Source organism: Barbatula barbatula (genome assembly GCF_947034865.1).
Source record: "Barbatula barbatula genome assembly, chromosome: 8".
In the NCBI taxonomy this organism is placed as follows: Eukaryota; Metazoa; Chordata; class Actinopteri; order Cypriniformes; family Nemacheilidae; genus Barbatula; species Barbatula barbatula.
The window spans coordinates 7,035,051-7,104,218 of NC_136771.1; the positions used below are offsets into that span (position 1 = coordinate 7,035,051).

General features: G+C 38.2%; 9 protein-coding genes across 17 annotated transcripts; 2 read left to right on the plus strand and 7 right to left on the minus strand.

Annotated features, from left to right (window-relative positions):
* Positions 1–2,523: 2,523 nt before the first annotated feature.
* ppp3r1b (protein phosphatase 3 (formerly 2B), regulatory s1ubunit B, alpha isoform, b) lies at positions 2,524–13,627 on the minus strand. The gene is made up of 6 exons (XM_079462941.1): positions 13,407–13,627; positions 8,822–8,861; positions 4,355–4,531; positions 3,844–3,903; positions 3,468–3,652; positions 2,524–3,189 (listed from the first exon to the last, which is right to left on the minus strand). The coding sequence occupies exons 1-6, from the start codon at positions 13,407–13,409 to the stop codon at positions 3,142–3,144; spliced, it is 513 nt and encodes a 170-aa protein (XP_079319067.1). The 5' UTR covers positions 13,410–13,627; the 3' UTR covers positions 2,524–3,141.
* Positions 13,628–13,918: 291 nt separating this feature from the next.
* cnrip1a (cannabinoid receptor interacting protein 1a) lies at positions 13,919–16,433 on the minus strand. The gene is made up of 3 exons (XM_079462880.1): positions 16,122–16,433; positions 15,675–15,819; positions 13,919–15,046 (listed from the first exon to the last, which is right to left on the minus strand). The coding sequence occupies exons 1-3, from the start codon at positions 16,298–16,300 to the stop codon at positions 14,882–14,884; spliced, it is 489 nt and encodes a 162-aa protein (XP_079319006.1). The 5' UTR covers positions 16,301–16,433; the 3' UTR covers positions 13,919–14,881.
* Positions 16,429–18,436, minus strand: fbxo48 (F-box protein 48). 3 transcript variants are annotated; one of them, XM_079462881.1, is made up of 3 exons: positions 18,321–18,436; positions 17,543–17,850; positions 16,429–17,295 (listed from the first exon to the last, which is right to left on the minus strand). In XM_079462881.1, the coding sequence occupies exons 2-3, from the start codon at positions 17,837–17,839 to the stop codon at positions 17,134–17,136; spliced, it is 459 nt and encodes a 152-aa protein (XP_079319007.1). In that variant the 5' UTR covers positions 17,840–17,850; positions 18,321–18,436; the 3' UTR covers positions 16,429–17,133. The 3 variants fall into 3 exon arrangements, with proteins under 3 accessions (XP_079319007.1, XP_079319008.1, XP_079319009.1); XM_079462882.1 differs by having other exon boundaries at positions 16,431–17,295; positions 17,543–17,865; XM_079462883.1 differs by having other exon boundaries at positions 16,489–17,295; positions 18,204–18,330.
* Positions 18,380–30,761, plus strand: aplf (aprataxin and PNKP like factor). The gene is made up of 11 exons (XM_079462879.1): positions 18,380–18,709; positions 18,917–19,009; positions 19,976–20,047; positions 20,956–21,116; positions 23,143–23,323; positions 23,508–23,619; positions 25,030–25,205; positions 26,957–27,231; positions 28,014–28,151; positions 28,485–28,531; positions 30,406–30,761. The coding sequence occupies exons 2-11, from the start codon at positions 18,917–18,919 to the stop codon at positions 30,585–30,587; spliced, it is 1,437 nt and encodes a 478-aa protein (XP_079319005.1). The 5' UTR covers positions 18,380–18,709; the 3' UTR covers positions 30,588–30,761.
* A 10,070-nt stretch (positions 30,762–40,831) lies between these two features.
* prokr1a (prokineticin receptor 1a) lies at positions 40,832–45,677 on the minus strand (the record flags this gene model as incomplete). Its single annotated transcript, XM_079461590.1, has 2 exons — positions 40,832–41,537; positions 45,220–45,677. 2 exons carry the CDS (start codon positions 45,675–45,677, stop codon positions 40,832–40,834), a joined length of 1,164 nt encoding a protein of 387 aa, XP_079317716.1.
* A 7,788-nt stretch (positions 45,678–53,465) lies between these two features.
* On the minus strand, positions 53,466–55,441 carry snrpb2 (small nuclear ribonucleoprotein polypeptide B2). 3 transcript variants are annotated; one of them, XM_079461415.1, is made up of 7 exons: positions 55,354–55,441; positions 55,043–55,133; positions 54,697–54,869; positions 54,469–54,600; positions 54,221–54,262; positions 53,984–54,072; positions 53,466–53,840 (listed from the first exon to the last, which is right to left on the minus strand). In XM_079461415.1, exons 2-7 carry the CDS (start codon positions 55,104–55,106, stop codon positions 53,681–53,683), a joined length of 660 nt encoding a protein of 219 aa, XP_079317541.1. In that variant the 5' UTR covers positions 55,107–55,133; positions 55,354–55,441; the 3' UTR covers positions 53,466–53,680. The 3 variants fall into 3 exon arrangements, with proteins under 3 accessions (XP_079317541.1, XP_079317540.1, XP_079317542.1); XM_079461414.1 differs by having other exon boundaries at positions 55,215–55,359; XM_079461416.1 differs by lacking the exon at positions 55,354–55,441 and adding an exon at positions 55,185–55,340 and having other exon boundaries at positions 55,043–55,109.
* Positions 55,442–55,920: 479 nt separating this feature from the next.
* Positions 55,921–58,368, minus strand: rnaseh2a (ribonuclease H2, subunit A). 4 transcript variants are annotated; one of them, XM_079462415.1, is made up of 9 exons: positions 58,176–58,368; positions 57,814–57,961; positions 57,661–57,732; positions 57,401–57,527; positions 57,220–57,307; positions 57,008–57,145; positions 56,742–56,829; positions 56,367–56,490; positions 55,921–56,199 (listed from the first exon to the last, which is right to left on the minus strand). In XM_079462415.1, the coding sequence occupies exons 2-9, from the start codon at positions 57,938–57,940 to the stop codon at positions 56,040–56,042; spliced, it is 924 nt and encodes a 307-aa protein (XP_079318541.1). In that variant the 5' UTR covers positions 57,941–57,961; positions 58,176–58,368; the 3' UTR covers positions 55,921–56,039. The 4 variants fall into 4 exon arrangements, with proteins under 4 accessions (XP_079318541.1, XP_079318543.1, XP_079318544.1 ...); XM_079462417.1 differs by having other exon boundaries at positions 56,339–56,490; positions 58,176–58,363; XM_079462418.1 differs by having other exon boundaries at positions 56,339–56,490; positions 57,814–57,956; positions 58,176–58,352.
* Positions 58,369–59,978: 1,610 nt separating this feature from the next.
* prdx2 (peroxiredoxin 2) lies at positions 59,979–66,412 on the plus strand. The gene is made up of 6 exons (XM_079462419.1): positions 59,979–60,140; positions 61,876–61,986; positions 62,187–62,340; positions 63,795–63,917; positions 64,769–64,899; positions 65,084–66,412. The coding sequence occupies exons 2-6, from the start codon at positions 61,884–61,886 to the stop codon at positions 65,164–65,166; spliced, it is 594 nt and encodes a 197-aa protein (XP_079318545.1). The 5' UTR covers positions 59,979–60,140; positions 61,876–61,883; the 3' UTR covers positions 65,167–66,412.
* A 682-nt stretch (positions 66,413–67,094) lies between these two features.
* Positions 67,095–68,776, minus strand: junba (JunB proto-oncogene, AP-1 transcription factor subunit a). 2 transcript variants are annotated; one of them, XM_079463435.1, is made up of 2 exons: positions 68,663–68,776; positions 67,095–68,429 (listed from the first exon to the last, which is right to left on the minus strand). In XM_079463435.1, exon 2 carries the CDS (start codon positions 68,389–68,391, stop codon positions 67,513–67,515), a length of 879 nt encoding a protein of 292 aa, XP_079319561.1. In that variant the 5' UTR covers positions 68,392–68,429; positions 68,663–68,776; the 3' UTR covers positions 67,095–67,512. The 2 variants fall into 2 exon arrangements, with proteins under 2 accessions (XP_079319561.1, XP_079319560.1); XM_079463434.1 differs by having other exon boundaries at positions 67,101–68,770.
* Positions 68,777–69,168: the final 392 nt, after the last annotated feature.

Consider the following 69,168-nt stretch of genomic DNA (forward strand, 5'->3'; position numbering starts at 1 on the left):
GAGAACAACATTAAATCCTACTGAAATAAGGCACAAAACACACTACATTAATAACTTGTACAATAGTTTTAATGGTAAACATTTGATGGTTCATTATGGTATTTGTAAAGGAATTTTTATTTCTATAGGAAACTATAATGGTGTCTACTGGTTTGTGATCAATGGGATGTTATCTGGCAGATCAATCCTATTGGAATAATGCCCAACACACTCTAAAAAGAACTTTGTTATGGTTTTTATGGAAAAGTTCATAAGGGTGTTTTAACAGAAACCATCAGAATTTCTGTGATGGCTTCTATTGTTTTAAACAGGGATTTCATGGTCAACATTGACTGAGTCTGTCTTGATAAACCAAAAATGTAAAGCCGTGCTCCATGAAATCACTTTTGTCTGGAATCGGTTAGATTTTGCTGTCTGAGGTAGGAGAAGCTATTCTCAGGTCACGGAGAAGGGATTCCACTCCAAAAGGAGGGGCTCGGAAAAAAGGGGTTATTTAATTTTCTCTGCCAGCTCCAGTATACCGACCGCACTGTATACAAGTGCGATTAGCAAATGTCTGGGAAAACATGACAATCGGGTGACTGTTCCTCATTCTGTATATTTTGAGATTTTTTGTGTGATACTCCTATTTTCTCTTTAATTAAAATGAACAGCTAGTTTTGCTTTCACCAAAATGTTCTGAGCGACTATGTAAATATTTTCAAAAGTCAACAGAAGTCCTCAAATACTCTTACGTTTTTGTCATAATCATTCCACCACGTTTGTACATCTTGTTAAAATTGCCTACTGTCGTCTTTTTTGTTTGCTCAGCATTGACAGGCGAGGGATGTCTACTAGTTCTTTCAACGAAGCTATTATTTAGATTTTTTAAATACAGTTTAATGAAGCAGTATATATAGTTTACCTTTAAAAATCCCTATTCACAGTTTTGACCCTCTTGAGTTCGTTCATTTGCTGTGTATTACTGACACCTAGTGGCAACCAATATATTAGCCTAAGTTAAAAACAAACACGCAAACATGGCACAGACTACAGTTTTACAAGTCTCAAATATTTTATTTAAATAAATGACATTTCAATGAATCCCACAGCATTTGACGAAGCATGCAGAGAAATTAAGAAAGAAACAAAACCTAAACGCTTTCATTCGCTTGAACACGCACCCATCGATACACCACACCGAAGTTATACAGATGGCTGCCTGACCGCCCAGCTAAAGCAATACAAACAGAAAGCAGAGAGCAATAATAACATCAACTCTGTACAAAACAATTCAACTAAATCGTGAAGGGAAATGAAAAAATAAAACGCAACTCCCTCATTTTAACAGTACCGGCGGTTTTATATATAAGAGGAAAACTGATGCTTCGCTGGGAGTGACCGACACCCATTCCAGAATAACCCACGTTATGTTCCATAATAAGAATTGACAAATGTAGTGAAGAATCTCGCTTAAAATCATTTCCATCTTTAAACATTTACCAAACGTTTGGCAACGTCAATACATTTATAAATGTAACCGTCACTTTATTTTAACATTATAACATCGCAATATTACAATTCATATGTAAACAAGATAATCGCTTCCCCCGAAACCGGATCTACATGCACAACAGAAAGAAAACGAGGGAGAACGCCTCCCGTATCATGCAAGCACATCACAAGACCCCCGAGGGTCTCTGGGAAAGACATTAAAGAGCCGGTGCAGCAGCTGGCGCCAAACGCCGTTTTGCGCGGGAGAATCACTCATAGAAGCGAACCGCGGCGTGGCGAGTTTATTCATCCGCGTCGACATCGTTTAGTTTGGTCTCCCTTTTATAAAACAACCAAATCACACCGTTTGAATTGATATTTGAAATAACTAAGGAGAAAAGCTATGTCGGATCTAGTTTTGCCTAAAAGTTACTCGATCCCTTCTTCGCTGCGGACCGACCCGTTTAAAGCTTAAAAACCCGAACCAACGACCCGACCATCAAACCCTAATATACAAATATGAGCTACTAAGAGCTTTACAATGCTGCCCGCAGTCAAGTCGGAATATTAAGCTTAAATTTCCACAAACACAAATCCGGTGTTATTGTGACATGCGTTGTATGCGTGAATATAATGTTTAGAGGTAAAACAATATTATGTTGCTGTGCTAAAATGTGATTAATTCAAAATATGGATAAAAGTTGAGAAATTGACTGATGGCACCGATCCATCCGACAGTGGTGTGATGTCCCCACCCCATACACACATAATCTTAAAAGTAAATCATAAATGTGTGCGTGTATATATATATATATATATATATATATATATATATATACACACACACACACACAACTTAGAATATACTTGCTTTTTCCTAGTCTACAATATATCAGAACGCAAGACTGCAACTGAACTCCCTGACAATAATGACAGCACACTTGTACATACATACATACACATATTCTTGGTAGAAAATTTCGAATTTGCATGATCCGCAGCAAAATAACATTTGCTCAAAACAAGTGGAAAAAAAGGAACAGGCCTTTTAATAAACGTCATGTTGATTTATTGTTTCATATCCCTAAATAAAGAACATCAGATAGCGATTTAAATATTCAGCTATTGTTATATCTCACATACACGTTGTGATTGGCACTTCATGCTCCAAGTGTGTCGCGCGGAAATCAAGTGTCAAATCATGTCCACGTATTCCCTGTTGACCTAGATCATCTTTAAAAAAGACAGGACAAAAATAAATACCAAAAAACCCCGTTTCGAAAAAGAAAAAACACGAAAACAAACGTACACGCTTGCACGCACAATAACGCATACATACGCACACCCTCCTCTCTTCCTTCTCCACCAAACTGAATCGCTCGGTAATGGACAGACAAGACACCTCTCTGACTGTCCTTAAATACCCGAGAAATTGGACAGAAGAATCTCATGCTCTATAACACTTAGAATGCCAGGCGTTACAAGGCTCAGGGAGTATAGACAGGGAACAGAGGCGTCATTCAGAGAAATACTTCCATTGAAAGAGAGCGAGAGAGAGAGAAAGAGAGCGAGAGAGAGTGAGAGAGAGAGAGAGCGTGTTAGCGGAGCTGATTCTCAGAAAATGGAGAAGTGAATGAGGATGTTCAGTGAAGAGTCTGTTCAGTCTCTTCACACGTCCACCACCATCTTTTTGTGAATGTCTAAGCCGCCAACAACCTGTGGAACAGATAGGAAAGACCTTCAAAAAACAAGGCGAATGGCTAATTGAGCATAACATCACGCCAAAAACCTTGAAAGTTTTTTCTGAAACTAGAATGTAGAAAATTTGAATAAAGACTGAAATTGAATATTGCTATTTTTTATCTTCATAATACTATTATGACATGCAGGAGTCATTGTCAAAAGATTCGTTTTCTGGAATCAATGAAATGGTGGGTGAAACTACAGTGCATCCCAACATCAAATTCCTGTTCGGAGTGAAATGCGTGACTTACAGCGCAGAACTCCTCGAAGGATATCCTTCCATCTCCGTCCTTGTCTGCATTGATGATGGTTTTATCGACGATCTGCTGGAGCTGAGTGTCCTTCAGGTTGTTCCCCACCATCATCTTCAGCACCTGGAACAGCTCACCGTTGGATATGTAACCGTCCTTATCCATGTCATAAATCCTGAACGCAACTGTGTAAACAAATAAGGAATTTATTTTATTTATTTAAAACAATACTCCAATATCCACTTATGGAATGGACATTTTTCAGATGAAGTCTACAATAAGACATTGGAATGTGCACGGATGGACCAATCAGCTTCTAGCTTAAAGGGATACACAACTGAAAGATTCATTAGCCTTAAGACCGACAAGTACTCACAGCGAAGCTTCTGCTCTTTGTCACCCTTGACGCTGAACTGAGAGACGCCCTCAATAAACTCTAAAATAAATAAGACAAACATGTTGGTGAGGTACAGTAAACTTTGACACCCTGATTTCTGGAGCAGTACATCAGAAAAGATGCTCTACACCTCAAATACTGCAAAGAAAACAATATTCACAATGTGCAATACACAGTAATATTTGTATGTGTATTTAGGAAAAGTTAAAAAAATATTTTTTATGTGATGACCTCGATTTTATCACACAGTCTTGTCATGCTGCCAGTCTTTCAAAATGCTGTTGGATGACTTTATGTCACTCCTGAGGTTTGATTTTGTTGAAATTTAACAGACACTGGACTGGAATAGCCACAATGCATCTTAGAAATGCTGATTTTATGGTCTCTGAATTTTCTCAAGGCCTGTAAGTGTTTCTGGACCAGTGTTGTTTATGCTACTTAATGCTAGATTGTCTGAAATGTTCTAATAAACAACTCTGTGTTCTGACACCTTTGAAGTCCACTTCCCCGTTGCCGTCCGTGTCAAATATTTCAATGACTCGTTGGACCAACGGATTCTGCTGCAACTCCGGTAAAGACATGAACTCCTCCACGCTGAGAGAACCCGAGTTATCCAGGTCAAGTTTCTTAAACCTCTTTCCTAGTCTTTTAATCTCATCAGCATCAACTGTGGAGAGAAAGAAAAACATGGACAAACATTATTTCTATTAGTCCCACACACAAGCATTACCTCTAAAACAAAACATTTCATCTGAATTATTTTTGTGTGTACATTCCCCCCCCCCCTCGAGAACCTTCACCACTGCTAGTTCATCTTTAAAGTGTTGATCCACCACACAGGAGAGGTGTATAAGCAATAATCCATATATAGGGCTCTCATGTATAAACCCGCATCCATCCGCGTTTAGATCCTATCAAAAAGTGAGAAGTCACCCTAGACGAAACCTTACCCGTTTTCTCCTCTCTGGCAGTCATGGTCATCATTCAGAGAGCCGCTGCTAAACTACAGCACCGAGTCGTGCCGTGTGGATGGCTAGATGATCTAATCTCATTCTCACAGGCACGTGGTACACACTGCATGCTAAGAGATGTCAGTGCAGCGCAATTAATGAAATTAAATTCCCAGTATCCTACTGCTATTATTAAACTGAGCAAAGGCTGCGGTTGAAATAAAAAAAGAAATACGTATGCATATTTAAAGTAAAGGCCACAACACTTCAAATATCACTTTCAACATGCAAAGTTATACATCCTTGAATTGCTTTAAAGTAATATTAAATGTAAACTAGTGTACTTCCCTTTTACTTAACTAATTTCAAATATTATGTTGGGCCGTGGGCCCACCACGTTGTTTAAGGTAGATTGAATCACCGGGCACTATTCTGAACATACGGGGTGTGATGCAGAGTTTTTTATTATGAAAAAACAGAATATCTGCATGTAATGTGTTACCAGTAGCTAAATTCTCAAATACTAGTCAATACATATTAATATTGTGGTACCTCTGCGATGTCATCCAAACAGATGTGTTCAATCCAAGAACAGCAATATTAAAGGGATACTTCACAAAAATATTCTTTCAATCGTTTATTTACCCTCAAGTCATTTGAAACCTGCATGACCTTCTTTGGCAGAACACAAAAGAAGATATTTTGAAGGATGCTGGTAACCAAGCAACACTAGCCTTCCACTATGGACACAAGACCACGGAGACATTTGTCAAAATATCTTTGTTTGTCTTACATGAGAAACAATGTCATTACAGGGTTAAATGATGATGAAGGTGAATAAATGAGTCATGGAAAATCTGGAGATCACAGTCAGGCATCCCTACAACAGACGATGTAACCACTATTCTCAATATCTATTAATGTGCCTCAGATTAACCCTGATATTGCCAGTGCCAACCTGTGTTACTGCACTGGATTACTAGCAAAGCAAAAAAGGGAAGTGTCAGAATCTGCACACTGTAAAAGACAAAAAATTGATTGCAAACGGAAGCCTTTTCTTTCTTAAGTCTCCAATGTTTTGCCCACGCTCCCCCCAAAATTACAAATATCAGAAATAGTATACAATGAGACCTGTTTTCAAGTTATTGCATGTGACGTTTCGCCTAAAAAACATAACGCAGGCGTCTTAAGACATTCTAAAAAATTTGACCTGTGGTTTGAGATGACTAATCACAGGGAGACACCACACAGTAGCCGAAGGAATAGATCTGAATCTGTTTGGCTGCATCTTGCATGCACTATATGTTGCTTTAAATATAAACCCCCAATTGCAATGAAGTTGAAACTTGGGATGTTTTGTAAAATGTAAATAAAAGCAGAATAAAGTGACTTGCAAATAGTTTTTGACCCATATTCAATTGAATACACCACAAAGACAAGATATTTAATATTAAACCTGATAAACTTTATAGTTTTTGCCTCCAACACGTTCCAGAAGAGCTGGGACAGGGGCTGAAAAAACAGGAGGAGTTGAGGTTTGCTCAAAAAACACCTGTTTGGAACATTCCACAGATGAACAAATGTATTGGAAACAGGTAAGCAACAGGATTAGGTATAAAATGAGCACCCTAAAAGGCTCAGTCGTGGTTCACCACTTTGTGAACAGCTGTGCGAAATAGTAACTTAACATGCTATTGCAAGGAATTTTGTATACATCATCTGCAGTCCATAACATCAGCATAAGATTCAGAGAATCTGGAACAATCTCTGCATGTAAGCGACAAGGCCGTAAACCAACACTAAATGCCTGTGACCTTCGACCCCTCAGGCGGCACTGCATTAAAAACAGACATCAATCGGTAAACGATATTACCACGTGGGCTCAGGAACACTTCAGAAAACCCTTCAGTTAACACAGTTCGTCGCAGCAGGTGCGAAGCGAAAGCAGACATCAACAGCGACCAGAAACCCAGCCGGCTGCTCTGGGCCCGAGCTCATCTGAGATGGACTGATGCAAAGTGTACTGTGGTCTGATGAGTCCACATTTCAAATTGTTTTTGGAAATCATGGACGTTGTATCCTCCGGGTTTAAGAGGAAAAGGACCATGAAGATTGTTATCAGCATGTGTGATGGTATGGGGGGGGGGGGGAGGTGTTAGTGCCCGCGGTGTGGGTAACATGCACATCTGAGAAGGGAACATTAATGCAGAAATGTACATACAGGTTTTGGAGAAAAAATGCTGCAATCCAAACAACATCTTTTTCAGGGATGTCCCTGCTTATTTCGACAAGACAATGCCAAGCCACATTTTGCACGCGTTACAACAGCGTGGCTAGAAAAAGAGTGTGGGTACTAGACCTGTCGCCAGACCCGTCTCCCTGTGACGCATTATGTAGGGCTAAATAAGACAACGCAGAGCCCGGACTGTTGAGTAACTGAAGTCATACATCAAGCAAGAATGGGAAAGAATTCCACAAACAAGGCGTGTCATAAGTTCCCAAACGTTTATGTTGTGTTGTTTAAAGGAAAGGTGATGTAACACAGAGGTTAAAATACCCGTTCGAGCTCTTTTGGGACGTGTTGCAGGCATCAAATTCAAACTGAGTGAATATTCGCAAAAACAATAAAGTTTATCAGTTTGAATATAAAATTTATTGTCTTTTGTGGTGTATTCAATTAAATACAAGTCACTTTATTCTGCTTTTATTTACATTCTATACAAATAAAATCTAAATTCAAGAACAAATCTAAACCCATCAACCTCTCTAACAGACTAGTCAACCACTATGACCCACCCTGAGCAGCAGTTTTTTATTGCAAGATTTCTATGCTTTAGAGTCCATGCTCATTAATGCATTTTAGATGATGTCATAAAAGGGTTGTGTTACCACAGCTGCTAATTGGAGTAGGATTATAGTGTCCTTGTGGTTGCTAAGCACCCATCTGACCAACAGGTGGCTCAGTTTCACAGCAGCACACATTTTCACAGTACTGGGCATTTAATTACTGTAGCCTCTTGAGAAATATTAGCCTAGATGAAAAAACAGCATTCGTGTGCGAGCCCTGCATATTACAAAATCAATAATTCTGAGAGGAGGAGTCATGGATCCCAGTCCTTATACTCCAAGTTATATCCCATTTTCTCTTTTCTTACTTTCGGCATCTTTGTTTTGGTCTAGATGTTCGAGAAAGGTCCAGCTCAACCCACTGGTCTTCTCTCACCTTCATGGTCTTAGAAAAACTGGGCCAGTAATGTTGCCATAGCAACAACACCAGTAAACAGAACTCTGGGTAATGGAGTCCCGAGAATACCAGAATTTACTGTCCACAGCATACGTACATAAAGTTCACACCACGCAAAAATGAAAAAGCAACAGCAACAACAAACCACAAAATAATTACAGCACATCTAATGGACTATCACCTCGTGTCTCTATTTTCACCCCCATAGACTCCAAAAATAACTCTGGCTCTCCCTGCAGCCCTGAGACTGACCTTTACCAACTGCAGGCATTTATAGCCCTCCTTTCTAATAGCAACTTTACGCCTCCCAGTCTAGTCGGAGTGCACTGTTTCTGGCCCTCTTCCAAACACACAGTGCTTCACTGATCCAGGGGATACCCTCTCCATCACGTCCCAATACTCCTGCTGATCCCACAGCAACGGTTATGGCTGTATATAGAGTCAGGAACACTAGCTTAAGACTAGCCTAAAAAATTAGGGTACCTTCTAAGACACATATTGGGTCTTAGGGACATATTAAGCAAACAACCTTGTTTGCTTGTTATTTATTGCATTGCCATCTTTTGTGGCTATTTTCATGATGAGCATAATTTAGGGTAAAACCGTGTTTTTTTTAACATTTATGAGTTAAACTCTGTAAAACGATCTCTAAAAAGTTCTTCGTAGGCAGCAACCAAAAAAGTATCACTGACTAACTGATGCATGGCTTCCCTTGGTAGAATCACAATTATTGGTATGATGATGCAGAAGCCCATATACTTACAGTGTGAGCACATCTCCAAGGGATAACTCGCCTCGTTTCCCTAAAAGACAAAAAAAGTCAAAATCAACATGATGTATACATCACAGGTAAAAATGAGAAAGGGGGGGGGGGGGCGGTCGCACAAAGGGATAGGTCACCAAAAAAATTTAATTCTGTCATTATTTATATATCAGACAAAGATATTTGGAAGAATGGTAGTAACCAAACAGAACATCCAAACGCATCCCCCATTTACTGCCAAGAAATACTATGGGAGTAAATGGGGAATGTGATCTGTTTGGTTACTGATACTCAGTCTTACAGATATCTTCCTTTGCGTTTAGTAACAAAAATATTTCTACAGGTTTGGACCAACTTGAGGGTGAGTAAATGAAGACAGATTTTTGAGTGAACAACCCCCTTTAATGCGCATGTCAACAAAATCAGAGAAGGCGGAGCTCGGTGGAGGCTCAATTCACAACTCCTATTCAGGAAATAAATGCATTGATTCCATCTTTTCAATAATTCCATTATATTTTACCATATATTAATCACTCACTTAAAATTTCGACTTCATTTAAATATAAATCCAAAGAAATGAAAGACAATATTTTACTAGGTTGAGAGCTATTTACACAGAAACTAGAGTTTAAAAAAACAGGCTTCATATTTTCAACCACTGTAGAGGTTTTGTGTGCGCAGAACAATTTAGTAAATCGTGACCCTCGTGCATTGCCGTTTATTGACACGCAGCTGTTAGAAGAGTCATGAGGTAAAACGGTCCTCACAGTCACTGCGCTAGCACTTATCGTGTCTGAGCTAAGCAGCTAATCAGATTTGAGTGCATTTGCAGTGCTACGGAGGCGGCCACCAGCCTCAGAGAACAGATGCCAAATGACACGGGACAGCGCGTTCCTAATATTGCTTTTTAACAATTATTCCTAATTATTGCTTTTTAACAAGCAACATATTTTATTGATGACAGGACTAGGAGCCGCTTAACATGCGTATTTCAATGGCTGAAATGGATACAGAATCCAGGCTGGCATATATCCACTTTTAAAATTATTATTATATTAAATAAAACTGTAGTTTTCTATGATATGATCATTGTTATTTTATAAACTCAAGTGAAATACATTATTCAGAAATAATATCTCCACCAACCCAATTCCATTATACTGGGACATTCAGAAATAGCAAGAGACTTATAAAGTATGCCACGGTAAAGAAAATAGAGAAAGAACGAGAAAGAGATATTCTTTCTTCCTACGTTCTATACTATGTTACTGTTTTTATGCTATCCCGTCTGTCCTCTTGATCTGGGGTCGAAAAACCCGTGGCTCTCGAGCCGCATGTGTCTCCCTGCATTCTTTATAAGGTCCTCTGGTCTTAAGATGCGTTTTGGTCGATCTGCTTTGACCGATGTGAGACAGCGCCGAACACTGTATGCGTTTGATAGAAATGGAATGGTGAGAAAACATTCTGCTACGTTTTTCATCTTTAAATCAAACTATTAGGTCTTTAGCCAGCATGGTTCAAATCCTGTCTGGCTAGCGCGTTTCTCATAATGTTTACGCATGATGTCTGTGTGCGGAGAGTAGGCGGTCTCTGTTTGTCAAATGCCGCAAAAACAACGCCTAAACAAGTTCACAGAAAAAAGCTGAAGTCTAACTAAAGCAACACCGCAACGCTACTCTCCTATTGCAACACTCCCGCTTATTGCCAGATACAAACACTTATAAATGGCTAACATACAAATATAATAAAAAACTGCACTTTATTGCCACCTAGTGGTGCAACTGGGTAACTACTACCTTACAAGCATAACCTGTGTTATAGTAATTTAAAGGTTACATATATTTTGCGGCTCCATTTCGCCGACCCCTGCTCTAGATCAACATCCTAAAAGTTATTTTACTTTATCATTCACGCCATCCATAATATGCACAAAATCACACTTGTCCTGTTCCTAAACCTAGTTAACTAAAGTCAAGTTTTTCTCTGAGAAAGCAATCCCAGAATGCATTGTGATGAGCTAAATGCATATATCTATCTAAAATGGTGGGTGGAAGAAAATTATATTATATCTATATAATTTGAATCATTAAAAATAAGATCAGTTCACCATTTTTTTTAAAGATATTAAAAAATAAGAGTCTTCATTTACTCACCCTTGAGTTGTTACAAATCTATATAAATGTCTTTGTTCTGATGAAAACAGAGAGATATTTGGAAAAATGCTTGCAACCAAACAACTCTTGACCACCATTGACTACCATAGTAGGAAAATTTGCATTATACGTTTCTTTGATCTGTTGAACACAAAATGTTTTCTTTGAAGAATGTAGGTAAGCAAACAGTGCTGGGACATTTTTTACTAACATTTTGCATTTTTCTACTATTGACGTCAATTGTGGCCATTTTATTTTTGGGTGAACTGTCCCTATAACCTAGATATGTGCAAAAGGCTAACACAGCCAAACAGCACTTGGAAAGTGCCGCAGCATTCAGCTCTAAAACATCTAGCACTCCATATGATGTTTATTATATCGTTTTATACCGTATAGGGTAAAACTCCTTTTATTCTAAATAATGGCGTCCAACTTTTACAAGGAGAATTAAGAGGAGAAGTGTTTAATTTATTTAATCGTCTCGCTTATCTAATGGTAAAACCCCACTGGTGTTGATAAAGAATAGTAAAGAGGTTTTGGGGATTTTGTGTACATACTGTTCTTGGTTTACACATACATGGGAAAGTAGATTAAGCCAGAATGGGACGGTGACCCGAGTCACCTCATGCAGCTCACTGACTGCTCTATTGAACTTTGCCTAATTTACTGCTTTAAGACAGAGACAGTTTCACAATGTAGTGCAATGTAAACACTCAGCAGTGGTAGGTTAGCTGAGGTTCACCGCTTTGTGCTATTTTGACATCAATGTTACAGAGACTGCAAATTAGCTTAAACTGGATTGAGGGTTTAAGGTTACTTCATCCAGTTATGTAGTCTCAACAGTGAGCAAGTAACCAGACAAGGATCTCAACTGTTTACTGCTCAAAACGAAACACAGCGTTCAATTGGGCTACTTTGTACCTATTATGACATCACTTCCTTCTTCAGCACTCAAGTGTCCAATCAGGAGATCCAATCAAGCCAGCTTGCTTCTGGACCGATTCTATCTTAATTTAGCGGTTTATGGAATATTTCACAAACTTCCAAAATTGGCTCCTAAAGTATGAAACGCTGTTTTAAGATCAGACATATTTCAGAAAAAATTAATCTCGAATACACTGATGTTATCTATCAGGAAGTGGTCGGATTGTTCTAAGTGTTGCATACGCCAATTTGTTGAAGGGGAAGCCTAAAAAGTAAGAAGGTAACATTTCGGAGGGGAGGAAACAATAAGAAGTAAACAGGGTTCATGTAAATTTCACATTGCTATTAAGTTAACTAGTCCACTTTTAGATTCACTTATGTCTATAATAAATCATAGCAAAACCAAAGTTTGTTTTTTGATAGAGGGGGCATGTCATTACAGCACTGTGGGAAGTGTGGGCCGCGTGTTTTTATATACACAAGGCCACACGTGGTAATTTACTATAATGCGTATAAGGCACAGGGCTGTTGTCAAGAGCCAGGCTAAACCTGGATCTGTAAAGTCACCATCAGACTCCCTATGTTATGCTATGCTATGCATTCCAGGTATGCATACTTCTCTATTCTCTGAAGAGAGCACAAACAAGGTGTTGATCAGGGTCAGGCATTACATACTGTGAGTGTGCGACAGGGTCTTAAAAAAAATCTGCAGTGTTGAGTTCCTCTCAAAAGTCAAAGACTCATGGGTGTGTACATAATAAATAGAAGGCTACATGTGGCCGATCATCACCATTTCAAAAACAAACCATGGTTTAACTACGGTAGGATTGGTATTTCCAGTAAAACAGCAGAAACCACAAACTTACTATAGTCTCACACTACAGTAGCTGTTCGATTGTGATATTTCTGGTAAAACCATGGTAATACTTGTGGTAAACAAATCAACAAGTCAAACATGGTTGCTACACATTTACACATTTAATAATACCATGGTTCATCGTTTTTGGTAACAATTTTCCAAAATGCACACTCATATAGGTGGTGGCCCAGCAATGTTGATCTTTTTAGGAGAAACATCCAGTCGATTCGAGTTCTCAACAGATCTGTTAGAGGCAAACAAGCCCTAGATCAATTTGACAGCGGTATCGATCGAGCCTGTTACAATGAATCGCTGCTTGATACAATGTTCTATTTTCTTCGCCTGCAGCGCCATTATTACAATGTGGATACACTGTCTTACCGATCGCTCAAACACAATCATTAAACGATGTATTTTTCACACTGGCTTCACCGTTCGTAGCGTACAAAGCTAGCACTGCTGAACGTGGGCCACACTGACAGCAATGCCTCTCGGTTTTATCAACAACGGCTTTGATCACGACACCTCAAGCGCGTTTCCACCCGAAAACGCTTGAAACGCTGAATCGAGGCGAAGCGCAACACGCGCGCGGAAGTTATATCTCGGATAGATTTGCACCGGTTTAACGATAGCTGTTGGCGATCCTTACCATTCTGTCGGTCGGGTCGTCTTCGCCTCCGCCTTGTGCAGAATCACTCGGATGGTCTTGGCGCTGTCGGTTCGGGGCGATTTTCGGACAGGAATCGGCAAACGGAATGGAGTTTCGCTCGGATTTTGTTCTCGGTCTTTCAGTCGACGGATTCACTGCGGTAGCTTCAGGAGGTGCGCAGAGGAGGGGGAAGAGGCAAGTGGGTTGAGTCGGTGGTTGAGAGAGAGAGAGACGGAGGGAGAGGGAGCAAGATTGAACGAGGGCGGGGGAGGTGCATTAGAACTAAACATCCGGGTATTTCTTCAATGTTTTCTCTGTAAATGCATGAACAGTTGGCCTTATACCATCGATCAGATACTTTCTTTAATATTTGCTAAATTTTGTAGTAGGTTCATGTAGTTGGTGATGACAAATTATTTAACGTTTTCATATTAAAAATGTCCAGCAATTGTCATTTATTTGAACTTAGTTCGAACAAAGCCAAGACGACTCGTTTTGTTTTTCTGCTTTTTATAATGAATTTATTCTCAGAAAAAAACGGACCAAAATGACAATATCTGCATATGCGACATTTGTTGCATTTGTGAGCTTTTTATATATTATTTTTGTTCACGTATTTGTTTATTTCCTTATTATTTGTATTTCTTACTGTCAAACCGTAAAGAATTTCAGCCAACACAATTTACATGTTCATATTCTTACAAAAAGTCAAAACTTTGGCCTAAATCACACCATAAAATCAGAACAGACTTTCAACTTCAGTTTATATATGCACCACACAAACAATAGCTGTTTCACTTGGGTATTCACATGTCAATACTTCCTGTCCATGTCTGCCATAAAAAATAAATAGCATCTATACACAACAGTTAACAAATAATGTAACATTCACTCACACAGAGAAACAGACACACCTCTTACATATAAATAATTGTTTTGTCAGCGCTGGTCACAAAAGACCACAATATTGACTTATTGGTCTTTAATTTGTAGTACTACATTATACATTATATTACACAGTAAGTCATAAATATCCGATATATGTTCATACAGCACCTTTTTACTCGAGCGTTTTGGAGAACTGCCCATTTCTAAAGCAGCAAGTGATTGAATTCAATACAAGCCTGAAACAAACTGGAATCTTGCTGGTTCCATTAATCATAACAAAGTGAGGTTGTGCGAATCAATTTGGCCTTGTTCCCAAATCAAGTATACAGTATCTTGTTCAGAAAAATTACAAAAAAGTCAACTTGACAGACAACTGAAGGCATAAATGTTCAGATCATGCATGAACAGTACAACAGATCGGTGCATTGATTGACAGGTGAAAAAAAACGGAGAGATCTCTTTTTTGGGCCTGTAACATTCACAGCTTGTTTCACGGAGGACCATTTTGTATCTGTGACCCCATGATGGTTACAGGACATAGTGCTACTGCTGCCGTTGCTGTGGTGCTGTGGTGCTGTGGTCAGATTCTACTGAAAGACCTCTTTGTTTATCCACATAAGGCTGCGGGTCTCGTTGGGTTTGGCCTCGTACTCGATGCAGTTGAAGCTGTTGCCGAACTGGCAGTGTTCTCTCTTGTAATAGTTGTAGTATTTCACTTGCCATACTGTCTCAAACAAACCAGCATCTTTGAACTGTCAAAGATATAGAGAAAAAAATCAATTACAGTAACGTTAATGCCATCTTGTACCTTAAAGGAAAAGTAAAACCAAAATAAAAATTATTTTAGGCTGAACTATTTCTTTAACACTTTGTCATTTTAAGGACAATCCAATCTAATTTATGGATCCATCAAAATGAATGCAGGTGAAGAACACTTTCAGAAACATGTAGGCCTATCATATAATAGCCTTCACTGGGGTGGTACCCTTAAGGGTTCATTACTGCACAAAACATTTTCTACCCTAAACACCTATTGTCTTTAAGAGTAGGCTACAGATAAATATTTTATTCCCAGAGGGACAAAAATACCTTCGCAGTATCTTTTGCGGATAGTGTAGCCTCCCGAATGAGCTTGCAATCCAATTTGTAATTTAACTGTTGTTGTTGGCTTTTCTTTGGCATAAAGAGACTAGTTTGTCTATAGATGATAGACAATTTTGCATCATATTTAAAGGAGTACTTCACTTTAAAATAAACCCAGATTGACTCATAGTAATAAATATTACTATGGTTTAGTAATGCTTTAGCATTTGCCATTCTGGATTATTTTTCCTAAATAACATAAACATCATAACATAAACCCTTTTCAGTTGTTTTTACCTCAATGGAGACCTGCACAGGTTGTCTGTCCCCGCTCTTGGTATGCGGCACACCCTCAGTGTCGTAGGTGCCATGGTAGACGATCTGTTCATCGTCTCTGGATTGCTGCTCCATAGGGAAGCTTTTTCCTCCGATGCCCATTGTGCTGAAATTCGATCACATCAAGAAGCGTTATCAGTATCGGTCTATATATTTCGCAGATTTGATACACGTTTAAATTCCTTCTTGGTATAAAACAGATTTTTACTACTGTAGCACATCGAATAGCCTACGTCTCGATCTACTGGCATTGAATTGATATTCCTATCCTCTTACAGGGCCGCAGGTGTACCTTTCGCCCTCTCCGCAATAATCGTCTATCAAAATAAAGTCATATGCCTACATATGAGGTCAATTGGAATGCACTCAGTTTAGTCGCTAAATAATAGAAACGATGAACCGACTTACGCGGCCTCTGCGTTACCCGGCTTAACGATCACCTCGATTTTGTATTTCGATCCGGTTAGCATTTTGATGGTCCTGCTTTGGCCGAACCTCGTCCCGTCTACCTTGTAAAAGACGGGTCCGTCGTTGGGTTGGATTTTCAATGAGATCGCGATGTTTATTATCGCCGGAACGTCAGCCATGACTGCAAGATAACGGCGGTGAATGTAGTCTATCTCAAGCGTTCCCCGTCATTAAAGGGATGGCGGAAGGTCCCAGGAAGCGCTGTTGAGGGATGCTGTGACGTCTGCACCAGCCATCACACCCATATAGCCTATATGCACATGCACGTATAGCTTAACGACCGGATGTAAATCTCCATGTTTGTCATCTGCGTTAAGTAAACAAAGACAGCAGAGATTGCTAGTCTATTGTTCATTTATTAGTTCCTTTTGTAGGAAGTTGCATGAGAAGTGCTATAGTGTGGGATCGTTTAAAGCAGTCCCTCTCCAAAGTGCTGAAACAGGATAAAAGTCACTCATGTGTTTCTTGCTACAACGAATTATTCCGTGGAAGACTAAATTACTTGACTAAATGTCAAAATATTGCACAAATAAATGTCAAAATTAAACAATCAAACTTTCCTACATTTTAGTTATCATAAAATTCCTGGATAAAAGGATTAAAAGTCAGAAGTTTTTAAGTCAGAAAAAATGGCAAATCAAATAAATTAATATACATTTAAAATCGATAAACGAAAATGGCACAATATTTTTGTAATTGTTAGTTTTTTGTAGAGCAGAATAAACAAATCACATGTAAAACGATCCCAATAGCTAAATGTCTATAAAACCACATTCGGTAATAAAGCCAAAGTGTTTCATCAGACACCAATAGAAAGCCACATTATTTTGCAATCCGTCTCATTAATTATGAATTATTATATAAAATGCTTTGTCCGGCAAGTATTTCAGTCATAATACTCCATTGTAGATATGTTGCTGTAAATTAGTCTTTAAGCAAAAGTCCCTCTGTTCTATCTCTCCAGTTCTGCCTCCAGTATCTCTCCCCAAGTCTCCATGTCTAGTGGACACATGTGGTTGGGCGGAATCTCGTCAGCGGAGTGGATGTTGCTGTATCGGCCCTTCAACCACCTTCTCTTTACACAGCCCTTCCTGTAGTTGCGCAATAGGGTAACCTGTGACAGAAGCAAGCAGAGAAACATAACCAACATTAAACTACATAAATATCGGCAAATGTACATTTTGTATACTTCTTATTCAATAATGTGTGTTGTCACAATTGAAAACCATGCATTTAGAACAGAATTATATACAATATTAGATCTATTTATTCGTCCATGAATTATTTTTGTTGTTGTTGTTTAATGTTATAAGCCAGAATATCTGAACTTGCATGGGACAAAGCTGTGATAAAACACAAACCTTCCATGAACATCCATTCTGCCTGTCCCCATCCACATCCCTTCGACAAATGGCAAGCACTGTAAGACATTGGTTGCGCCACAGGTAATCGTTACCCTCAATGATGCCATTCCAGCGTTTACAGGTGAGTGAGGCCCGACACAAACTACTGAGGTCCAACTCGCTAAAGATCCTCACACTCATCTCTGTGGGAAGCCTCTCTGCAAAGTTCTGCTGAAGTGGATCAAGGCCATGGATGGTGGAGCCTCCTTCTTGACTGAGGATGATGCTGTGGTTTCTTTTATAGAGATTCTGCATCTCTTAGTGTCCTGAAACAGTTTAAACTAAATAATAAATGACAAGCAATTATTACAGATATTCAGTAAAGCAAAGATCTTGAGACAAAATACACAGCAACCTATGGTTAACCTTCTCTCTTTTACTCTAAAAGTGGATCACAGTATAAAATAAGTACAACAAATGTTTTATAGTATTATGGTATTTCAAGCACCAGGAAAAACATCGTTGACTATTACTGCACCCCTCTGCTATTATAACGCATTATGTTTGCATTAAATGCATTGACATTCACCAATAAACGTAGAAATATAGCTACAGAACTATTGATCAACATAAAACAGACTACTTCATCTACAACACGATTAAAGTGAAACCGGCCTACCAGTGGCTAAGATTTAGCAACATGTTTTAAAAACAAGAACGAATCTGTATAATCGTATGGACAGATAACGTTGTACATATTTGTGTAGAAAATAAATGTGCGATAAAAGATTCTCACCGACAGAATCGTCGTTCTGACAGCTGGGGATTTAAACGTCTTTGTTTGTTTACGCCAGCGCCGTCACAAGCCAAACCCCACCCCATTCTAAGCGCGCATGCGCATAACCTCAGCATGATCGTTCTCTCTTCCGAGTCCTCTTGAATGCGCATGTTTTGCGGGTTGTAATGCACTTTTAAAATATTTAGATTTTAAACAGCGTTCCTGTTTTAAAAAGTTTCAACATTTGCGAATTGAGACCTAGAAACGAATTGGAAAAGCTTTGCACATGCATGTTTACACGGCGCATGCTCATGTTGAAGTTCACCGGAAGTCTTCATTCCCTAAAAATATTCATTCAACGCACAATGCATAAATAATTCAGTCTTTGTACGTGCAGGATCGCGAAGGTGAGTTACATGTTATACTGTTAGAAATGCGTTTTCAATCAGTAAGGTAGTAATGTTTTGCCCTTACTGTGATATTTGCAGTAAGAAAGTTTTGGGACAGAAGTATCGGGCAACACTTGACCCCTCAACTGTCTTATAAGAAACTTTGTGATTTTTATAGAGAACGAGAAATGTTAATAGAGCTTTTATTATGTATCTCGTGCTTAGATGCCTGGCTTTGAGCTGGAGCAGGTGGACGGTGGCCCTCCGATACATCTGCCCTATGGAGAGACTGTCCTGGGGAGAGGATCATTTCTGGGTGTAAGTTCTTGGATCCTTTCAGGGCAGTGCATTTCTATGCACTTGTCATTTTTTATCATAGGCTACTGGTTTAAACTAAAGGCACACTTCACATTTGTTGTAATCAGAAGTCTTACAGTTATATTATTTGTGCTTAGTGTTTTTGCATCAGATGCATTGTGAGTTGATTTGTAAATATTTTTTTCATGTTATTTAAAAGTCTAAATATATTATGGTTTAGCTTGCATGCAAGGAGGCATTTTGTCTAGCAGTTATGACAATCTATGCCCTTCAGAGGGCGCCAAACTACAATATAGTGCCAAAATTATGTCTCATGTATGTATAAATGATGTGTCTTTGGTCCTGGGGGGAACGTTGTTTCATTTCACTGTGTGCTGTACTGTATGTGATTGAAATGACAATAAAAGCCACTTGACTTGACCAAACCAAAGTCTTTGAGGGACATTGAGATTTAAGAGATTCAAAACAAAACGAGCTATTCATTATACACATCGTATATGTATGTGAAATACAGAATAGGAAGTCTGCTGCATTCATGCATGTTCATAGGATTTTAAGCTTGCGGGATGTTGCAACCTCATTGCGAATGTGTAGCGCAACAAATGATTAATGACAGTGGAGCTGAGACGCAGAAGGTTCTAGTAGTACTATATCTGGTGGAGGTTACAAGTCATCTATAAATGGCCAGGCAATTGAATTCTCTCCTTATGGGATTAGCTTTCATTCCTTTTCATTTATTTATTGGGTAGATGCCTTTATTCAAAAAGATTTGCTATGCATTCAATGTTAGATTTGTTGGACTTCATGCTAAAGGGTTTTCAATTTAGATAATTTTAGGCACATATTAAAATGGTAAAAACAATTCTATAAAAATATAACAGTTTTGTGAGCCATGTTTGTTACCTGGGGATTGAACGACTCATGACTTTGTTTATATCAAGTATGGATGTCTTTTCTCTCCACCAGGTGAACGATAAGAGGGTATCGAGAAACCACGGCGTACTGGAGAACCAGAATGGTCACCTGCGCCTCAAGCCCGTATGTTTCTTTTCATCCTCTTCATTTTATATGTGGGACCAGGGTCGTGATGGTGCTTCGGTGGATTTAGCGTGAACTCGCACCTGCCTTTGATGTTACAACATCAAAAGTTTCTTGAATACGAGGTCCTTGTCTCTTGAGCAACTGTGTTTTTTAATGACACGTGTAGTTCTACAACCTCTTAGTTGTGTTGTCATGGCAACAGTGCCTGCTTTCTCTTCTATTGATCTTTCGACTTTTTTGTATTTAATAACCCTTTGTTTTCAAATTGGCACGTAGTGTATTTTTTGAGCATATGTTGCTTTTTGATATGTAACTGGTAAATAATAAATTTAATTCTGCTGTGTCGTATACTAAATATGGCCCGAAATATACACTGTGCGTACTAAATTCATCGACAGTTTAGCATAAATGTTCTGCTTCCACGGCCAGTTATCTGTCGTGGCAGATGCAACAGTTGGAAGAGAATCCGATTGTTGGAAAAGTTATTAAACTTTTGATTTGTTTATAGTTGGCTACTTTAATAACAACGTGTCTGTTTTAATGTTGAAGGCATTTTAAGGTAATTTTAAGTACTGACGTCTGTTGCCACCACAGGAATGTCAAAGTGAATGTACCTAATCCAAGTTGTACGATCGCCAGGAAAAACATTGTGATGGTTAATGCTACAGGAATACTGCTATTTTAGAAACAACTTACGAGCAGTATTGTAGCTTTAGTGTCTATCGATAATGGATCTATATAATAATAATAATTTGTTACATTTATAAAGAGCTTTTCTGGGCACATAAAGCGCTTTACATTGAAGGGGGAATTTCCTCAACCACCACCAATGGTGGTATATGTAAACCTGAAGTGGTTTTTTTTGCATACAATGGACTGGAACTTCTCTGATCTCCTCTCTTCAGACACACCTGAACCCATGTTTTATTCAGACGAGCATTGTGGCCACCCCTCAACCGCTGGAGAAGAATGTCTGGCACTTTCTCAGGGAAGGTGACATCTTCTCTCTCATGCCTGGAAGGTACATTTACAGAGTGCACGTCAAGCAGGACGACAGAACCCCCAGGTAATGCTGCATGTCACTCAATGGCGCTGTGGTAGGGCGTATGGGATACAAGCATTTATGACTAGAATGAAGACTTAAAGGGGTGATGCAACAGGGTGTCATGCATTCTGAGTTCTTTACAGTGTTAAACTTTCTTCTCATGCTTAACATGGTCAACTTGTTGGACGTATTACGTTGTATTTCTGTGCTCGATTTACTCCCACAGTCTTCGTACAGGTTTCGGAAAGGTTTTTTTCGAACATGAAAAATCGTTACGTAACAACAATTCTCCCGGAAAAGCATGCCCACGCATCAACCATGGAGAGCAGGAAAAGGAGCATGCGCACAAGTCATTTTAACTTGTCTGCAGGAGAGAGAAAGAGCACTATGTTGGTGAAGTTAATGTGTTGGGTGATGACTGTCATATAAATGCTTTTGTCTTGGCAATGTGTGCGCACATGCTTTAGTTCAACCCCCCCCTCTCCCCCCACACACGTCGCATTTTTTCTGAAATAATCGTACAGCTGTATCTGTCTTTTATAAATGTGATCAAACCAAAGACTCTGCGGTTATTTGAAGGGTGCGATACTATTCTGCAAGTACTCAAGATTAACATGAGATATACAGAATCCGAGTTTTGGCCGCTTTAATTCATGTCTAGAGTCAGTAAATCAGGTTACTAGCAGACTTCTAGTTAAAGGCCTTATTTGTTTAATTACCCAATAAAAGAAGGGGTAATGCTTTGGAGTGAGTTATGTTTTCTTATTATGACCCTATTTGCTTTCTTAAAGTACACGTTCCAGATTGCACACGTTGTTGTGCATGATCACTTTTCATTCCCAACAATAAACCATACCAATCTGGTATGAAAGCCCACTTGTCACAATCCAGTTTCCTAGTGCCCTACTTTTATTTTCTTATGGAACATTCTTGTTTAATATATTCCCGTCTGATTAAAACAAATAATTTTACACTGTTGAGAAATAAATGTTGAATATATTGTAGGGAATGAATATGAGAGTATTTTTAATTGTACTTTAATGGATGTAGATTATATTACAAATGATTACCAGATGGTCTGTTTGTCTTCCTTGTGCTTTATTCGTGTCTAAGACGATAGGAAATAAAGTTTGTATATGTAACGGATGACTAAAATATGTCAAATATTTATTTTCCAACAATTTACTCGTGCAGCAAGCCGTGTAAGAAGCGGCATATTGTACAGCCAGCCAATTGTTATCGCACAATAAACCCCTTCAGTATGATACAAGACTCGGACGGGGTTTTTCCTGTATTAATGAATTTAAATTGTATGTTAATTAGGAATTGACTAATTCATGACTAATTCATCTTTGAATTCAAAATGTCTTCCATTATGCTGCATAAATAGCTGTGTCTTTTTAAAATGCCTGCTGTATTAAGGCAGCATCACGTTTTTTTATGTGAGCTCTAGTTGTGATAATTGTTGTCCAGTTGAATGCAGTTATTTTAACCTTTACCTTGTCCTTCATTTAAAACTGATCTGTGACCAGCAGAGCTGGGATCAAAGGCTCAAAATGCCTTTCTTCACACAGACGTGCTGGTCTCCGGTTGTGTAGGATACCACCAGAAGCTAACACACAAGCGATGAGAAATGCTGACGTGACGCATTGATTTTCATTGCCTTGATTTGCATGCATTTAAAAGTCATGCCTTTCATCTATGAAATGAGCCAATTTGGAGGCTGTCTGAATTTTTTGTCTTATGCCGACAAGGGATTCATTTTAAACTTGGCCTTGATGTTCCCTGAAGAGGCCACGTTCACAGTCACGCTTTTATCCAGAGTCACCTATGACCTTGGCATTTCTAGTGTTATCTCGCAGCTGGTCTGCAGAAAAGCTAATATTGTGTGTTCATAATGTATAGAAAGCTTTCACAACAAGATTTTCTTGTTTTCATGCTTGTAAAGAGAGCTTTCATGGCTTTGAATCCCACAGAAGAACTATTAGTCGTGTAGGAGTCACTGTAAATAGAGTTGATGATCTCACTCTGGCTTGGCTCTTTTTAGAAACAGTCAGGGGTTTGAGGAGGAGATGGATATGAAGGAGTGTTTGCCCAGACCAGCAGAGCCCTGTGAAGACTCAGCCACACTTGAGGGCAAGAACGACGCAGCCATGACCCAGAGCTCGATGCTCACAGGAAGTGAAAAACAGGGTGGTTCTGCATCCCCTGTGTGCTCCCTCAATGAGGTGCGTGTTTGGATTCTACATACAACCGTTGACCAATAGACCAATTCAGTTTTGCCTTTAATTTATGTATTGTGGCAATCGCAAATAGTAAGATACATCTGAGAAAAGTAGAATGTAAAATTCCTTGTTAGTTGCATTAATGAATTCATGTAAATGTACTTTTTCTCTTGTGTGTGTTGTTTAGTCACCCGTAGTATGTCAACAAAGCGAGCCTTCTGTGCCGCAAAAGAAGCGCATCTTGCCAGACTGGATGATGGCTTGTGGTTCAGCTACTCAAAGTCCGTCAGCTGCCAAAGGTAGCGTTGCCACTGCAGAATTGTCACTGTCATATCTGGTTGTCACGGTGCGACTGTCCTTAATGGAAAAGGCAGGAGGGAAGATGGGGTTTAGATCTGGTCCAGATCCCTCCCTTGTGTCCTTGACCTTTCTTTCGGCTCTCTAGAAATGCAGACTTCTCATTAAAGTGCTTGTTTTTAAAGGTCAAGTGTGCAGGAGACTTCATAAACACCTCTTTAACACCAGACCTGTTCCATACAGCGCACCATCTGGATCCCATAGCCCCTAACGTTCTCTCAGATAGCTCAACGCAGAGCCTCGCTTGCGGAAAAGTTTCTCTTCAGCTCATATAATTCAGTTATAAGTCAAATCGGTTATATAGCACCTTTCAATGCATATTGTGTCATGTATATGGAGGTATCATTTGTCTGAAATGAAAATGCTTTCATGATCTTCTCACTCACGTAGGATTTCCTTCCATGGAATGTTTGAGGAAGATTTCAAGCTCTGAAATGACAAAAAATAAAAAACATCTTAAACTTGTCCATGCACATTGTACATTAAATTCCATGTCTTTTGAAGTCAGACGACGGCTTTATGTGAGGAAAAGAAAATAATGACAGCATTTTTCTCTTCTGGGGTGAACTGTCCTTTTAAACGTCTGCGCACAGATGTATAATTTACTATTACGTCGTTTTCTTTCATGTGTTCTGTGAGTGCAGTCTTATAAAGATCGGCAATTTAAGACAGCTGCTATTTTTTTGCATTCGTGGACGCATGTCACGAGATGTAAATCGGCGTGTGAAAGAACTTTGTGACATTACCGGCCGAGCCTGCGGTTCTTGTTTACACCTGCCGCAGTAATTTGGATTAAAGCAAACTGCCTTCACGCTCAATGCACAGTACACACACACTTACCTCAGTGGATAGATGTTTGGAAAGACTGAGTCATGGAAAGTCATACATTGGCTGTACAGTAAGTTCTCTCTGGCGAAAAATCGAAGTCACCTCACATCTGTGACTTTTGATGTCTTGGTGCCCCGGGTCAGGTCTGCGATGTCTGTGGTGTTTCTATTTTTACTCTGATGTGGACAGTACCGTGTGTATTCAGGGCATCAGGAAGATTGATTGGAGGACAAACAGATTTGTCTATTTGCACTTTTGAGGCAACTTTGCACAAGCTTAGTTTTAATGGGAAATGTATGCACTGCACTGCAACTTTCATCAGTTTTTTTAGATTGTTTGGCTTTATAACCACCTGTAAATTATTTAGATCTGTTATGTTAAATAAAAGGTTGAATAGGCATTTCAACTGGAATAAATCTGCATTTACACTGACTTTCATGAAAATGGAACTAATATGTAGTGCATCATAGCAAGAGGCGTTTGCATGTTAAGAAGTTTGCCTGTTTTTCTCCTTTTCTTTGTAGCAGGTGAGAGCAAAGCCATCAGAGGAACCCCAAAACAGTCCAAACGCCCAGCTACACGTAAACTTGCACCCGAACCCAAACGTGCTCGTACAGCACAGGTGTCGTCTGAGGAAGAGGAGGAGGGGATACCTAGGAGGAAGGCAAAGAGGATAAAAAGTGATTCTGAAGATGAGCTGGTAAAAAATCGAATTTACAGGTCTTCTTATATTGTATCCTACAAAAATATTTATGGTTCTGAAATGTAACGATTCATAGATTCCATTCTGAGCTATTCCTGCCCTCTGACCTGACATTGTTTTCTATGGTCATTTTGGTCATAATACCAAAATAGCGCATGTTGCTATAGAGAACCTAAGAGATGGCATTTTTTTGTAGGCCAAGTAAGTGCCGCACTGGTTTCCTCGACCGAAAGCCTATGCATTTTCCCATAGACTTTGGAAGATTGTAAAAAAAAAGATCTGTGATTAACAAAGCTTTATGAAACTTACATTAGATACGTTTTGTCTATCAAGATATTCTTTACAAATTAACACAACAAATTTGTTACTTTTTAATACAATCGGGAGAAGTAGAACGCTAACATGAGGCTTTAAACAGACTACACTATGGTCGCTCGATATCACATCACCACCACCAGACCTTCAATTATTAAAAATGTGTTCCTTTGTAAGTAATTACTCTGTGAATGAATCCCCATCTGTGTTTTTTTTAGGGATACGGGCCCATGTTGCATTCTTTTTTAGCTTTATATGGGCAATGACGTCTATGTTGTCAAAGGATGTAGTCGCTTTTAGGAACTTGTTAGCAGCTGTCGTTTTCAAGACGCAAAAAAAGCTTTAAAATAGACTTTGGTGTGAGGGAACCGGAATATGACATGAATTGACCCCAATGCCAAATCGGGAAAACATAAAACTCACCAACTAACAATGCAAACAGCTGTAAAATTAGCTTTAAAATTGTGGTTTATTGGTCTATTGTTAAATGCAACTGTCAAAATCGCATTTTATACAGTGTATCGACAAGGTCTTTAAAAGTCAATCAATAAATTTGGAGGTATTCAAGGTATTACATTTTGTATCATCTTTTAATATTTGTGTATTCATAGGAGGTCATATGCTAAGGTTTGCCTGAATTTAATCATTGTGTAGGTGAATAGTGGGTGGTCCATTTACACCCGGTTGTTAAACAACATCGTTGACCAATGGGCAAGTGCAAATTTTCATGTAAAAAGAGTTGGAACCAAGGCCGAGGGATGAAAACAGGGACGTACTGCTCTGTGTGTCGGAAGGCGATTAGTGTTGCCTAGTTTAGCTTTCTAATAAACCTTGCATTGGGTTAGTCACTCAATTAATTCTCTGGGGCTTTGTTCCCACCCTTCCGAATTATGTTGCATTAATACGGAGTTATCACAAACTAAGACTGTTTAGTTGTGCTATCTTAGAAACTAAGACTGTTTAGTTGTGCTATCATACAGTCAGTATATAGTAAACGTAAGTTAAAGTGTCCCCAATGTACGATTAAAACAGGAAGTGGTGATGAGGTCTTAAAATGTAAGGAAAGTGTCATAAAAAAGGTCTTGGGCCCGATTCGCATCTCGCATCTTTTCCACTGGCATATACGTGGGGCGCAAATAGGGGCCGACGCCCCTTCAGTGTGGCACGCACATTTTTTGCATCGAGATGGAAATAGTTAAACTTTTCGTGCCGCGCGCAGGTCATTTGATGAGAGAAAACGTGTTTTCCAAGCGTTTTAAAAGCGAAATGTGAATCGGGCCTTTCAAAGTAGTTAATTTTGCTCCATGATTTCTGTTTATACCCGGTTATAAAAACGTTTGTAATGTATCCAAGTAATACCTTTAAACAATGAAATGAGAAGGAGCTTGGAATTTGATTTGGATTATTTACTGTGTGCGCTGACCTCCTGGCAGGGTGATGCATCAGACGGGCCGAACAACGAATCGGACAGCAGCGGATTGATGGAGCGTGATAAAGTGAAAAAGGGAGGAGGCATCAGGGGAGCAAGAACTCAATCTGATGATTCGCCAGCACACGCAAAAGATTCCAGTAACCTTCAGGTCGATCAGGGACCCTCACAGAACACACAGCAAACGTCAAAGGTCACAGAGTCTGAAAACAAAATAATCACCAGTAAGGTGAAAAAACTGAGTCGGACGCCTTGTTCTTACGGCAGCTCCTGTTACAGGTACCGTACCGCCAGATTGCTCGCTAATATGGAAAAGTTCAGAATAACCTTCTCTGGGTACAGCGGTTGCTAAATAAACAGGTGGATGTTGAGCGTGCTATATAGTTTTTCAGAATATTTGCTGTTGTTTTGCTAAATCTGCAGCATATAATCTTGAAATGATGAAAATGTCTAGTTAAGACAGCATTTATAGTTTTATGAACTATTCTAGTTTTAGCCTAATGACTACAGTCATTCTGCTTTCATTGTACATATATTTATCTATCAAAATGAGGAAAATTGTTAGTGGTAATCGACAGCATGCCCCGAACATAAAGTGAACATGGCCTGGAAAATTATTTTGAGGTCAGGCCTAGAGTCGTTTGCGTGTTGTTTCAAAGACAGACGCACATGGTTTCCCTAATATAAAAATTCTCTGACATTTATTTTAATGTCTAAAAGCTGACCGATAAAGTTTGTATTTTAGCTGGAAGGTGCTGTCATCGAATGCAGGGGTGAAGCGTGACACAACTCGTAGAATCTTTCGCGATTGCACTCACATACCCTTAAATCTCTTCTTCTTGTTTGTTCACAAAATACTTTGATGTTAATTTGGGGATGTATACAGACTGCATTTAAGAAAATCTCTGTAACTGACAACTGAAGTAATTGTATCCATTCGTCTTTTACTTATTCTCTTTTAACAGTAAGAGTTGCTTTCTCTAGGTAAACTGTCAGTGTAATGAAGTTGCACAAATGCTCATTATTGAGTTAATTTGACTTATTTTGTTTCCTTTCTCCAGGAAAAATCCAATACATTTTCAGGAATGCAGTCACCCTGGAGACAGTGACTATGAGGAAGAGAAGACAGAAGATGGTGATGATGATGATGATGATGATGATGAGAGGCCCAAGTGCCCATATGGAACCCACTGCTACAGGTTAGATCATCTAAAGTTATACCTGCAGATAGAAACAACAGATACTCCGCAGTCATCGAATGTCATCTTAAAATTCAGGGCTGGAAAAGTAATGAAAATATCTATAGTAAATATTTGTTTAGTTAATATATTCGATAATATATCCTTTTGCTTCGCTCTAATGTGTGAGTGCAATGTTTATGAAATGAATTTTGACAATTTTGTAGTCCCGAATGACTGGAAAAATCTCTTTATTACAGGGTTAAAGAAATTTAGTTCCAATTTTTTTTTTAAGTTGTTCCATTTGTATTATTTTCTTTATTAAAGTGTGTTATTTTTGCTTGGCTTGTGCAGGAAGAATCCTCTTCACAAGAAGGAGTACAAACACACTAAATCTCCACGTAAGTGTTATTCTTTTCTTCAGTGTGATTCTTTAAATAAATAATACTAAATTAGTAGTAATATAAAGCTATTTGATCGTTCACAAAATATGTTATCTTTCATAATTTACTCACCCTCTTGTCATTTGAATCCTGTATGACTTTCTTTCTTCTGCAGAACACAAAAGAAGATATTTTAAAGAATGTTGTAAACTGGCCCCCATTCACTTACATTGGTTTTGTGGCACTGTTCGGTTACCAACTTTCTTCAAAAATCTTCTTTTGTGTACTGCGGAAGAAAGAAAGTTATACAGGTTTGAAATGACAAGAGTGTGAGTAAACAATGACTGAATTTTTATTTTTGGGCGAACTATCCCTTTAAAGCAAATTCTTTCAATGTGTTCTGTATTTTAGCATTCACATAAATTATTAAGACTAACCATTTTGATGCGTCATAAATCTGAAAAAACTTTTAAATAAACATAAACTTCTAAAGCCACTTCCTGTTGTGGTCTGGCTGGTGCACCACAACCCCCTACCTTCATAAATTTCGAGTCTAGCTCGCGGTTTTCCTCCCGTTTTAAAATAAAGCTTTCTGAATGTCAGACACATTAAACCCTGTTTCTTACAGATAAAAACATGTTATCAGCAGCAGCACAGTCTTTGCAGTAGGTCAGAATACTTTAACACAATGTAAAAACTTCCCACAATGTTAAGAAGTAATTCTGTAAAATTAAAATGGCTCCAGCTTCACAATTGTGGATAAACCTGTGCAAGCTTCCATAAAAACACTGGCCCTGTAATTCAATTGCATTGTTCTTTACCTCGAAATGAAAGGTGGGTGTGTTTAACACAGCTACAGAACTACAGTATCTGAATCTTCAGTCATGAACATGCACAAAACTTGTTTAATCACTTTCTCGCAAACACATTTGCTTAAATATGGCCAACATAGATTTAGTTCTTTGAGGTTCAGAAAAACAATATGTTTATTGTTTAAAGCTCATGCATATTCAACACCCACAAATCCTAGCACTCGACTGAAGCCAGAGTCTGAATCATTTTCCACAGAACTCGATGCACCACAGCGTTTGGTGTGTAACCTAAGGCTCCCCTGGGCGCTCACATTTAACAAAATTAAATTCCTCTTAAACTAATGCAGAACATGCCGAGCGGACCTTGGGGAGGAACAAGCTGCACATATGCACCATAGCATTGGTCAAGAGAAATATTAGCAATCTTACAAGCTATTTGAAGTGAGGGACGTTCCACTTCTAATATATTTTAGGGCTGCAGATGTGAGCGTTTAGGAACAAAGAGAAACATGTACCAAGCTTTTGCGATGGTTGGTTATTAGTCGGTAATAATGACTTCACTATGAGCTGATCAATAATTGCCATGTTTTATGAAGTCACGCAATTTTTTGTTTGTTTTCCACCAGTAAACCATCAAATGCATGCAGAATGCGTGACTGTCCCAGGCTTGAAATTGCGAAGCCATCGCAGCTGGTTTTCAGAACGTTGTTGATCTCAGAATATTTTGTGTTTTAAGCTTGTAGCCGCTGTGTGGAAATAAAGTTTTCTTAGGACACGTTTGCACCATCTTGGCATCGCAGTGGGGCAAAATATGTGTTAAATAAATATTTTTGCTAAAAAAACAATGTGTTTTTAGTTTTAGCACCAAGGTTTGGAAATAAACGCATTTAACCAGTTGTATAACCAAATAATGGAACAAAATATACCTTAAAAACTGTAACATGCATCATCACTTTTCTAAAATGGAGGGAGGTTTTCACACCCAGTGTGATTTAAATTCTTGTTGTGCTGAAAATGAGCACGCGGTGTAATTGGATCTTTGGAAAGTAACATTGCGATGGTGTTTTTTTTGTTCCCCAGCCAAGAGTTCTGCTGACGGCGAGGATGAAGATCAGTACGAAAACAGTTTTATTAATGATGAAAGCGAGGAAGAAGAGCTGGGCGATGACTCTGACTTCGTGCCAGAATCGGACGATAGTGGAAAAGAGGACATTAAACACCTGCAAAAAGAGGCACAAGCCTTTCTCAGGAGGAAGAAATGACACTATATTTTATAAACCAAGTTTCTATGATTTTTACTCTAAAATATCAGATAACTTTTAAAGTTTTAAGCATACCTTTCATTTTTTAATCTGTCATTTCTCATGTTCCATTCTGTGAGCTTGTGAATGTTTTCAACAAGTCTGCTTCTTTATTAGAGACTAAGATCAATTACACTTGTAAAGTGTGTGTTTTTTATTTATTACACGCTTATTGTTTATTCATTGATGAATATTGGGTTACTTTACTTCACTGGCAATGATAACTTAACATAATGGCTTTGGGAATTTGGCCAAAAGCTTTTGTTGTTGTTTACATTTCGGATAAAGTAGGTAGAAAAATCTTCAGGAGGTAGGCACCGTACTGTGTTTTTGGAACAGAGCCTATAAGGCAAAAACAAACACCTTTATTTCAGAGCTCATTCTAGCCAAACCTTGCAGTTTTTATTTTGTTCTGTGATTTTCTGTGACTGAGCAAATGGGTAAAAAAACAAGAGGAACTACAAAACAGGTTAAAGTGGAAAAAAACAGGCAGATGCGAATTTGCTAAAGGTTTCTAGTGTGGTCCCAATACACATACTTTATTTGAAGATAGTTTAGGCTGATCTATATAACTATTTTTAATATTATTTTTTATATTAGCCTAAATTTTATTTTTAACCTTAATTCTAAATAGGAATTGTATAAATTAAATAATAACATTCTAATTGTTTGTTTATTAATAATAATGTCCTAATTTTATCAAGAATGTGCTCACTGGATGTCAGTTACATCTTTCTGAGTCTCTATCAATGATCATGTAAACATGGCTAATCAACTATGCATCAGTTCGAGTGCTAATGGACTCAGCCAGCTTCCGAATTAGTCAATCAAATGGTCCACCTCCAGATCTGTACGTGATAAGAACAGAAAATATCAAATTACCGTCATTGATGGGAAGCCACACTCCTTTAGTTCTTATTGGTATCAACAGTTTAAATGGATTTAATACAGCAATACAAAATATAACATATTTTGTAAGGCATGCAGTCATTGTTTGATAAAAAAATATTCCAATGTGGCTGTTAGCAGTTCTGACTCGAAGGTGAGTCGCGAGGCAAGCTGGACTCGGTCTGGTACACATATGGAAGACTTGACTTGATCGGTACGTGTGTAATTGCCTGACAATTACAAACAGTCTTCGAGTCCGAGTTTGCATCCAGTCACAGCGAATTAAAACCTAATGCTTGGAACCGCGTTACCTCACAGATTCTTCTGAAGTAGCCTACTGCATGAAAACTGCGATTTGCTGGATGTCTTTGTGTGTTTGGAGCCAATTGGTGAAATTGGTCCTTTTTGGCTGCAACCCCGGCATGTTTTCCTCAGAAATGGGAAGGGAGAAATGAGATGGACTTTTTGTTCTAATGCAAGTTGGTTTCAAACCAAATATGTTAATATTGCATAGTTTTTAAAATGAAATATTTTACCTAATATTTAATACCAGGGAAAATGTATGTAGTCGATGTAAAGACCACCTCCCAAGATGTAAACACTTGGCCAGCAGCACTTCCGGTTTCATTTAGTTTTTTTTAATCTTACAGGCTATATAATTCAATTTTACAGATATTCGTTTAACATTTTGATTCGGTTCTAAATGTTCTGTTGGTTGTAACTTCTTCATTTCAAATATTTCTTGTTTAAAACCCAAACAGGAAGTCTCTCTGGACCAGTGTTGGGGCCCATTCGGGGTCAAATGAAACATCCGAGATGACCTTATCCCTCTAATCATGTTCTGGATAATATTCCCAATAGTTTGGAATGGCAGCATATATCCATTGAAGAACCAGTGATCAGCTGGGTAGATGTAGTTTTCCCCCACAAAATAAAGTGTTTTATAACATTCCAAAATGCATGTGGGCCTAAGCATGTTTGTGTTGTTTTTAATTTAACAATCATAAAGAAATGGTATTCCAGAAGTTATATCTCATGAAGTTCAGTGTAGTGGTTTGGAGATCATCATCAGGCTGCACCTCCATCACAAGTCTCCTCTCTTTTCTGATGATGTGCAGTGTAGCACAGGCCCTGTCAGGTTCATTCCTTAGACTTAATATACACTGATATCCTTTATTCCTGTCAGTTGCCCGAAGGTCATTTCATGATCCTGTAGCTGCAGTGTAACAGGTTTGGGTCAGGGAATGGTGTCTTCAAACACAGTCCCACATAAATGTGACTGAAGATTATTGACTCAGATTCAGGTCATTTTGCTTCAGTGCTGGTGATACTGTAGGGCACGCACCATCTAAGAGATTAAATCAGTCAACTTCCTGACAATAAGACAGTAAATATTTAAATGCAAAACATTGTGTTAAATTCGCAAAGCTCTTTCTATTAATCATGCACATTGCGCAACAAGTCGCTTTTGTATAAATGAAGCCGACTTGACTGCATCATGGCCACAATCTAATCCTGTTTACATGAAATAAGGGGAAAAACTTGTTGTTGATTGTTTTGTTTTCTGGTATCAACAGACAGTATTACTCCATCAAAGGAAGATCTGAAGGACATTGGTCTGGGTTGAATTGACCCTGATACTCCAAATGGTGTTGCTCACAATCCGTGACAGCTGCCTTTCTCTGTGGCGCCGTGGTGATGATGTGAGTTCTGTTTCGCAAGGTGAAAGAATTTTCTTTCTGACATCTGTTGAGGCCTCTTCATCTGAAGGGAGAATATGTTATGCCAGTTGTAAGCTTCATAAAATCAGCCAGACAATATTGCTGGAAACATTAGCTTCTTTCCAAATTCTAGCGAGCTGCTTACATTGGCAATTTAATGTGAGAAAAGTTGGGCACTTTAATACCTATAATGCATAGCAACACTAAAAAATTATATCCAAGTCTTGCACGAGAACAGCAATTCTTAATAATTCAGTCTGTCCAGACATTTAGATACTGTATTTGTTAAACATAAAAAAATGGATGAAAACAAATAGTTTTAGGTACAAACCTAATGCAGCTACAAATGCAGGTAAGTGTCTGCATTAAATTCCAAAAACTAGAATTGTACAATTCTGTCATCATTTATCTAACCTCATCTGGATATGCTCTTTCTTCTGTACATACAATGGAAGTCAATGGGAGTCAGTGTTGTTTGGTTATCAAGGTTCTTTAAAATATCTTCTTTTGTGTTCTGGCGAAGAAAGAAATACAGGTTAGAAATGACATGGGGTGAGTAATTTTTGGGGGGGGCTGAAGTATTCCTTTAAAGATTGTTCCCTAATCATAATATAGTCCAAATCCAGTGTCATTCATTTATACTTCCAGTGTCCTGGTTTTGTTGTTTTCTCCTGGTCAATGGCACACAGATTAAATTTAGAACAGACATGGTTTCACCCTGGGATAGAAAGTTTCTGATAACAACATGCTACAAATACAAGCTTTTCCCAGCTATCCATCTGTCACAATCCAATCAAAACGCTGAGGGGATTCAGTCCTTTTATAATACCGATGAATTTCATATCTCATGGTTTACTCTTAATCCCTCACTAACACACTATTTGTCCCAGACAGGAGAGACAAAGAGACATTTCTAACAAAAGACAAAGCCTTCAGAACCATTTGTTCTCAAATAATGTTTAACAGGTGTTTACTTTAACATCGACTTTACAATTTTTGAGTTATGATCATATTAATCTGCAAAGCATATTCACAATGCATTCAATAAACTGTGTGGTATGTTGAGTGTAGGGGTGTCACAATATACCGTCATTTGCAATAAGCGGGATACTACAACAACGATTATTTATATTGTGTTAATTCTACACATAGCGCAATATCATAAAACATTCAGCACCCATTTCAAAGTTTGCCTTAAGAGCCACAATGGTTACAAACTACCTCTCTGTGTTTCTACATTTAGACAGAACACAAAATATACTCAATTTCAGATTCATTTGACTGATAGCCTCATTTTTTTGTTTATTTTTATTGCAATAAAATTGTTATCCGTCTTTGTAAGACACGTGGGTTTATTGTGTGACATCCTCGTGGCGCCATTTGGAGGTCTTGCTGCATTGAGCAGTGAACTGAAAGTATACGGAGCGGTACAGTAAAGACCAATGAAATCATCATATTGGAGAAACAAAAGCAAACAAAGTATACGATACCAATATAATCTCAATCAAGATGTCAGGAACCGTAACTTATACAATTTGTAATTTGTCAACAACATAGATCCATACTACCTGGCCGCAAATCAGCATTTCTGCTTCCAATCTCATTTTTGGGTGTATTCACATCATGATTAGCTGAAGGGTTTAGGAGTTACAGCTCTTTAATATGAAGCTCCCCCTTTTTCAAGGGACCAGAAGTAATTGGACAGTTGAATCAAAAGCTGTTTTATTCACAGGTATGGGCTTTTCCTTAAATTATTTCTTCTCAAGATAATAGTTCAAGATAATATTTCTTCATTTATTTCGAAATGTTACAGGTCCGGAGTTTATTCTTCGTATGGTGTTTGCATTTGGAAGCTGTTGCTGATACAAAAAAAGTCATGTGCGTCCACATGAGATAAAAGTGGATAAAAATAATCTGTCTCCTGGTGGAAAGTTGATTTGTCCAATCATGTCCTCTTCAATGGCTGTGCAAAGATGCTGGATATTGGCAGGAACTGGAACACGCTGTCGTATACGCCGATCCAGAGCATCCCAAACATACTCAATGGGCGACATGTCCGGCCAGTAAGCTGGCCATGAAAGAACTGGGATGTTTTCAGCTTCCAGGAATTGTGTACAGATCCTTGCAACATCCTTGCATTATCATGCTACAACATGAGGGGAACAACAATGGGCCTCAGGATCTCGTCATGGTATCTCTGTGCATTCAAAATGCCATCAATAAAATGAACCTATGTTCATTGTCCATTACATACGCCTGCCCATACCATAACCCCACTGCCACCATGGGCTGCTAGATCCACAACGTTGACATTAGCAGACGCTGTCTGCCATCTGCCCTGTGCATTGAAAACAGGGATTTGTCAAGGTTTATTTCGGATGGAAAGGGACGGCCGATGCATGTACAGTATCTGTTCATAGCTCTAGTTGTGAATAAACAGCGCTGAAAACTTTTAACCTTTGCAAGAACATCCTAAAACCCAATTCCACCTGACGAGAGCAATATGTATAAAAAATGTAGTGTCACTTAGGCTTTATTTTCTGATGTAACCATGAGAATTTAGAAAAAACTAACAACAATTGTTATATTTTATCATCTTTATCATAGTCTGCCTTTGTATTCAAATTTCCAGAAATGTATTCTCGGCAATGTCAGCATGAGTTTTCAGACTGAGATACTTTTTTATCAGCACCACATATATATTTGTACATACTGTATCAGCAGTTTTTGCTGGTTTTCGGATTCCAGCCGAGCTACATGCCGCACATTTCAAAATCAGTGGGCAGTCAGCAGGAGAAACTGTGTGTTCAGTTCCTGTCTGTTTCTTACATTTAGTTTGGAGAGATTTAGGAGGTTATCTTTGCGCACCTCGAGCCACGCATCTCTTCCAACCTCAAGCACTTGAATCACCAAGCCACTGCATGGAAAAATCTGTTTTGCTCATAAACTCAGTCAAGTGTTAAGGCGCTACTATCTATTTTGTTTAAAGATAAATCTGTTTCGTCTGTTAATGGAAAGCAAGCTTTATTCTGGTAAGATTAAGTATAATTTATCTAAAGTCTAAGTTTATGTTAGAGTACTGCTCCATTTATCTATGTTGTGAAGTAACACGCTGATCTTGTGTACTATTTGTCTAATTTCTGAAATGCGAATATATTTTTGTAAATTATTTCTCTCAAATGTTGTTCACAAATCTGTCTAAATATGTGTAAGTGAGCACCTCTCCTTTGCACAGGTGTGCCTTAGGCTGGCCACAATAAAAGGCCACTCTAAAGTGTGCAGTTTTACTGTATTGGGGGGTCCGAAAACCACTCAGTATCTGGTGTGACCGCCTCACGCAGTGCAACACTTCTCCTTCGCATAGAGTTGATCATGTTGTTGATTGTGGCCTGTGGAATGTTGGTCCACTCCTCTGTGCAAAGATGCTGGATATTGGCAGGAACTGGAACACGCTGTCGTATACACCGATCCAGAGCATCCCAAACACTCAATGGGTGACATGTCCGGCCAGTAAGCTGGCCATGAAAGAACTGGGATGTTTTCAGCTTCCAGGAATTGTGTACAGATCCTTGTAACATGGGACTGTGCATTATCATGCTACAACATGAGGTGATGGTCATGGATGAATGGCACAACAATGGGCCTCAGGATCTCGTCACGGTATCTCTGTGCATTCAAAATGCCATCAATAAAATGTACCTGTGTTCGATGTCCATAACATACGCCTGCCCATACCATACACCCACCGCCACCACGGGCTGCTCGGTCCACAACGTTGACATTAGCAGACGTTGTCTGCCATCTGCCCTGTACAATGAAAACAGGCATTTATCCGTGAAGAGAACACCTCTACAAAGTGCAAGATGCCATCGAATGTGAGCATTTGCCCACTCAAGTCAGTTACGCGATGAACTGCAGTCACGAGACCCGGATGAGGACGACGAGCATGCAGATGAGCTTCCCTGAGACGGTTTCTGACAGTTTGTGCAGAAATTCTTCTGTTATGCAAACTGTTTGTTGCAGCAGCTGTCCGGGTGGCTGGTCTCAGACGATCTTGGAGGTGAAGATTCTGGATGTGGAGGTCCTGGGCTGGTGTGGTTACACGTGGTCTGCCTTGTGAGGCCGGATGGATGTTATGCCAAATTCTCTAAACCCCTGGGTTTATGGTAGAGAAATGAACATTCAATTCACGGGCAACAGCTCTGGTGCACATTCCTGCAGTCAGCAAGCCAATTGCACGCTGCCTCAAAACTTGCGACATCTGTGGCATTGTGCTGTGTGATAAAACTGTCCCCGTATATGACTTCTGCAGAACACAAAAGAAGATATTTTAATAAATGTCTCTGTGGTTTTGTGTCCATACAATGGAACTCAATGGGAGCCAGTGTTGTCTGGTTACCAGCGTTCTTTAAAAAATGAAAGAATTTTGGGTATACCATCCCTTTAAGAGACCACCTTATTATATGTGCATTTACTCTTGGCATCAAGAACGTGCCTATAAATGTGGCGTACGTACTAGGCAGCTCGGTTGGTTTTGGAGCTCGGTTGGTGTTTTTGTGAATCGCTCAAATGTGTTTTTCAGATTCAGGCACACAATGACAATTCCTTGACAGTGACCTGTAATAAGACCTGCTGTTCCTGTAATGAAGGGGTTTTGCTATGATTGACAGATTAAGCTGTGATTTGTTTGACTTAATGTCTCCCAAGCCACTTGCTCATATTTCGCTATTCCCTCACCAGTCTTGGTTGGAAAGCTAATGGTTTGATACGAAAGTGCATCTTGTACTCATCGTGAAGGAACATACGTGCGTTCTGGATGGAACACGAGGACAGTTAGCTCTTCTTGTGTTTATCCATTGGAATAACCCAGCGCAATGAACATTTTGTGTTTACAAACACATTGGCTTGGCACAGATAGCAAATCGTACTAGTAAATCAGAACGGGCAGTTCATAAAATCATATCACAGAATGTCATCTCTTTGTTCTTTTCCTTTTATTGAGCTCACTTTCATCCATACTGAAGTGTATTAACAGATTCCTTAATTCCAGATTCCAGTTTTATTGCAAATACATTTCGTAAGACATTTTATAGAGAAATGCTAATTGAAATACAACACATTAGGACAAGCACCTATTAGTTATGTGATTTTTAATTCATATATTCTTTTAGTTTTGCTCTTATTCATGGAACGTTTTAACATTCACTTAAATATATATTTTGATACTCAGTAGACCAGCGGCGGGTAACAATGTGTGCTCCGGTCTTCTCACTGCAGATAATAAATCTTTAGAGTGAGAACAAAGGAGAAAATGAAAGAAAAATATATTTGAACATTGAACATAAAATCTAAAATGTCACGTTTTTTTGAAGTAGACAAAATCCGCCCAATCAGACACCCAGAAGAAATCTGAACGACACGTTAAGAGATATTATCCTGTACCTGTAATTGTTTCCAGTTTAGAAATTATTACTGCGAACTTGACTGACCAATAAATCTAGTATTGTATACATGGTCTTAAAACGTTTTTTAAACATTTCACTTAAAAACTAACAAATTCTATTGAATAAACTGCAGACTATAAAACCAGATGTCATTTTTAAACACGCGATGCTAGAACTTTCCTTAGCACTGACATTACTTTACCAGATTTTTTTCGATGACTCTTAACCCATTGTTCTATACCTCATTTTAATAGATGTATGAAGTCAGTAGCCCTCAAGTTGACACAAGTATCCCGGTAGATTCATCCCAGCTGTGATTTATCATAGTAACTAGATATCTTTCACAAAATTTGACAACCAGAATTTCATCGAGTGCCTAGACAGCTTTTTGTTTATTTATATCTATTAAAACATAGTTAGTCTGGCGTAATATACTTACCCTCAGATTGTTCCAAACCTGTATAAATGGATTTTCAGTTACCAAAGAGATCTCGTCCCCGACTTACTGCCATAGTAGGAAAAATAAATACTATGGGAGTCAATGGGGGATGAGATCTGTTTGGTTACTAACATTCTTCCAAATATCTTCCTTTGTAGAACTTACACATTTATACAGGTTTCGAAAAATCTGAGTGTAAGTAAATGACTTTTAAATCATTTTTGGATGATATCCCTTTAACTTCATTATTTTATCATCGGAAACTTTACTTTTTATCCACTGTTTTGCTTAATTACACAATTTGTGTATATTAAAGTCTAGCAGAAGTGTAAAAATGCTCTTTTAGGGCCACTAGATTGAGTGTAAATCCATAGGTGAATATCAGCTGCCTCAACAGAAAGTTTTGTACCTAAATTTGTAAATATGCTTGGTACAGGAGCTTATACATTCGTGGAAAACACACGCAATTTGTCACTGAAGACCAGTCTGTTAACAGCGTTTTAATTTAAATCACATGAACCATCTCCTACAGCGATCTTGAGTCATGTGATCTGGACCTCTTGCAGCGACCCCGCTGTTGCTTTCCCTCTACGCATCTTCTCTTCTTTAAACGAAGTTCATCTTAGTTTAGTTGAGCCTTGAGTATTGTTTGCGTCTATTGATCTGTAGACCCTGATGACCACCAAACAGGGTCACTTCTTCGACACACTGTCACCATTACCAGTTATTTAGGATTGAGTGAACTAACATTTAGCTTATCATCTCTTGCACATGCATGTAATCCAACTCAGTGTCAGGGCAGTGTGTGGCATAGACACAACATTTGGAATCTATTGATTTGAGTTCATGGACACAAATTTCCCCCTTTTTTCGTGTCACTCCGCACGACTTTTTTTCGTGTTACTCAGCACGACTTTTAATACAGAGACCGCGTGTGTATGCACATTTATGTATTTATCCACCTTGTGGATGTCCTGATACAAAGGCCAGTGTTGCCAACTATTTTCCATGGAAAATACTAAAGAAACCTGCTTGGAGAGTCGTTAAATGTCGCCAGATGACAGCATGCGCTAGTTAGCATGATAAATGATGTCATCATGTCAAATTATACGGATAAGAGTGAATCCTTTAAAAATCAGTTTTATACGTCTCACTTGACACTGAGGACACAGCTATCCAAAAAGTTGCTAAAGTCAATAGCCGCTAAATATAGCGATACAGTTTATAAGGATACAAATTATAAGGTTCTGTCTGCATTCTGAGCAGTTTTTAGATATTGAGTTTACATTCCATTTGACTTAGATAGAACCTTTTTGCTTTCTTAAATGTACACAACTTAAATAAAAGCCATCACAAAATGTAAGTTGTCACAAAATACAAATAACTAAAATGTTATAAAGAACCTTATAATTCCAAGGCGACAAGTTTCTAAATTTGCTATACACTGAATAAAAATTCGGGCCTCAGCTTTTATTGTGACTGGTTATGTAAATCTTTTATTCATTGGCATTCAAAGTTTTGCGAATTTAAGGAAAAGTCTGGTGCTAAGATAATCTTGATAATTTGCAGTTGTTTCAGTAGAAACATTTGGTAGTTCCATACCAGTGCAACCACATTTTTATTTAATACAAAAACAGCAAAATAAAAAGAAGACTGTTGGGAAAAGAGTTCAAATTGCTGCTACGCCCTTGCTGCTAGGCCTCCACCTTTGTTTTACTTGATTCGTGTACACTCCACTTCCTCTGTCACTCGCAAAGATGAAGTCCGGATGTCATCCTCTGTCATTTTACCAACAATCACCCTGGTGAGTGTGCGCCAGTTGGCAAGTATCAAGGTCATAAAGCATTTTGGGGTGTTGTTCCTGACACTCACGAAGCAAAGAGTGTTGATGACCCCATTGCTCATAGCAATACACTCAATGATGTAGAAAATCACCAGCGAGTTACGGCCGCGAGTAATCAGCGCAGGGTAGAAATCCCGAAGGAGGGTGAAACTATAATACGGTGCCCAGCACAAAACGTACGCCACCAACACACCAATCAGTGCAACGACCGTTCTGCGACGGCGACGCAACCGTCTGAGCAGCTGTTCCGTCGGAAACCCTGGGACGTTCTTAAACCACAGCTCCTTGCATATGCGTGCGTAACAGATTGCCATGGTGACCACAGGTCCCAAAAACTCCACTATGAATACGAACAGAAAGTAGGAACGATAAATAAATTGTTGGTCTGCGGACCAGATCTGCGCGCAGAAGATCTTTTTATCATGGGTTTGCGCGCCGTGCGGGTACTCGCGTTCCGTAGTAAAGTACGCAGAGGGTACGGAGATGAGGATGGGGATTATCCAAACCCCAAAGATAAGCCAGTAGGCTGTTTGAAACTTCATTCGGGGCTTCAGGGGATGAACGATAGCCATGTATCTGTGAAAACAAAGTAGAGGAAGTGCTGAGTTTATAGCATTATTATTTGATAAAGAGAAAACATGATTGAAGAATGAATTTTTAATCTGGACTCATTTCTGGGCCTAAGGGCTGCTTGGATTTAAATAATGAGCCCCATGTTAACCGAATCAAGAGGACTTTGAATGATGAAAGGGATATTTTTTTTAAATCAACAAGCTCTCTTGACTGCATTTGTTGCATAATATTCATGGTAACCACAGAAAAGTTTTGGGTTAACTGTCCTTTTAATTTACTCACCCTCAGGCCATCCATAGCATACAGACAATCCTTTTAAAGCATTTGAATTGAAACCCATTTGCACAAAGGACAATAACTATAACTATAAAGTTTAAAAGGTTGTCTGATCTCACAGAAATTTGTGTGAGGTTTCTATTTGAATGAATTTGTTCAATATCATGTGTAGTGCAATTCGCTTAAGCCTCAGTGACATTTAGGTTTAGGGCTTTTTCAGGAAATCTTATGTAAATTTTGTGTGTGAATTGTCTAAATTTAAAGTAAGAAAGTGAATCTGGATCAGCACAACTGTAAGGGTTTGTTGTAAGTTTGTATTGGTATTTACCAAGCATATCACATTGGGATCAAAGCTCTTTTTTTTCGAATCCTTTGAAACAGTCTAAGGTCCAGATTTACTTAAGGGGGGCGTGTCCCGGCGTGTTCAAAGTGACGTCAATGCATTGGGAAAGTGACCTCAATGCATACCCTCTATACCATTATTGAGCACAGACTTTCTCGCTGTCTGTTCTGATCACTGCATCTTTATCTTAATGAGAAATGCCATAAGCTTTGATGTTAGTGGGGAATAACAGGGTCCTCCATCTCTTGTTCTCAAAATGAAATATACAGCACTATTTCAGCCAATTTATACTCTGCCAATTGTGATTAAGGACACGTTTTTCAATGTGTTTATTAGTCTCTCATAATATTTAAATTCTCCTCTTAATGAATCAAATGTTTAAAAAACTATTTTCACAGGATGTATAAGACCAGAGCGTATAGTTTCTAGAATATTTTCCAAAAGTAAACCGTGATTTTCAGGGCCTAAAAAAACGGCGAATTTTTTTATAGAAAATGCGTGTTAAAAAATAGTATTGTAATATTTAATTGTGAAAACAAATCATCTTTTATGGCACCCTGGTCAATTTTGATTTCATGGTGACTTTAATGCTGAATAGTTGTTTTGCACTGGTCTAAAGTTGAACGATATAATACGCAACTATTTTTAATGAAGCATATGATAACATTTCCATACGAATCCATGTGCATTCGATTCATTTAAACTGTTGTGACAGTGACAGACACGAAAACAATCACGGTTCTTCAGGGCCTGTGCTGAAACCTTGTTCTCCCCAAAGGATGCCTTTGGTTAGTGAGGAGGCGAGCATCACGGAATCAATGGGAACCACCTGCTGGGCAACAGATTCTATGCGAATCTGCGAGGACAGAATGTACTTCCCTCCAAATCCGTGCCGTTACTGTGATACACTGATGATCATGGGAAGATGCAGCTGGCAGATATCCACATCATGTTTTTACTGTATTTGTTTTGTCTGTATCTACTTTTTGAATTTTCATTGAGCTGTTGCTATGTATCATTTGTGCTAGCATGTTTATGAGAGACAGCGCCTTTAAAGTAACAGTAAAGGGCTGTTTAGTCAGTCTGCTTGGGCAAAGAAAAGCAAGCAGTTTCAAAACACATTTCTGCATTTGTGCATGACACTTTTTTGCAAAGTGACTTAGTGCATTCAAGGAATATGATGAGGCGGTAACATTGTCCAAAATGCATTGTGACGAGGTCCGGCAAAAATCAATACACAATATGGTGAAAAGATTGTGAAAATATGTTGATTTTAGCCAATTCAAAAAGTTATTTGATGCCATAGAAGAACCTTTTGGTCTACAGAACCTTTCTGTTTCAAAAAAGGTTATTTAAAAAGTTAGAAAGAGATGGTTCTTTTAAAAAACATTGACTGAATGGTTCTTTGATGAACCAATTTTTTAAGGGTGTATGCAGGGTCCATTGGTTTGTCATGTTGTAAACTAAGCAAAACATAATAATGCCTTGTAAACTCATAACTTGAAATAACAGACAGACAGATTGCGTTGTTTTAAGGGTTATGAATATGTAAATCAATAAATCAGTTGTCACATGTTTTGGGTTAGGATCCTGTCTAAGGTAGTTGCCTATGTAGACAAACTGTTAGAATTTGGAACAGAGCCAGAGAAACGTGACTTTTTAAAGCCAAGAACTTTCCAAAACTGCAGCAGGGTCAGACCAACGGTTTTGAAATCAAAAGTGTTCAAATGATTTATCTGTGTGCATCATTGCTTTTCTATTTGAATTCATGCGTCCTTATTATATGTAATATAAACCATTAACACCCCCCTCTCAATGACATTTTCTCACAATGACACGTCTTCTCGCCATGACATGTTTTTCGGCCTAAGGGTCGGACTATTTTGACTGTCTAACAGCCGGACAGATTCAACCACCAATATGCCACCCTACACATGTTGTACAGAATTTAATTCTAAAAAATGTCACAATATAGAAGACGACTTTAAATATAATTTAAGTTAGAAAGTTTTTCAGACTTTCTTAAAGGAATCGTTCACCGCAAAATTAACATTTTGTCATTGTTTACTTGTATGAATATCTTTGTTCTATTGAACACAAAAGAAGATATTTGGAAAAAAATTCAAGGGCACCATTGACTACCATATAGTTATTTCCCTACTATGACAGTCAATAGTGCCCCAGAACTGTTTTCCGCAGAACAACAAACTCTACACGTTTGGAACAACTTGAGGGTGATTAAATGATGACAGAATTTTTATATTTGGCTGAACTTTCCCTTTAAGCTGTCACCAGTAGCTATTTTGCGACCAAATTATGGTTTCTAATTATTGAAGAACTCTGTGTTTCATAATAATAATAGAAACTGTTCAAATGAGTAAGTTTTAAATTAGTAAACACAGAATAGTTTTTTTTACAACACAAGTTTGGTTTTAAATGTCCAAAACAATCACAAATGTCAGGACCACTAAGATGCCACAGGACAACCCCCCTATTACATGATATCATAAACTGCTCACTTTTCATACTAGGCTTTGCTTTCGATTACAATTTATGGCTTCACTGCTTGATAAAGGAGGGCTGTTGCTAGCCGCTGTCTTACAGTGTTTAGCTTCAACCATAATCAAATAAACCTGAAGCCTGAAATGATAGCAGGTGTGTTTGATTAGTTTCATCTGAACTGAGCAAAACTGTTGCCCTCCAGCGGCATCGCTGTCTGATGGTCTGAAATCTCACTATACACAACAAAGCAGTCCTGCCATGAGAACTTTTGAGACTCCAAAGTGTTCTTTTTTTGTGGATAGTGCCTTGTCTTTGTTGTTGAAGAACCGTAAACTCTCATCCGAGACTTGATTTACATGAAGTGTGGCGACAGGCTGAATATAGCCGTCCGGATGCTCAAAAATTGAAATGCTAATCATCTCAACCTTGGCACCCTAATATGGTATAAGCTTTATGCGATTCCACATACTCAGGTGTAAACCACCAAGGGAACATTTAATATCCAAACTTTGACACTCTAGGGAATAATTACTTAAAATTGAGTTCACAGAGATGAGCGCTCACCTGTCCACAGCAATGGCTAGCAGGGCATTGGTGGACACATACAGAGACACGGTCCTCAGGTAATTAATTGAGACACAGAGCACAATCCCATGATTCCATGACAGCCGTTTCACCACGTAATAATCCACCAAAAACGGACAACACACAGTCGCCACCAGGAAGTCTGATATTGCCAAGTTGGCGATGAGCAAATTGGTCAGGTTTCTGAGTTTTTTGTAACGTGCCAATGTGCCGATAAAGAGGCAATTCCCAACACCACACACCAGCATGATGCAAACCAGGACCACAGCGATGACGATCGTAGCCACGAAAAACACTTGTCCCTGAGTCGTGTCGGGGATCTCCTCTACTGGAATCTCGTAATCCAGAGGAGTATCGTAATTCGGTATAACAACGTGGGGGTTATCCGATATATGCCATGGAGTCCATGTTGAGGTGCTAATGTTGTCGTCCTCCATCTTCTTTTTGTACTAGTCTAACACAGGCCACCGGGGTCTTCCATATTTTTATTTAGTGAATGCACGTTCTGTCGTTTGCTGTAAGGAGTTAGAAAATGTATTTAGACAAACTTCATAGATTAGAGACAATGCATGAAACTTTAGCCCTTAAACTCTAAGAAACAGCATTTACTCAGAGGTGTAGGAGATTAGAGGATATGTACTTTCCTGGTTAGTGTCTTTGGGTTTAAAAAGTCTACATCTGGCAGACATTTTCTGAGATGCGAAAGGCAACAAGCTCACAGATGGCCAGATTAGGAATGATTTTACAGTAAGACTCCGTATTAGCTGCATGTTTATTTATATCTCAGCAGAAATTTGAATCAAAACATATTCTGAACACAAGCTCTATTGTCACTGCTGTCTGCTGGCACTTGTTTATTCATTTGTTTTGTTTATGTTTGCATTGGTACAAATCGTTGGCTGTGTAAAAAAATTGTTTCAGTTGTGGGTAGAAGTTAGATAGAAATTTGAAATGTATTTCAATACTATGGCTTAATTTTATTAACCATACTACCACATAACCATACATGTATGAGTCTCAAAAATAACCATATTTGTAACCATGGTATTGTAATATAAATGGTAGTCCAATTAGAATGTCAAATAACGTAGTTTCTACAGTTTTACTAAAACCATTTACTTCCAGAAATGTCAGAACTTCCAATACAGGATGAGGTGAAAAAGGGTTTCACTTCATGCATAATTGCATATTTATGGAATAGCCTATTTTATATAAAGTGTATGTATATTTATATAAGTGTATGTTTATATATACAAACAGCATGACAACAGCTTGTCACTATTTTTCTAGTCTTTTAGGAAATTATTATGTTTTTGTTATTTTTACAATTCTGCTAGCGAGATTTGGAGTTAAACACTTCTAAAAGTTTTGTCAGGCTAACACAATTACTCGGCTATTATAACCTATTAAAATATGCGAATTCAAAATCACGAAAGAAGTCACGTTCTGTCATGATCTGTGGAAAATTAAATGTAGTCTATCCTGCAATAGGTTTATACACATTCGTTCAATTTTATTTTTATTTAAGCGAACTTAGATTTAAGATGCGACGGTCTTGATAGGTTCACATAAAACTTTCACGTTCAGAAACAAAACGGTAACTTACCTTCACAGTATTCTCCTTTTCGTTTTAATGTTCGTGATATCCGTGCAAAGACATCCTTGCGTCTTAAAATGCAGTTCTAAACAAAGCGTCTCAGCGTCTCGTCTCAGCGTCTCCTCCCCATCCATCCATCCTCCTCCCATACACACAACAAAACAAATGCGTGTCCGCAACCGCGTGGGAATACACAAATATTAATTTCTAACTGCAGCAGTTTAGCTATGATTCGATAAATGTCATGAAAAAATCAATAGGTTTAGGGCAAGCACTTATTAGTAAGTTATTTTCAGTAAGCTGCTTTACATTTAGTAGAAATAAGGATAATTATTATTATCCTTTATATGAAAATGTATGAAAATACATTGTATTATTGCAAATCTATTAAGGTTACATTAGCACTGCTGTAAAAATGATAATCTATAGGATTACAACACATCTTTTCCCTGTTGTGTCTTTGCAAAACACACAGACCATTAGATAACAAATTTGCTAGTAAATGATGTGACCTTGTTTTACTTTTAGGTCATTTCATATAATGCATGAATTTAGTTCTCACTAATATTTGACAATCAAAAAGAGCAAAACAGAACAATCTTTTTATGAAATGCTAATAGTTTGAAATGTTTTCCTTATTCATAAATAATGCAAGTGTCCAACATTTTTGGGTCCACTTTGCATTTTTTCATCCCGCTCTCTCATCCAGCAACCACGAACGTGTTTAATAAACATAAGGCTCTCATGTACATTTATTCAGGTCGGTTTCATCCATAATTCATACTGTTGTACTCGAGTCATCTTTTGATATTGTTATATTTCAGGTATTGTTATATAGACCTTGAGAGAAACAATCTAGTTCAACCTCAGAATTAAGTTCTGGCACAGAGATGAGGGCTCAGCAATTGACCTCGATACCCAGACTGAACCAACATATAAGAGATTTTCATCAGGTGTTTTAATAATCCTCAAATATAGTTGATATTTTGTCAGATATTACTATTTATACATTTTCTTTTGATTCTTAGATGCAGTGTGACCAGTATACGTTTCCAATAAAAGAATCGTTGTAAGTGACATGGAAAGGCAACTCTTATTCTTAATACGCAAAATTATAAATGTACTCTTTGTCACCTTATGACCTTTGTGGATGTTTATAGTGCATGACCTTGGCGTTTCTAACTCTGTCTGAGCTACAGGAACACTTTGCAGAGCCACTCTGCTGTGCTGAGCCATCTGGACAACCTAGAGAAGAAAGTGAAACAGGTGTTATGTCAAAGATTTACTCACATTCAAAGCGCAGATCCAATCAAAGCGGAACGGTTCTGACCTCCGACACACACAATCACACCAGCTTTCACTCCCAGGAAAATTCAACCCTGAACGGCCTTTCGAATTTACAACTTCTACACTGCTAGTTGCAGGCTTCTCTATAAATCATTTTCTTTCTCTATCACACCATTCCGGTAAAAAAAAACACCATAACACTGACACTGAGACCTCAAGCAACAGTAACACAAACATTAGTAAACAACACAGCAGGCCAAGATTTGAACACCCCTGTGAAAATGAACAAGGCATAAAAATGGTGGCCAGCTGTGAACCTCCATTAGACTTCATCAAATAATCGGTTAAGTGAAGTCTGACAGCAGACGCCTCCCAAGTGTTTTCCAAACATAATTTGTGAAGAGAATGTCCAACACGCTTGAGCTGCTATGGCGACGTGGTTCCCTTTTGAGTTCGTTCGATATTGCGCCAGTACCTGTCACATGTAGAACACAGAGAGCTTTTACTGAAGCCATGTCTTAGAATGGTGGCACACAAATACACTCTTTCCATAAAACTTCAGGACTAATATATCAGCAGGTGTGGAACACCAACGGTGTCAAAACTGCCCTTGCACAAAACACTAGACAAAATGCAATTGCGGCTCAATGACGTCAGGAAAACTCTAGTTGGGAAATAACATCATCTGACGACAATTTGCAACTTATGAAGCAGGTCTAAGCTGGTTTCAATTCAAGGGTTTGGTTAACAAGTTCAGTTTAAATATAAGCGTTGATATAGCCTAACCATCTATTTTGGTGGCCTCGCTGTCAAAGTTGTTGATGCTCTGCTGGGAAATATTTTACTCAAACTTGTAGAGTCTGTATACTCACCGTATGATGACATTAAAGCGACAAGGAGGCATCACTAGTGGCATCTGAAATACATTTTTCAGCTTGATTTATTGCGCGAACAATAGGAAAAATGTGAAGTTAAATCAAATTAAATTAGAATGAAAAACATGAAAAACAGATTCAATCATCACAACTTTTGGACCACGCTGTACATTCATGTTATATGTGTATTTTTATCCGATTTTTGTGATTTCGCAGGCTCACAGAAGATTATATTTCGATAAGAAGGTTTTCACAGGTACTGATGCACTGTCTCGTTCCTGTCTCTCAGGGGACAGAGGTTACAGAAACCTGATATGTTTTTTGAACCAGATCACTGAAGTGTGGAGAGAGATGATTGGTCTGTCATGGAAACAAGAGCTCAGCAGTCTGTTCATTAAAGACTAAATGAAGATGACAGTAAGTAATAGTGTCTCAGTCTTTTTGATCATTTACATCTTTCTCTGTTTTTCCACCTCATATCAGCCAAACGAGAAATGAAAAGATCATTAAAAATTCCTTGGTCAAGTGTTGCCAAAAACTTTAAAATAGTTTAAACATTTGGGTTTGAGGGTTATAGTTTGAGGTTTAGGCAGATAGGGCAGACAGGACTAAATGGTTACTATAGTATCATGGGTGGTTGCTAAGGTTACTAATGACAAATAGATGGATAAATAGCCTACATGCATACTTTTTGGGGTCGCTGTGTATCAGGGCTGTGCAAAATTCAGAATTTAATTCAATGAAATGAATTTGAATTGACTCCACCCTACAGGATGTTGAATTGAATTTGTATTAAAGGAAGTGGAATTGAATTCCTTGCAATTCAGAGAAATTCACTCTTATCACATATAAGTGAGAATTATGGGGTGCCGTTTGTAAAGCGGCTCCCTCTGAAAATAACAGCAACATTTTGTCACATTTAGCTTCAAACAATGTTTAAAAAACTGGTATGAATTTTTGAGGGTCACTTTTTAGCACATTTAGAACAATATTTGTCAACTTAGAGATATTTTAAATAGTTAAATCTAAACATTAAATGTTACACCTAAATGTTAAATCTAAATCTAAATGTTAAATTTAAATATAAATCTAAATATTAAATCTAAATGTTAAATCTAAATCTAAATCTAAATGTTAAATCTAAATATTAAATCTTAATCTAAATCTAAATGTTAAATCTAAATGTTAAATCTAAATCTAAATCTAAATGTTAAATCTAAATGTTAAATCTAAATCTAAATCTAAATGTTAAATCTAAATGTTAAATCTAAATCTAAATCTAAATGTTAAATCTAAATATTAAATCTAAATCTAAATCTAAATGTTGAATCTAAATGTTTCGGGTGAAACTAAATATTTAGCTAATATGCAAATTCAAAATGCCGGTAACCGGAAATACCAAAATAAAAGCTCGAGGAGGTCAGTGTGTGTTTATAGTGTCAAATAATGAATAAAAAAAACATCTCATCCGGGGAAATGGACTCTTGGACATGGATTATCGTGATAATAACTACCTAAATAATAAACACGTTTGGAGAAACTGTATTTGAAGAGTACTTTGAGTTTTTAGTGTCACTTTTATGAAGGGGGCGAGACTTATGACCTGTAGCCACTATAGCCAGCCACGAGGGGCTCACTTTGACTGATCTGTCATGTTCGCTTGCATGAAGGCCAGCAAGAGCCTGTCCCCGCCCGCCCCTGACCAGGTCGCGCTGCGAAAATGTCCAACGAATCGGCGTTAGCCGAGAACATCGGCAGAGCCGTCCTGGCTGCTATTCAAACTTTTTCAACAGCCGCCAGGACGGCTCTTCGAGCTTTTATTTTGGTATTTCCGGTTACCGGCATTTTGAATTTGCATATTAGCTAAATATTTAGTTTCACCCGAAACATTTAGATTCAACATTTAGATTTAGATTTAGATTTAATATTTAGATTTAACATTTAGATTTAGATTTAGATTTAACATTTAGATTTAGATTTAGATTTAACATTTAGATTTAACATTTAGATTTAGATTTAGATTTAACATTTAGATTTAACATTTAGATTTAGATTAAGATTTAATATTTAGATTTAACATTTAGATTTAGATTTAGATTTAACATTTAGATTTAATATTTAGATTTATATTTAAATTTAACATTTAGATTTAGATTTAACATTTAGGTGTAACATTTAATGTTTAGATTTAACTATTTAAAATATCTCTAAGTTGACAAATATTGTTCTAAATGTGCTAAAAAGTGACCCTCAAAAATTCATACCAGTTTTTTAAACATTGTTTGAAGCTAAATGTGACAAAATGTTGCTGTTATTTTCAGAGGGAGCCGCTTTACAAACGGCACCCCATAGAGAATGTGATACTTTTAACATAAATGTTTCTTCCTAATGGAAGTGCAGACACTAACATTAAGCATAGATTTCATTAATGTTGAATAATTAGCCATATCTTCATTTCAAAGTAATCAAATGAAACAATGGTAAGTGCAACTATGTTCTATTAAAGTACTTTACAGGGTAAAGTTGTTGCATCTAATGGTCAACAGTTCCTCAAATGTTTTGTCATTGAGGCGGCATAGGTTTATGGCAAAAAAGCAACAAGCTTCTGGACCTTGCCCAGGAGGTTTTTTTTGAGCCAGCGTCATCTAAGGCATCACGCACTAGTTGGAGACTATGAGCAAAACAAGATAGTCTCTCTGGTTGAAAGTATATAATCTCCTAGATTTCGAGATCACTTCTAGATCACAGGTGTCATGTTCCTCATCCTCACTGTAAACATGATGATGATCGTATTGGATGCATTGTCAGTTACAATGAATGACACCTTGTTCTGAATATTGTAATTGGCCAGAACATCATCATAGACCTGGCAAATATTTTCAGCTGTGTGTCTGTGTGGCAAATTGAAATCAACCAGTAAATGGCCTGTCATCCAAAAAAAGCACCTCATTGATCGATTTGACCATAAATCTTCATCTTGAATTGGTTGGCTCGTGCCACTACTGGATGCAGACTCCATCAAGATTTCAGGATGTTTATTCTGTAAGCAGAAACGCCAATCAATATTCTCCCAGTCTAAAGACTCTTCATGCTTTGGAATAAAGTGCCAGCAGGTAGGTTTATTGGATTTTCTGCCTCTCTATATTGCTGTGCCCAGACCCCTGCCTCCGAGTCTACTTTGCTTTCACATGATATGCCAAGATTCATGATTGGGACTTGACAATGAGAAATAGTGTGATTAGATTGTCATTGTATTTCAAAGAGAATAGAGTAAAAGGTGATACATTACATGTTTCAAGTGGTGAGTAAAGTGTAATGCATTACTGATTGATTCATAGTTCCCAATGCAAAAACATGCCGTGGTCATCAAAATAAAAGACAGATTACAAATCTGTAAATTTACCTGGAGGTGCCGTTTGAAATTTGAGGTAGCCTTTATGGAACCACAGACTGGAGCACTGCAGCAATTGCAGATTGGTCACCAAAATGAACACGCACAGATGAGCATTTCCGTGTGTTATCATTTTGCATATTTCTGTTATTACAAAAAAGTAAAAAACAAGCTCTGGCCCTCAGTTATCTTATTTCACTAGAGACCTCCAAAATGTCCTGAATGTTTGGTCAACCATTTTGAAAACTTAAAACTGTAAATGAAGCACTATCCTATAACTTTCCACAATTTTTTACGTTATTATAAATGTATTTATCTATTTTATAGTGTTTTTAATGTGAATTTGTGGTGAAAAAATAGACCTTTTTACTATGATAAAGATACAACGGATTAAATCAGACATACGCTTTCAGTCGGTTAATATAACACAATAGTGATGGGAAATTTAAATGTTATAGTGTGTAATATAAATCATGGTTTATAAATTACCAATATATACTCCGTGACAGCCTGAACGCCGATTCATAAGCAAGTTGGTTCCCAGTGTAGAATTTAGTGTCCCGAGTGCTGATGCACGAGTATGTATCATTTTTCTGTGCCAAAGACAACCGCTTCAATCACTCTTTAGGTACAGCGTGTTCATGGCTGACAGATTACAACTTCACTGACACACCACACCACAGAAAAACAATGTAAGAGAAGCATTACGTAAACTCTGCATAATACAAATGACTGAAAAGGGAAAATAGAGTAAGTAATATTTAAAGACCAGTAAATCTGTCGACTTTTGAATGCAGGTCACATGGGTATTCAATATTACTAAATGGTGGTCTTTATCAATCCATTATCAGGAAAATATGGACAAAATCAAGCAAGTTCAAACAATAGGTTAATGGTTGGTTTTGTCCGCATTTTACACAACCATGGCATTTTGTGTGGAAACTACAATTTCTAGTAAGTAGTGTCCTCTATAAAAATGTCCATGACTTGCTAATACTTCACAAAATTCCTAGGTCTGAAAATTCCCTGTTCTTGAAAACTTCCGATGACCCTTAAAAAGTTGAGGCAGTTTAAATTATTGTAGAAGCTAATTTTATTAGTCTACAGTCCAATACAAACATTTTACCCCGAATCGCATTATTAACTTTCATACAAAAAATAAATCAAAATACAACAGTAAAGAAGCTTAAAAAAACTAAAAGAAAGCAAAACAGAAATAAGAATCCACTGATCAGTCTCAGCTACAGTCCATTACAACTCTTGCAGGGAAAAGAGTGCCGGTGGGTTTGGTCACTTTTTGGCGTATGTGATCTTCATAGCACACGTGGCTGTAATTCTGAAACCCTGTAGCGCATCTTTGGCGACTCCAGCTTGAGTTTCGCTTTCAAACTCCACAAACGCAATATCATGCTTGCCCGGGACCAGACGCACCTCTTTAAACCCAGGAAACCTATGGGATGAAAAGAGATTAAATGAGAGAGAACCAAAGAATAAACAACCAAATATTGCTTTTGTTCAAAGACTTTTTGTTTTAAAGTCTGAGAGATACTAATTTAGTACATTTTTAGCACCATAGTGTCAGTATGAACTTACTGGTTGAATAACATAGACAGCATCATCTCATTTGTCTCTTCTGGAAGGTTATTCAAGAACAGAATATAATTTGGTGGATTATCAGGGACCTAAAAAACACAGAAAAATATAAAACCAATTTTCTCAGTCAAAGGTCACCAACATTTATTGCAGCACGGGTTAGGATCAAGAGAATGTTTACATTAATAGTAGTTATCTATCACTATAAAAAATTTAAACATTAGCCATGTGACATACCTGGACCGTGGCAGGTGGAGGAGGTTGTGTGCTTACAGCTCCCTGAAAGCACAATTACACAAAAATAAATTTATAAACACAGCCAGGAACCTGTTTATTATTCTTATTGCAAAGCAAGCACAGTAATGCATTGTTGAGTCAATATCTTTACAGCTAAATTATGACAGCGTACGTATTTTTCAGTCAAATTATGTTTGATTCAGAGAAATAGTACAATGCTGCATCAAAGATCATCCATTTCAACTCACCGCTGGTTTTTTGTTCGCATTGGCCGCCTGCTCCTGAGCTTTCTTCTTTTTGTCTTTCTTCTTTTCTTTATCTCCATACGTGCCTCTCATCTTAGCAATGACGTCCGAGTCCGTTTTTGCATACTGGATTCGCTACAAGCAGAATAAACGTTAAGAAAAACAACTCAAATGAGTGGTTAAACATTTGTACCAGACACATTAGCTGCATTCAGTTTTTGTATCACTGACCATGGGCTTGTTGTAGAAAGGAAATCCTTGAAGTTGCCTGAGGGCGTTTGTGGCTGCTGAAAGCTCTTTGAATATAACAAACGCCTGACCCCTCATCCGCACGGTCTTCAGAGCAACAACATCCAGAATCTGACCGAACTGAGAGAATAATGCGTAGAGCGCTCTCTTCAACTCTGTAGAAAAGAAGCAGATCTTTTAGGGTACACGGTGTAGATTTTGAAGACCGTTTAGTAGATTAGAAAATAATCAAATATGACAAATAACGATTACTGGGAGTAAAACGTAGCAAACAAACTCAAATCCGAGTTACTCAAAGACAGATTGAATACTAGACTTAAGCTTCTACCTTCTTTCTTAATTTTATCGTTGACATTGTTGACGTATATGGTGTGATTCGGCCGTATATCCATGATCTGCAATTTTCAACTATAACGTCACTGCAACAGAGAAAACAATTTACAGACAGAAAACGATTTAATTGAACGAACCGTAAATGAAAATGCCGATCAAACACGCACATTGTGGTTCATCAAACGGTTCAAATAGTGAAACAAAAACACACTGCGAGAAAACACAAATGAGTAACACTGCCTACTGTTTATCTACATTATAAACACGTGCGTTTTACGAAAATTAGAAACACCAAGTTACACTCACCACACCAAACTCTTAAACCGGAAACTGCAGCTGTGCCGCTTCTTTCTTTCTTTTGAAACAGAGGCTGTATGTAGCGCCACCTGCCGTCGCGGAGTGACATGACAGTTGCACCAAATATAAGATAAGCGCAGCTTTTCATAAACCCAAAAATAATGGCCAAAAGTGAGTTCCATAAAGGATATTTGGACAATACTTGCTTTTGACGTCTTCACTGGTTTGAGTAATGCCTCAAAATGTATGGTTCCAGCTTCAGAAAATCTAAATTTGGTCAAGGTAGTATACTAATAAAACAAAATACTCACAAAAATAACATATTCTACAACCTACTCGGCTGTTAATGTTTTGTTTATCTCGTTATTGGTAAGGTAATTTGCTTGCCATTTTTCTTCTATAAATTCTTCTCAAAGCAAAATATTTACTACTAACAAATCATGCATATTCTACCACAGTGGCTTACACCATTACTGCTACAATTCTGGACACATTGCCAACCCCTTAATGTACATTACAATATTTACTAATGAGTAACATAGCAATTTAAGTAAAAAAAGACAAATTTTAATAAAAGACATGAAAATATTTGACCTTTATTTAGCTTACATAAAGAAAATAACACCAAAAACACAAGAACTAAAAAGACTGTTTTGATCAGTTTGTTTGTGCTGACCATCCGTGCTTTTTTGTGTTCAGAGATTGCTGATGCTCTGTAGTTTGCGCTCAGTGAAAAAACGGTGTGTGTCTCGTGAGTGTGTAAGCTCGGCTGGCTTGTTGCGACTCAGGTAGGACAGCATGGATGTGTTATTCCGACGAGCAGCAGCTTTTTCTCCATCTTCTTCATCATCGTCCCTATAGAAAACATTTTAAACAAAATTTCCTGCTAACTCACATATAATAAGAGAAACAAAACATTAAGCCCAGAACATAATTGTACATAGCATTATATCTGAGAGTGTATAGATACTAAATAAGAAACTGCTATCAATACTATTATTTTAGACTGCTGTTAGAGTCACCAGTGGACAGGTACAGCTTTGCTATCCAAAAGAGTTTGTGCTGTACTCCAGCTGAACCTCACAAACTGAGGGTAGCCAAACACTGGGTCCAGATACTTCAGCAACCAGCTTTTAGTTTTGGGATCTAAAAAATAAAGCAATTTATTTTTGAGCAATATTTATATAACAGAAAAGCTAAATAAAATGCCCCATAAATAAAATGTCACATACAAACAAATTTAGATTATACGTATTTGTGTTAAAGAAAACCTGAAGAACACAGCCTGATGTTATCAAGCGTATTTGAATTACACAAAACAAATAAAAATATTTTTAAAAGAAATTTGATCATGACAATGAAATATTGTGCAATTAAAAAAGATCGAATTTACTGACCATTAGGATATCCAGAGCCATAATCTGAGTCCACGTCACCCAAATTCTCTGCAAACTTCCAGGATTTGACAGCATGATCTCTGGCAACCTAAGAGCAAAGAAAAGGAAATAAAAACAAACGTGTTTAATGTAAACAACTAATCGTGAAAAATTGCTTTGATCGTGTTTACACAATACAAAATTAATATGCACTTTTATTACATAAATCTACGTTTATCTACCCCCCACAAACACCCCCATATCATCCATCTGTGAAGTGCTATTACCTTGGCACAGATGCTGGCAGCACTGACAATAGGGAAAAGAGAATCAGCTTTGGGACGAACTGTCACATCTATGCCCGGAAACCGCTGGGAGAGCTTATCCTGATACTTCTCTGCAGGACCCACAGTGTCCACAAACACCTGAGAGAAAAAGATAGGATCAGTATTTTTGCCCATTCATACAGCAGGTCGGTTTGTTCTAGGAAAACAAATACCTCTTTAAGCTGCACCCCACAGTCCAGGGCGAACTGCACCAGACCAATAGCAGCATCGTGTGAGAGTGCATTCAGGTTGTATTTTGCTCTGTAAACAAAAGGATATGTTTTAGGACCTGCTTGTGTATGGAGCTGTTGTACTGTGTGTGGTCTTCGTGTCGTAGGGCTGTCTGTACGTTACCTTTGCAGCATGCTGGTGGAGATGGTGTTGGGGGAGAGTATTTGAAGGGCCCAGCCAACAAAATCTTTGGCCTCATCGAGCTTTAGAAAAAGGTTCTCTCTCTGCGCTTCGGTCAATGTCTTTGAGTCTAAACATACAACAAAATAATGCTCCGATGACACTTAAAACAACACAGACTACATTGAAAATGTGGTCTAGGTCTGTTGAACAGTGCAAAATGTATTCTGACCCTAAACATCATCACGCTTGTGCCAACCAACCTGCCACTTTTAGGCTCTTCATGTCATCCTTTTTGGATATAGGGCAAAAACATATTCCATACACCATGGGCCCTGAAATAAAAACATGAAATGTAAAAAAAACAGTTTCACTTATTTAAAAGCATGACCTAACTTTCAGATAGGGCCACTCACCCAGGACTGGTCCCCTGCCAGCCTCATCGATGCCCAGGCAGCAGTCCTCTGTCTTACACACTTCTGGGACGGGTGATGACAAGCGGCAGCTCACGGAGTTATCTGCTTCAAAATCGCTCAGATCCATGTCTGTTTACAGTCTGCTGTACTACAAAAAAACATTAAACCAAGTGATATTACTACTAATGCAGTACATTCCCTTGCCGACTCATAACTGAGTAAAAGTAATAGTACAATAGAAATAATTTAATGTTACAGTCTTTGCATGTATGGATTTTTTTGCCAAAAGATAATTAAAGCGTGTGAATATTAGTGAACAGAAAAAAAAGAACGGAACAGTGTGCAGCGAGCGAGCGACTCACCCGGAAATCTCGAATTGGCGCGAGTATGACGCGTAACCTCTGACCTGAAATGTTTACAAAGATTACATTTATTTATTTCTTGCTTATTTAAAAATACAGTACTGCTATACGGAAACACATTTAAGGGCATATCATTTCCAAAACGACGCAGTAAATGTTTCTTTCAATGTTCCAACCCCGTCGCACCCGCAATGGCTTGTGGGATATGGAGTTCATGACCAAATCAGACTTTTTTGCATGGATTGCCTGAACATAGTGTTAAAGCTCTGGTGTAAAAACTCTTTCAAATTTAAAGGCAATGAGAACTGTCGACATCTTTTATTTGTAGCCTATACTGCTCTCCACTTTTATTAATACCTTCCTTTTGATACCTTTTACTTTAGCCTACATTTATACTTTGAAATACAAATGCATTTTTTGCGTGAATAATGTACTTGTTTAAAGTGTTGCTTGCCAAAATTTATTTATTCATTTATTGTTTATTATCTTTATCACTTCATTTCTGCATGTACAGTATGTCTGTATTTATAATTTCTTTATTCATGCACTTTATTTACACTTTATTAAGTAATTTCTCATCGTTCATAGAAAATTATCTGTTATTATTCTGATGTAATACACGTACGATGGCTGATATTATTGATAAGGATGAATGAGATATATTTTGATATATTTGACATACCTCACATTCTGAAATGGAAAACCCAGAGTTTCCGTCATTTCAGAGTTAATATACTACAATTTTTCACTAAACCACCTTTCCGAAACAGGCCCCAGATCTCGTAGATTATAAGAGAGGTAGGAGTATCTGTTTCATAAGCTTGGGCGCTGCAGAAGATCACATGCTCTGGATTTTTTTAGATTTTTAAAGTTTAATTTAATTAACACTGCATATAGGAATTTATTGACCTGCGTTTCTCTCTCCTTATCTTAGGTGTGTGACTTCCGGACTGGTATCAGTAAACTGATATTACAGTTGCCAGTTTTAAAAATTCTATTTTTGTAATTCGCAGAATTGCAAAAGTATCCATATCTATTCAATAGGAATATTGAATTACTGGAATGCAGTATGTATATACACGCGTTAATAAAAGCTTACGGCAGTTCACATTGGTCAAAACACTTAAAGAAATGCATTTGGAAATATATTGTCAGCAAACACAGACATTCGCATTCGAACAGGATTAGATTTCTCAGAGGACCAATGACTTGGGCGAAGAACATTAGGTAAATTGCTCTGGAATTTTTACAGAGATGGTCTGAGAAAAAAAACAGAATTGGCAGATTCGCACCGAATTAAAAACAGAAAGTACCTCTGAAAAACATGAATTTCTCAAACCACCTCTTGTAAAACTAGTCACGTCTGAATAGGACTTTTGTTTTTCCTATTCTCCCATTTTGCTGCGTGTTTTACCACTCAGGGGGCGTGTCCCGGCGTGTTCACGTGGGAAAGTGACGTCAATGCATACCCTGTATAGCCAAGTCGAATTTGGTGTCCTGAATATTAAGACGTGAATTTTACAAACTGAAAGCGTGAACATGAATAATTAAAACCTGAATTTCGCAACCCAAATTATAGGATGTTGAATTCATATAAAAAGATTTTCAAATATTTAAAATTAAGGACAATAAAATTCAAGGTAATAAATTCGGAAGATTTTATAAATTCAAGTCCAGGTGATACAAATTTTACGCCATAAAAACGACGATAAGGATGACAATAAAAAGACATGAGAAAATGACAACTAAGGCGACGTCAACAAACAACACACACGTCAACATATTTACCTGAACAATGACTGTAGACAACGCCAAATGTATAGTGCAATGCACAAAGCATTTTTGGCACAAATGGAACTCCATACCCAGAGAGTATAGATACCTCCCTCTGCAGAACGTCACGCAGGTCGAACTTCCTGTGAAGTTTTGCTTCATTGTGTAACGTCTGTTCAACGTCCAAAACAGGTACGGTTCAGTATGGTCTTATTTGTTGCATTTATGGTCAATGTGTACGTTTGTATACATATATTAATCGCTTTTTGCAACTGGACGGTTTTTGTTCAAATGAACAAAAGAGCGCGTGCCGTGCACTTGACGCGAGGCTCTTGCAACGTTAACGTTGTCATGCATTTAATTTAACCGTATTTAGTGTGATTTATTTACATTTATTTTCGTTTCCCTCGTGCAAAAGCTTGCATAATGCTACTTGTAAATCAGCCCACGCTTGCTGCACTTGCCTGCCTTAGCTCGCGCGGCTAGCAGCTATACAACTTGAATTTAGCATTGACATAACCATTTTGTTTCATCTCCTTATATATCCAGATAGATATATTGCAATTTAACCTGTATTTTCTAACACGTATACTTGCTTTGGAGGTTCATTGACCCATTCCTTTTTTTTGCAAAGTGTACCCTGTCGCTGTTTTAAAGCGTTATTAGAACACAAAGCTACAAATGCACACCAATGTTTATGCACAGCGCACTGGTTAAATGCTTATAAAGTTCCAGAAAGTCGTAAATTAATGGTTATGGTTGTTGCGTGTAGTTTAAGTGGGACGTGACTTGGATGAATGCCCGTGTTGAGACTAAAGGAGAGACCCATTGTTCAGATGCACTGTGACCTGCAGTGTGATCGGGATGATATGGGTGCCATCAGACTGCCGATCTTAAAAAGGAATCTGTTTTTAATGAGCTTTTTTCCTAACACAAATGACATTTTGTATTCAATAAGGTTGAAGTAGTTGTATAATAGTTTGCTTTTCATTGCTTTATGGCATCTTTTCACGAGAAATGAAATTGTCCTTGATTCTTCACCCAGAAATAAAACATTCTCTAACTATACTCGCCCAAATTCCATCCCAGACTGTTGTGAATTCTCCCGTATTCACTTGAACACAAACAAAACATTTCTTAAAATGATAGCTTATGATAATATTTATACTGTAAATGTTGCGCTTTTATATCGATACTAAAACCAAAGCAAGCATATTTGAGCTCAAATATCAAATATGGTTGACACAGCAATCATTTCGTATCTCACTGGTGGTTGTTGTTGGATGGCATGAGGGTCGGTAAAGTATTTTCTTTTTGGGGTGAATTATTCTTTTCAGATAAGTTGAAAAGATTAAAAAGAGAAAAGCTCTAATTTAAGATTTTGTGCCTTCAGTATTGTGACAAAAAAGGAGTGGTTGAAATTTGTCTTTGAGCAATTCGGCATTCAACAAAGATTGTTTTGTGGACTTGCAGCTTTTGCTCATTTCACATGAAAAGAGGGCATTTACTTGGGATTCAAGCAGTCGCTAAATAATGGCCTATTGTATTATAAGGGTCAGAGAGTGTAAATCTGTTTCGCTAAATCCAATGAAAGCTAGTATTAATGCTATACCATTATATCAAATTAAAGAATTTTGTTTCCATATTTATTGCATCAGGCCTACATTTGTTTAAAAATGAGAGTACCACTGTGTACAAGTCATTGATTGGTTTGGCTCAAAGTTGTTCAGCTTGCATTTATGTAGAACTGTTCCACACTAAAGTAAATCAATCTTTTAATCGTTTTTTTTTCTGGAACACGAAAGGGCCTCACTAAACAGTTGCTATAAAATTAGAACCATACAATTGTCGAGAATATCATTGTGTGCCTTAGCATTAAGAGTTTCTTTAATTGTACATGTTGTCCTTTGTCATCTGTATCAACCAGTACTCAACATGTCTGCTGGAAACGCCAAGATCGGACAGCCTGCCCCTCAGTTCAAGGCCACAGCTGTGGTCGATGGACAGTTTAAAGACATCCAGCTCTCTGACTACAGAGGTAATAACCCAAATAAGCACAAATTTGTTGTTCGCAGTGAAATAAAAGGTGAGGTAATTTTGCCTTTAAATCTTGTTTGAAGTTTGTGCTCTACATTATGGTGCGAGTCATCAAATGTCGGTTCAGTTTTTTCCAATAAGGCATAACCTGTTTTTCAGTTGTTTGTCATTTGTCTCCTTGCCTCCTTAATTCTCCTCAAGGGAAGTACGTTGTGTTGTTCTTCTATCCGCTCGACTTCACCTTTGTGTGTCCTACTGAGATCATCGCATTTAGCGACCGGGCCGCGGAGTTCCGTAAGATTGGCTGTGAGGTCATCGCTGCCTCCACCGATTCTCATTTTAGCCATCTGGCATGGTGAGGATTCTTAATGACCACTTTTCCCTGTTGTCCACATCTAAGGAACCCAAGTAGAACACTTAATGAAAAAAAATCTAAATCTCAATCTAAAGTGAGAAATTTGCTCAATGAAGACTTCATTCTCCTCATTTCCCCTTATTTTCCGGTTGTAGAAACTACGGCAACACGCAAATGCGGAAGTTGTTATGCAGCATCTGTTCTGTTATGGATCACAATTACTCTTTGGCGATTAAAGGAAACACTTTAAACTAACTGTGATCAGTTTCCCACACTTACTTTTGAGTGATAAAGGAAACACCAAAAAGCATAATTTACCTTCTTAACAATGACACAATGACGATTATGAACATAGTGACGATGACGATTTATAACATTACGCTTTCAAATCAATTCACAAAGTCCAAAATAATTCGCGGGCTAACATTACATTACACGTTTCTTGCATGCTAATTCATTACGATGGCATTGAGTAAAATTCATTAATTCCCTCGTCCATGAATATGATGGGCGATCTCCATACATCTCTGGATGCTGAAAACGACTTCCTATAATTCCACTCTCCTACATAACATCATTTAGCTTCGCATTTTGTTGTTTCGAAAGTGCACCATCTAGCGGTGCAAATGTACATATTGTGGCTTTAATGAATTGCAAAATCTCATGGGCTGGACTATTTGGTCAGAATGATGGTCAGTCAGGAGATGTGTAAATTCGCAATATTCTGCTCAGTAGCTGTATGTTGCCTTGTCCAAACATTGTGTGTAGTCTCTTTATATATCATCTTGGGTGATCCATTTACAATAAAGTGTTCACACCTGTCTGTGTACACTTCGAACTCTACAGTGATGTGAACTCTTCCCTAAAATTGCATCAAACGTTTTCTAAATCTAATTGAACCAGAAATTGTAATAAGTGATGTATTATAGGTCAATAGCACCTGTGGACATACTAACTGGCTTTCTTCAAAGACTAACTCGCAGTAATGAACTGTTTCTTAGTGGGCTTTACCCAGATAGTGGTTATCTAATGTTGTCCTTTAACCTGTCTGTTATTGATAAGTTACCATAGTGTGTTAGAGGGGAAAAGATAAAAGGGTGTAGCAGTTTATTAGTTCTAGAAACTTCCACACTCTCTTTAGTTGTAATTGGCTGTTGTTGAGACTGCTTTGTTTTTTACATTTGCTAGTATTCGGTTTAAAATAATTCTGGGAAAAGTACACAATGACTGCCACAGATATTCGCACACCAATGACCACACAGAATTTTCACTAATTAAAATGTGAATGTTAACTGATGTTCAAGGCACATCATGTTCATCATGTGTGTACATTGTTGTTGGACTGATTAGCCCTATGTGGAAACATAGGAACAAGAAAATGAAGGAATTCTGTGATTGGTTGGCTGAGACAAGCTTTAGTTCTTGTTGTGACATCACTTGCTTGATTCTAATAGGATCAACACACCCAGGAAGCAGGGTGGACTAGGCTCAATGAACATCCCGTTGGTTGCTGACCTGATTCAGTCCATCTCCCGTGACTATGGGGTTTTGAAAGAGGAAGAGGGTATTGCCTACAGGTTTGTGCCATATGAACATTTGTGTTCTTCATAGTATTCATACTTAACCACACTTTTGTTACATTAAATTAGGGTTGTTACGATTATTAAAAAATAATCCATTGATTGATTGTCTGGCCGATTAATGAGGCCAATTTTGGGGATTTTTAAAATCTGCATCCGATTGTGCTGCAAATTAGGCCAATTTACGCTTTGTTAAGCTTTGTTGTGGCAATTGTTTCACATGGTTTCAGATCATTGCAATTATTAGTACACAAGGGGGAGCTGTAGTGCCTGCATATTGCATATTTTTGTGTAACTTTGGTAAGGTAATACTGGTAAAATGTACCACCACAACAGACTAGAAGCTTTTCGATGACTGATAGCATTTTAATGGTGGCTTCAATTCACCCCTGATCAATTTACAAGTATTTGGCGGTTGTATTATTGATATATAAATGCCTTCTCCTTGAATATTTGACCCCATTTCCAAAGTATTTCCAAGAAAAAAAAAACAAAGTCGTATATTCATAACAATATGGTTGTGTCAAAGCCAAATTAAAAATGTAGACAATTAAAAAAACAGACAATTAAGCGTCAGCCAAATGTAATAATCCTGACAGCCCTACATCCCATATTGAAAAATTTGAACTGATTTTGGTTGTAAATTATCTAAACAAAAATTTAACTAAGGCAATAGTTACTTTTTGCAAATGATGTTAAATTTTGTTGTATTGTATGGAAATGAATGTTTCTTTAAAATCACCTTTTTCTTAAACTGTTATCATGCATATTTTACTGCAAATACAAAAATAATGCCAAACTAATTTTCTCCCTATATCTCTTCTTTTTTGTGTATTTCTTTCTGTCAGAGGTCTGTTTGTGATTGACGACAAGGGCATATTGAGGCAAATCACTATTAATGACTTGCCAGTGGGTCGCTCAGTGGATGAAACCCTTAGACTGGTTCAGGCATTCCAGCACACTGACAAATATGGAGAAGGTGAGTGAGGCCTTTTCAATAGAGAGTAATAGAGAGTAGAGTTATCATCAGCATTTGTTTAAATGCATATTCAAAATTTGTATTTTTTTTATTTTTGTTCTGCAAGCAAATAGCCAGGATGAAATTTGGGTTTAAATTGACAAAATGCATCAGTAGTTTAATAACATCTGGCTTTTTTTTGTAGTTTGTCCTGCTGGATGGAGACCAGGAAGTGACACAATAATTCCCGATGTGGAGAAGAGCAAGCAGTTCTTCTCCAAGCAGTAACAGACCTGCCTTTTTTTGTCGATCTTCGCTCCTGTTGATCAGAGCTCCAGAGCACTTACTTTTAGCCTGTGATTTCTTGAAAGTTATCTTTGCCACAGTGTAACCAACTTTTCCCATTTAAATGCACTTGTTAGACAGATTTCTGACCTTGTAATATTTCTTTTCCACTCTTGTTTAGAATAAGGCCATTAGCCACTGCCATGCACTGATATTTCTGTTGAGTTTAAGTATTTGGTACCTTCTGAACATTGAAGTCAGTTTTATTCTTAAGTTGTCAAACATTCTGCTGAGTCATCGGTACAGTTGTCAAATAAACGGGACGTTGTTGCGTTACAATGCAAGTGTCTCATTTTACTAACAGAACTCTGCTCTTGTCAGTTTTAAGAAATGTTTAGAGTATAACTAGTTCTATCCATAGCATCTGATCTTATGCCAAGAAAGTTGAACATGTGTGTTAACATTAATCGTTTTAAAGAAATGTTTATACATTGTCACTGTCTGGATATATCTGACCAGCAGGTGGCAGCGTTTCATTCATTTTGGTAACATGTTAAACACTTCAGTCAATGTCACTTGTTACCCAATAATTAGCGGCAAGACTTATTGCAGTAAGATATTTATAGCATCTGCAAATAACATAACATTAAGCAAAGGTCTTTTCGTAGAGTTGACCTTAAAGTGTGAATCAGTGATCAAAGGTAATGCAGTGTTGAAAAAGGACTACTTGTTTCGATATTGGTTAAGGCCTGTGACAGAAAAACGGCAATATTTCATCCAGATTTACTGGTTATAAAGTATCAAGTAGCCCAAATTAATTGATGTTCAAGCATTGTATAACTGAAAATGTGTTTTGTTAATTATACTTTATTTTGGGAAGGGGGGTGGGCGCAAAGCACCCTATACTCGAAAGGGGACTTTCAGCGAAAATGTTTGAGAACCCCTGCCTTATATTAAATAGGTTTTTATAATACTTGTTTTAAATGGGCCATGCTGAGTTGTTAGTCTAATAATATCAACCCATGTTTTGGTTTGGTAAAATAACTATTTCTTTAGGTTGAACATTGTAATTATTTTACCAAATTAAGCATAAAGATTAACTGTTATAATTACTATCAGACAGGGTATTCACATTACATTTTCTTATAAAAATACGTATAATCCATAATTGTTTGATTGCTATTTGGTGTAGTCTGATTAATGTGCTACAACATTTGAGGGGGCAGAATTACAAAGGATTTACATCTTTAAGTCTTGTAAAGTTTTTTGTAGACAGTGCCAATTTTATAATGTTTGTATTGTTGGTCAGTTTTTTACATTCAGCAGACGCTTTTATCCAAAGCGACTTACAGAGTTCAGGGAGCAATAAACCATATGTCATACGGGAGCAATAATACAATAGGTGCGAATACAAAGTTTCTAGTTTCAACAAAAACAGATATTTCTCAGATAATCACTGGAAAATAGACTTTTCCTAGACGCCTTATCGTTCATTAGTAGTTCACGTCTTATTTACTGCGTGTGGTTTTCTATTTTTGTTCTGGCGACTGCTACATATTTTTTTGCGAAGTACCTGGAAAATGCCCGTGTTCATATTTTTATCTCTAGTTTTCGTTTCGCTGAAACTGTTTTGGGAACTTCAGGTTTCATTGTGCGGGGAAGTCCCGAGTTGCTAAATTTTCACTTATTCACACGCGCTTCATTCATTCGAACGTCAGACTTCAAAGCGCGCGAACTTCCTGACCGGTAGCGTGGGCGGGGATTCCCGCAAGTCTCCCCTAAATGACGTACATACACAAAACAGCCCATATATGGTCTTTACGTCATAAGGAAAAAGATCCAACGTGGGCACGTCTTCAACGTAAAGCGGTCCCCTTTAAACAGTTGAATAAGCTTATGAAAACACTGAAGATATTTTTCTTATCTATTTTACTTGCAATAAACAACACAGATGGTCGAATTGTTTAAAAACATTTTTACTTAAATATAAAAATATAAACAAAACAAACGAAATTACATGGAACGGTCTGGATCAACCTGACTCACAATACCAATAACTTACTGAAAGGACAAACCTTAAAACAAAAACCAAACTTATGGAATGTCCACTTTCAAGTTGTTTTATACGGTTCATGTGCAATGAGTACCTTATCAATAAAGACTGAAACCCCCAAATGCTTTTTGAAAACAATGGACAATAAGACTATAAGTTTTCCACAAGAAAACACATAAGAAATATACAACGTTCGTACTCAGTGCTGTAATATCATTTGCAACAAAACACCACAAACATAATAGTCTCTTCCAGTGTTTCCCTTTTTTCAGAGTCTGTGTTATTGCAGTTCGTTTTTAAAAATACTTAATCTTTGGTGTCAACGTCAGCTGGCACCCGCTGTTCACATGGGTCATGACCTTCTGCTTGAGCTGGGCCACTTGCTCCCTCAGCAGCGACGCGGTGCTGGACAGTCCGGCGTTATCTGACTTGAGCACTTTAACTTTGTCCTCCAACCGGGAGATGCGCTCCAGCTTTCGTTTCCGGCACTTTGTGGCCGCCAGCCGGTTCCTGAGCCTCTTGCGCTCGGATTTGAATCGCTCCTGGTCCTCCATATCGATGGGAGACATGGGAGGAGATCCGTCGCTGCTCTGGAGGTCAGGAACGGTCTGTGGCTCTTCTTTAAACGCAACGAGTCGCTGCGGGTGCAGCGCGGCGCCAGGCAGCGAGTGCTGGAAATGGTGAGGATGCGGCGAGGCTTGGTGATGATGATGGTACTGTTGGTGATGATGAGGCAGATAGCTGATGGTGGCTGTCGGGTAGTTGGTGGCGGGTGTGAGGTTAGTGTTTGGATTGCAGCTGTTGAGGGTGGTGTACACGGGACTCTCCGGCTGCAGGGAAGCGCCGAACACCGAGGCTGCCGCCGAGCAGGACGACAGGCCGCCGACTCCGATGGACACGTTCGGCGGGGGCATTTGGTTTATTTTATGGAGCTCGTCCAGCGCTTTCACAAAGCCGTCGGCGAATCCCTCCTGTTCCTCTGTGATGCCCCGGGTGTATAGATATTGTCCCGGAGAGGGTGATGTGATGACACCGTTAGCGTTCTGGATAATGAGTCTTTCCAGTTCCGGAGAAGCGAGTTTCAGCGATCCCACGTCTCCGATTGTACTGTAGAAGTCGCTTTCAGAGCGGATGGACTTGAGGTTCCGGTAAGGTTCGGCGAAGCCCACGCTCATGTTCTGCTTTAGAAGCTTGTAGTCGTGCAGGGCAGCGTCTGGGTGACCATAAGCAGAGAGAAACGAGTCGTCATGATAAAACGGTTGCTCCATTTTTGTGGACATATGAAAGTATAGACTAGCCTGCCAAAGGCTGGTGATACAAAAAACTACGTCGGATGTTTGAGTTGACTGAACACTTTAATGTCCGAATGTTCCGTAATATTACATGAAGCAAAAAAGATGTCAAAGAGAAAAAACTTCCAAAAGAGTTTGAACAACTTTACTGTACCAATGCGGCAGGTGTTTTCCCTTGACAGCTGTTGCCCGAAACGTTTTTCTCTGTTCGTTCCTTCCCGGACAACTATTTACAACGAACCTCCTAAAGTCGTGCACGACTAATATCGTGAGTCGTACGCCTCCGAGTCTTTTATACTTACATTTCCGAGGGCGCGGCTACGACAAATGCGCTCGCTGATTGGATAAGATTTCGTTCCGCTGCTCGAGCTGTCAGATGGGCGATGACGTTGTTGCCAGGAACCGCTGAGATTGAAAACAAGGCTGGAGGCGAGAGCGCAAGCTGAACAGAGACTCGGGGCAGCGCTCCTATTTTTGTTTCCACAGACAAGACGCAAAAGCTGGCCGCACTTTATAAAAAAGTTTCCCATGTCTAAGAAAACAGAAACTCTGCTGTGGTCAAGGAACTTGAGAAAACATGACAACAGTTAGTGGCAACTTAAACACTTCTGGTATAAGTTATTTTCAGGTGCTGCATTTTGTAAACACAGGAAATCACGA

What these genes read in the sequence shown, in the direction of transcription:
- ppp3r1b (XM_079462941.1), bottom strand. An exon ending in CTTGGAGATGTGCTCACACT is followed by an intron (nt 4,532 to 8,821) that starts GTAAGTATATGG and finishes TTCTCTCCACAG; the next exon opens with TTGATGCTGATGAGATTAAA. An exon ending in CGGGGAAGTGGACTTCAAAG is followed by an intron (nt 3,904 to 4,354) that starts GTGTCAGAACAC and finishes TATTTATTTTAG; the next exon opens with AGTTTATTGAGGGCGTCTCT.
- cnrip1a (XM_079462880.1), bottom strand. Translation starts at nt 16,300, where the DNA reads ATGGCTGACGTTCCGGCGATAATAAACATCGCGATCTCATTGAAAATC. An exon ending in CCGGGTAACGCAGAGGCCGC is followed by an intron (nt 15,820 to 16,121) that starts GTAAGTCGGTTC and finishes ATCGAATTTCAG; the next exon opens with CACAATGGGCATCGGAGGAA. An exon ending in CTGTGCAGGTCTCCATTGAG is followed by an intron (nt 15,047 to 15,674) that starts GTAAAAACAACT and finishes TATCTTTGACAG; the next exon opens with TTCAAAGATGCTGGTTTGTT.
- fbxo48 (XM_079462881.1), bottom strand. Translation starts at nt 17,839, where the DNA reads ATGCAGAATCTCTATAAAAGAAACCACAGCATCATCCTCAGTCAAGAA. An exon ending in AGAATGGATGTTCATGGAAG is followed by an intron (nt 17,296 to 17,542) that starts GTTTGTGTTTTA and finishes CTTCTGTCACAG; the next exon opens with GTTACCCTATTGCGCAACTA.
- aplf (XM_079462879.1), top strand. Translation starts at nt 18,917, where the DNA reads ATGCCTGGCTTTGAGCTGGAGCAGGTGGACGGTGGCCCTCCGATACAT. An exon ending in GTCACCTGCGCCTCAAGCCC is followed by an intron (nt 20,048 to 20,955) that starts GTATGTTTCTTT and finishes TCCTCTCTTCAG; the next exon opens with ACACACCTGAACCCATGTTT. An exon ending in TACGGCAGCTCCTGTTACAG is followed by an intron (nt 27,232 to 28,013) that starts GTACCGTACCGC and finishes TCCTTTCTCCAG; the next exon opens with GAAAAATCCAATACATTTTC.
- snrpb2 (XM_079461415.1), bottom strand. Translation starts at nt 55,106, where the DNA reads ATGGATATACGGCCGAATCACACCATATACGTCAACAATGTCAACGAT. An exon ending in CGATAAAATTAAGAAAGAAG is followed by an intron (nt 54,870 to 55,042) that starts GTAGAAGCTTAA and finishes TCTTTTCTACAG; the next exon opens with AGTTGAAGAGAGCGCTCTAC. An exon ending in ATGCGAACAAAAAACCAGCG is followed by an intron (nt 54,263 to 54,468) that starts GTGAGTTGAAAT and finishes TTGTGCTTTCAG; the next exon opens with GGAGCTGTAAGCACACAACC.
- rnaseh2a (XM_079462415.1), bottom strand. Translation starts at nt 57,940, where the DNA reads ATGGATCTGAGCGATTTTGAAGCAGATAACTCCGTGAGCTGCCGCTTG. An exon ending in TCCACCAGCATGCTGCAAAG is followed by an intron (nt 57,308 to 57,400) that starts GTAACGTACAGA and finishes TTTTGTTTACAG; the next exon opens with AGCAAAATACAACCTGAATG. An exon ending in CTGCCAGCATCTGTGCCAAG is followed by an intron (nt 56,830 to 57,007) that starts GTAATAGCACTT and finishes CTTTGCTCTTAG; the next exon opens with GTTGCCAGAGATCATGCTGT.
- prdx2 (XM_079462419.1), top strand. Translation starts at nt 61,884, where the DNA reads ATGTCTGCTGGAAACGCCAAGATCGGACAGCCTGCCCCTCAGTTCAAG. An exon ending in CATTTTAGCCATCTGGCATG is followed by an intron (nt 62,341 to 63,794) that starts GTGAGGATTCTT and finishes TGATTCTAATAG; the next exon opens with GATCAACACACCCAGGAAGC. An exon ending in GAAGAGGGTATTGCCTACAG is followed by an intron (nt 63,918 to 64,768) that starts GTTTGTGCCATA and finishes TCTTTCTGTCAG; the next exon opens with AGGTCTGTTTGTGATTGACG.
- junba (XM_079463434.1), bottom strand. Translation starts at nt 68,496, where the DNA reads ATGTCCACAAAAATGGAGCAACCGTTTTATCATGACGACTCGTTTCTC.